Raw genomic sequence first — 72089 nt, 5'->3', positions numbered from 1 at the left:
GAGATCTCAAGCTCTCCATACCTTAAAATGGACGAAGATCCATTCGGTCAGAGGAAGAAGATCCTTGGAGGGATGGCTTGTCTCAGCTTTTGATCAACCACCACAGGAGGTAGCTACTGTAGCTACGTGGAGGATGAGGTAGAAGTTGGAGCAGAAGAAGCTGTCATCGTCAAGAACTCATCAAGGGCTAGGGATCTTTCTTGGAGTGCAAGTCAAGATGGAAGGTCCGGATTGATGAAGCTTGGTGTAAAGGGAAGACACAGAGGTAATTGCATGTTGGGTTTTACATTCAGTTTTCTCTCTTCTCTCTCTGGTCGAACCGGTTTTGGTTTGAAGAAGAAGAAGTTTAGCTTGGTTCAACAGTTTCAACCGTGGAAGCTTCCCCTTCTATAAATAAGGAAGAATAGCCAGGGCTTGAAGCAAGGAGTGAGAGTACAAGGCACAGAGTTCTCATAGCTACCTAAGCTAACAGAAGTTCTTCTCCTCCAATGTTTTCTATTTTGTAATTTTCTGTTTAATTTTGTCTGTCTTGAGTCTTATGTAAAAAGACAAACAGTGAGGTTTGTAAGAAAAAGTCATAGAGCAGAAAAAGGCAGAGAGTGCAAAATTAAAAGAAAAAACCATAGATGTCCTTAGAGGTCCTTTGTACATCTGTGTTGTGTTTCGTGATTCTGTGGAAATCCCCTTCCAAGTTGAGTTAACACTTAGCAGTTGAAAGCTTGGCAGTAACCAAGTCAAGTTCAGGATTGGGGATTAGATTCTGGACTTGTCCCGGATAGGAAGGGTAGCTCCTAGGGAGAATTGGTGTATGTAATCATGATGATTATAGTGAAATTCCATCATTGTTGTGATGGAGACTGGATGTAGGATGCATTGCACTTAGCAGCTGAACCATGATATATCTTGGTGTGATTTTCTCTCTCTTCTACTCCATTTCTGTTTTCTGCTGCGTAGGAGACAAAACTGAAAAATATCTCCTGGCTGGTTACGAGACAAAAAAAAAAGTCTCTTGACTAGGCACGAGACAAAAATAAGAAATATCTCCTCAAGTGTTCTGAAAGGACAGCAAGTGTTATCAAGCGAAAAAGGGGCTAAGATTCAACCCCCCTTCTCTTAGCCACTGATAACTGTACCACCCTGTGGCAAATTCCCTTCCATTGCTTCGCAAAGAAACCAGCCACTAGAATCAAACCAATGAACTCATTCCACCTTAAATCCTATAAATGTTGTTAATCAAACCTACAGATTAAAATCAACAATCCAATTTCAATGAAATCCACCAAGGTCCAAGCAAACCCTTTTCAATCCCACCTACAATCTTCTAGAATTTTAGCTAAAAACATACCACCTAAAATCCAACCCCCATAAAAAAATAAAAGGAACCCTTTTCCAAAACACCATTTCATATACCAATATTTGCAGCCAACAAGAACTTAAATTTCATAAGCCAACAACAGTTCCACAAACACCCAGAAACAAAAATTAGAAGAAAATCGATTTGGTAACACAAATAATCTATTGAATTGTGAAAATTTATATTGTTTTGATGACTTCAATCGATTGAGTAACACGAACAATCGATTGAATTAGAAAAAATTCATATGCCTTGCAAAATTCAATCAATTGTATTGTATGTCCAATCGATTGAATTTTCAAGAAACACGATTTTACCGACGTTCACGGATATAACTGATCAAGGATAAAATTCTAATTGATTAGGATTGCCAAAATATTTATTACGATTAATGGAAGATCTAATTCGTTATTGTTTTTGTTCTTAATTATTAATAAAGTTGATAGATGAATGATAAAATAATAATTTATAAAATAAAAAATAGATTTTATAATTAAATAATATACAAAGTATTAATTTATAATTAAAATTAAATAAGGACTATTTAGTAATTATTAAAAAATTTAAAAAACATATTTTGTTACAGGACCATTTAATGATCCAAATGTTTTGGGACCATCGAATTCGATGCCGACTTTCTAATATCCACCCCGCCCACTTTCCTGAAAGTTGCAATCTGATAGAAAAATTCGTGAATAAATAATTACTAATAAAAATTTTTCTGACGATCTAAATTTGTCGAAAAATTCAATAACTTAAATTGTTGGTTAATTGGTTAGTTCCTTTGTACGTGTGAATTGGTAAGAATAAAGTGTGTTTATGCTAGCTCTATATAATCATGAATGATGCTATGAAATAAGAATTTGTACCACCATTTTCTCTAATCACATTCACCATTTCTGCACAATTTGATTGATTCTAGCTACAACAATACCATTAATATCTTCAAATGTGTAAGTTATTTTAAATTTTAAGGATATCTTAGGCTCTTAGCTTCAAGGTAATTTATTTATTGTCTTTCTAAATATTTTAATATGCTAAACTTTAAATGTAAGTTGTAAGTTTCATATTAGTTAAGTTTGGACTAAGTGATACTTTAAAAAAAAAATTATGAGCTTAAATATATTAAAATTAAATTTTAGATCAAGATGTAATAATTTTCAGTTCATTTTATGGTGTCATTCTTAATTATGCTAGAACTATGTCGTTTACTAATACATGATCAATTTTATGCTAAGTCTAAAACAAATATATACTACCTGTTACAAAATATTCATGACTTTGTACTTATATTCTGATTAGAAAAAGAAATTTAATAAGAATGGAATATATGCCATCCCTCGTTCCAATTCATATATTGTTAATTAGTCAATTGGCACAGCTAAGACTACTTAGAGCCAAATTAAAGTAGAGAAAGATTCTCCATTAATTCTAATTAGTTCTAATTAAGTGTACCTCTCTTAGCGTGAAATCACCGTTTAGAGAACATGGTTTTGTGGTCCAGTTACTTAACTTGTCCTTTATATATCTATTATTTGAATTAAAAATGCAAAAGTTGCCCTTATTTGCAGGGATACGAAATTGAATAATATTGCTGAGGAAACAAACAACATTATTAGAAACATACTTATACCTCACTTGTTTTGTGGAGTATGACTATCGTCATAATATATAATTGAGTAAAGTATCGTTTTTGTCCCCAACGTTTGGGGTAAATTCTATTTGTATCCCTAACGTTTTAATCGTCCTATTTGTATCCCTAACGTTTGTAAAAGTGATTCAATGTTATCCTGCCGTCAATTACACATCATGAGCGCTTTAGTTTGAGTTTTAAAAATCTCTTCTTAAAGTTAGAATACAAATATCTGGGATAGAATCGATGATCTATTCTGAAAAATAGCTCATCAAATGTTGAAACTAATTCTTACAACATTTACATAATTCACTTTTCTAGAGACATAATTGAATCTAAACACAAATAGTGGGTATAATATTAAAATCGAACACATCCAAGTGAGACCTAATTGAGAATAAATACATCCAAACGAGAATAATTGAAAAATATAATCTGATTTGTTAGTATAATTGATAGTAGGATAACATTGAATCACTTTTATAAACGTTAATGATACAAATAGGACGATTTAAACGTTAGGGACACAAATAGGACTTACCCCAAACGTTGAGGACAAAAACGATACTTTACTCTATATAATTATTATTGATTTGTTATTATAGCTAATTAATTAATTAATTAATTAATAACTAGCTAGATTAATTTAATAGTTTCAATTTGTCAAGTAGTGAAGTCTTAAGACTGATCTACTTTTCTTTCACTAAGATCTTGACTTTTGTTCAAGAATAAAAACTTAGCATCATATAGTGTTGAAGGCATTATTAGTTGCTTCTTCAACATGTGTACTTTTTTTTTGTGACTTTCTTCACCATGTGTATTTTTTTTTTTTTTCTGCTGAAATGAATGATGATTAGTGACAAGAAAAAAAATACAAAATATATTAAACTTAGGTCAACTAATTAATTAAAGAATACAAAATACTCGTAATGTTTATCCAAATTTTCAGTTTTGCATTTGGAGTTTAACATATTCAATTTTACTCCAAATATCTATAACTAATTTTAATTTTAATTTGTCAAATTTTACCGAAAGATAAAATCTGTCGTTAATACTTGTTGGTAAAATCTTTTAGTAAATTAAAGATTTTTACTTAGTCATTTTGACTTCTTACGCATTCTCAAAATTCAACTCTCTTCTTTCAATTTATGATCGACTCACCATCTTAATTATCATCTTCTTCTCCACTCTCATCCCACCGTTAAATTTTGAGAAATAAAATTAAAACTTTGGATAAACACTATTAATCTATTATATATTAGGAGTATTAATTAGTATATTTTGTCTTAATTAAATGCATGACAAACCTATAACGAGTGAATTAGAGTTTGAAGTGGTGAGAGATTCTTTGTCATAATATGAGGACAATAAACAAATATAAAACATGAAAGTGGGTGCAGTAGGCACATAACTTAGAAAAAGAGACTTTATTTCTGGGAAGACAACAAAGGGAGAAAAGGACTTTGACAAACCAAAATGGGTATTAAAGCTCTTTATGATGACCCAAAAGAAAATCCATACATTCTAAATCTTTTCCTCTTTTTAAGCTCATCACCTTCCATCCACTTTGGTTAGGATTCTGTCACCCATTTCATTTCATGTTAAACTCTTTCTCACTCTTTTTATAGTGGGCATCTTTAATTATGATAATATTTTCTCCTTCTAATAGATATACATATGTATGTTATTAATTAAATTCTTTATTGTTATTTATTAAGATGCATGATAACTATGCAGTCTATGCTAATTACGTATGGTTTGACTTAAAAGCTTGTTTTGGGACCATTTTTGTATTCATTTTTGTTCTCTTTTTTTGTGTTTACGTTATCTTTCAATTTGATAGGCCAAAAATTAATTTATCACGCAGATCTCAGCTTAATTTAAAAGTTTGCTACTAGCCAATAAATTATTACTGCATATATAAGACAGAATTCAAATTTCTAACACTACTTAAGCAGACAAATGAATTTATTACTAAATCAACTCAAGTTAGTTATCTTTGCTTTCTTTATTATTCGTGCATGAATCCAATAATTAAGAACTTCCAAAGACATAAAATGTCTCAAAAGAGATTCTAATAGAAAACGGCTCAACAACAATCCAACTTGGCCTGGTTCAAAGGGCGAAGCGAGTCACCTACACACATTTGATCCATATTGAGTCCTTTAAACTCGATCTTCAATTGCACCGCAAGACTTAGTTTAGTGACAACTATGTTTACTTTGCTAAAAAGTACATCGAATTCAAATTCTAGTTATGTCTAAAAAGTTGATACATAAAACTCATTTAAAAAAAAATTGCGTGTATAAGAGTACTTGACCATCTTATATTTTATTGCAAGATTTTAACAAAAATTATACAATTATAAATAAAGATTTTTTAATTACCAAAAAATATATAGTTATCATCATAACATATAATAATAATAACAATTATATAATTATTATAAAAGTATAAGTTAAATAAAACATATAATAATTATTATGTTATTATTATTAAAAAATTGTCACTAAAAATAATTTTTGTTACAGTATACCATATTAAATCGCCCAGATAGTAAAAGAGAGTAACCGCCATACGACTTGCAGCAGATAGAGCCCTCTACTATAAACATCATACGAACTCATGTAATTTGGATCCTTTTTTCTTTTTAACTACAGTCTACTAAAATACATGTTGACTTTAACATTGGAGTCATTTATAAATATCTCTCAACCGCCATTTCAAGAGTTCAAGAAAAAGAAAGTAAATTCTTAAAAAGGAACCTTATAAAAATTTGAGCTCTGCAATAATAATAACTAGCTTTTAAAGTGAAGGTCCCCTAGAACCTTTTAGTTCATTACATAAACCGGATAGCCCCTCTCCATTTGCCTTACTGTTGGGAAAGGATAGATAAATATATTTTTTTTTGGGTATTAGAAGGTGCATAAAGCCCAGAAGAAATACAAAGATATCCTAACTAAACACATCCTTAGTGTAATTTTTATTTTTTTATGATCATCCTTAGTGTAATTTATTTTGGTATTTTGGGTCTAAGATGCCCATTAGTTTTTGGACATGAGATTTTGGAACTTTCAAATGTGTATAGAAATGCCTACGGCTCAAAGTTGTGAGGCCCAAAGTTGTAACGGTATTTGGGTCCCTTGGAAAAAATGATAAGTGGATAAATAAGTTGGGCTTATTCTTTGATGAAGTTATCATTTGTAATCCATCACACCGAAAGAAAAAAAAAAAACTCCACAACTCTCTGTTATTTAGTTTATTTATTTTAATATAATTAAATATGGTGTGGAATCTTTTAGTATTTTTAATTGACTGTATATATGAGTTTGTTAAAATAATCATTATAATAGTATAATTGTTTTTCATCAAAACCTTATTAAATTTGCTAGATTGTTTTTATATTTATTTTTTAATAAAAATGGATATGAAAACAATTACTTAGGTATTTTTTTTAAATTTGTCAAATTCTTTTAAAAATTATAATTCTAATTTTTATATGAATAAAACTTAATTATATAATGAGAGTTTATGCTTAACATTTTTATATGATTAAAACTTAAGTAGGAAGGAAAATATAGACCTTAATAGCATTAGTAAGTTAATTGTTTGTCTTGGAGTCAACCTTTTACACAGGGGGATGGTCAACCTTTTTTGGGTTGTTAACAACTTATTAGTCAATCTTTAATATACCGATGATATTAAGTAACTAGTTTTACTAGAAGGAATTAAAGAATGAAACTATGACTTTGTGAATTGCAAATCTATTTTTTTGTGGTGCAGCGGATTTTATTTTAATTTTTTCGTGTGTCCTAGTTATCATGAAAATTGACTTTTATTTGGTGGACGTCGTTGTGTGACTTCAAAGTTCAAAGTATTTGAAGGAATTGTTTTTATTTTATTTTCTTTCGATCAATAGTTCGATACAATAACTTTAAACATTCTGAAATTAAATAACATTATTGCAGCAAAGCCTATACTTATTCTTGTTTATATACTATTAGATTAATAAGCACCAAATGATTATCAAGGAAATAAGTTCAATATCCATACCAAAACTCAATTCTTATATATTTGTATATAAATATATATATATATATATATATATATTAATAAAAAATTATTTCATTAGCCAAAATCAGTGATATTAGTGGTAGAAGAACATTGTTACTAAAAAAAATATTCTTTTAATATTTTTTTTGAAATTACACAATATACATTCACTCACACATTATTATTACTACAGATTCTATTTTTCTCACAAATAACTCGAATATATATGCAACTCCTAGTGAGAATTTCAAAGTCTCAATTGCTTATCTTAACTTAAAAAGAAATAATAAAATAGATATTCAATAATTGTTTATCAATTTAATAAGTCGCCTCAATAAATATTTTATTTTATTATTTTTACCAAAAATAATAAAATAAACTAAAATTATTTTTTTTTCTTTTACATATATTAAATGAATAGATTTTATTTACATAGTGAGAAAGTCAATTATAGTAACTAATTTGTCGATGTATGCTTTTTTTTTAGATAAACTCGACCCAAAATTAGGAGAGATGATTATTTAATTTGTGAATTATCTTCTTTAACAATGTCATCAAGAATAAATACAAATTAAATAAAATACATATTACACTAAAATAATTTAAAAAACAAATAACCAAAATATAAACAGACCTTTAAACAAATAAACGATAAATAAAATTATATGACAAAATACGAATAAGTCTTTTTAGCAATTTAAATATTATGTTTGTCTTATTTTAATTTTTTCTTAAATAATTTTACCATACTAATCACTTATATCATTCTAATTTTACATACTCACCTCATTCATTCCATCTTCATTATCATGCACTTATATTTGTAAGATCTACTTCATTCAATAATTATTGTTTGTTTATAATCACACACTTCTATTTTTTTTCTTATCTTAAAATTACTAATATTCTTATACTAAGATCCTAATATTTTGCACTAAATATTTTATTTTATAAATTTTATTTCTTAAATTCTATTACTCTCAAGACGTATTTTTTTTTTTTCATTTAGCTACTTTACTAAATTAGACCAATTTTTTTTGTCATTTACAAAAAAAATATATTTATAAGTTAATTTTTATTATATTTTAAAATCATATTTAGTGATTGTTTTGTTAATAATATAATTCAATCTTTGGAGTATCGACACCAAACTAAATATGTGGCAATTAAGAGGACCAACTATGCTACATCTTTATCTAATCTTTCTCTTCTTTCGATGTTAATTTGATCACGCAGTGGGCAATAGTTTGATTAAACACAAGCAAACAAACACAACTTGGATTCCATCCTATACATGGCCCTCGAAAGAAACGAAATTTCTTACTTCTTGTTAATAAAAATTACAATGTTCTTTTTTTTGGCCAATAAATTTTTTTAGTAAAAATTAAAGTATTAATTTTATACCTATAATAATAGTTTTATCATTAAACTTTTTAATAAAATTATTCTTCATAAAACACTTTATCGAAAATTTTTAAAGTAACCACAAATAATAAAATTATTATAACTAAAAACATGTATTTTACATGGTCAGTAAAACATATCTCATTAACTTTCTTCATTCTTGTTAATCTGAATTTATTGTATTTCTTCGTTTTTACTATACTCCATTAATTTACAAATGTATTAACATACTGCTAACTATTATTAATATCAGGCACTTTATTTCAATTTTTTTTTTATATTTTTATTATGTCAAATAATTCAAATAATAATAAAGAATAATCTATGCTATATATATATATATATATAATCTCTTAATATTTTGTTACATCCAATTTTCAAACCGAATTTTAATATGAATCCCGCTAAGGAGCCAATGGAGTATTTGTACAAGGTATACAATGAATTATTTATTTGATCTAATATGAGTTAAAAATGAACATCCGGAATAAAATACTACTAATTTCTCAAATACAATACACCCACCATATGTAACACCCTACCACACAAAGCTTTACGCTTAAGTCGTAAAACAGAGGTGATGTGGTATTACGACCTCTAAAATAAAATAGGTACATATAATAGCAGAAGAGTTATAATATGCTAGGAGCCTTGAAGGATAGGGGAAATAAAAAATCGCAAGATAAAAGCGCAACGCTCAAGGAACGAGTTAACTTGCATGCTAAGAAAACTGTAACTGTCAAACATAAGATAACAGAAGTAGGAATAGAGTGCCAAAGATACAAAATAACAAGCTCCTAACTCAGCCTGCGAAGTCAAGACTGGCCGGAGAATATTTACACATATATACATACATATCCAAAACCCAAAAGTACATACACACAATCCTGCCTCTCCATAAACTTCTAAGAGGATCAAAAAGGACAAGTTATGCGGAGAGAAAGCTAAGTACATATATATACATCACTGTACAACAACACTATCAAGTAACCCCTCCGCTTTAAGAGTCCAGACGCCTAACGAGATGGCTCCCGACCTGCATCTGAAAAACAACAACATAGTATGGAATGAGAACCGGAGGTTCTCAGTATGGTAAAGGTGCCACACACATAATATATAAGGTCCTGGGAATGCCAGAGGCAATCCTAGAACGTCGACACTCAGATTGTAGAGCTTAAAGTATTAAACAGAAGCCATAAAAGGTGGTTTCCTAAAAATATTTAATCCTAACTTAACTTAACCTTAAATCTAAGTCCTATACTGCCATTCCTCCATACCTCCAACTCCATCATGCATTTTCACGGACAAATAGACAGATAAAGGCAAACACAAGAAGGTTACAACTACTGCAGGTAACAAATACACATTTAGCATGGAAAATACAGATAGGCACACCCAATTAGAGCACAAGCAAGTAATTCAAGTAATATGCATATGATGCATGCCTGTCCTATCGCTGATGAGGCTCATCTGTCGGTTATCCAGCCAACCCGACAAGTCTGAATTGTCCTTAGACTGTCCCCCGACGTGCATCCACAAGAGTCTATGCATAGATTTTTCTCAAATAATCAATATTGCTCAATGGGGGTAACATTCCCGGGAATTTATATAGTGCCCGGTCACACTTACGTCGTAGGGTCAACAGAGTATCGAGTTTTCAACCTGGTACACGTGGTGGCAAGCCACGGCACTTAATCCAGGGAATCTCGTATCTCAGATTATTCAAATTCATAAGCCATATAAATAATTCAATTAAAATTCATCAACACCCACATCATTCTCAATCACATCTCATTCATCATTATATGTCAATCATATTCAATCATTATCCTTCATTATCACACCTCTCATTCCGTCCATCAATAGTTCCAATTCAAAACATAATTCATTCTTTTCCAAATGAACTAAACTTAAAACATGCTCATTTTCTTAATAACTCAAAATCAAACCATATAACCTTTAAATCTAAATCTTTTTAAATAATCATATAAACAAAATCTCTAATTTTTATAAAATTTCGGCAGTATCTCCTCTAAAACTCGGACTTTGCCACCCTGTTTGGGTCCAAACCTGTATTCTTTTCAATTCAACATACCCTTTCTCATCATCATAACAACCACCACAATAAATCTACCTCAAATCAACAATTAAACTCATACAATATTCAAATCCAACAACCAAAATTCAACTAAGGATCATAGTTCACAAATCCTAGGCTTTTAACACAAAATACCTCATTATCACAACAACCTCCACAATAGTTATACCTCAAATCAATAATTTACCAAATCATTAGTTAATCAACAATAACATTCAACCATAATTCTCTCCAAATTAACATAACAACATTCACCATCCAAAATTAAAAACTAATTATCCAATAAACTTCAACCAAATATATTCATCGACAAATTACTAAATATTAAATATACATCTGCATTCCAACTTATCCTATGGTCATCTAGCCTAAGTTTTCACAGAACATTATATATTAAATGTAAGAAACCTAAACCATACCTTAGCCGATTTCCACGTAACGACCAAAGCTATTTATTCAAAACCAAAACAGCCCCTCAAAACTCAACTAATCCGCTTCCTCCAAGTTCCAATATTCACAATTTCAAGCTCCAATTATTTATTTTCAACCTAATACACATTCATAATACATATATACCCAATTTAATACTCAAAGCTCAAATTTAATGAAATTAAAATAGAATTATCGTATCCTCACCTTACCCAAGCTTCACATAAGCAAGAGTGAACGTTTCTCTCAAGCTAATTGGATCCTAAAACATCAGAAATCAAAGAAATTCAACATTCCCACTTAAAATTCGAAAATTGGGAGAAAAGAGGGCTGAGAGTGATTAAACAAGTTACCAGTGAAATTGTTCCGGTAGAAATGTAGAGCTCGACGTGGTGAACGCGTGGCCGCAAACGGTGCGGCGATCGGAGCTCGAACGGAGGAGTTATGGGATTTGGAAAGTAACGTGAGGGTTACGGGATTTTTTCTCGTTCTTCCCTCCCCTGGAAGCTGAAAGCTTCGTTTCTGTTGGAATGAAGGGGATGAAGGGCTTGGGTTCATTTAAAAGGGCTGGTCCGGTTGAACCGACAGCCCGGTTCGGGTCCGGTTCAACCGGTTCGGTCCTTTTGGTCCAATCTTGGACCGTTTTCTTCAAAATTAGTGTCAAAATTCTCGTTTCGATGAGCTCTACCCTATTTTGATATAATATTTGCATTTCTAATCCTCCTTATTAAAAACTAATTTATTAACTAATTTAACCGGGGTTTACATCCTACCCACCTAATAAAGAATTTTGCCCTCAAAATTCAAATCTAGTTACCTGAAAAGAGATGTGGATAGTCTTTTCGCATATTTGATTCGAGTTCCCAGGTATGTTCCTCAATACCAGCTCGACTCCAAGCTACTTTTACCAATGATACTTCCTTTCCGCGTAATCGTTTAATATTAGTATCATCAATTCTCACTGGAATTACTGGAAGTGTTAGATCTTCTCTCACTTGGATTGGTTCTGGTTCTAGAACATGACTTGCATCAGGAGTATACTTCCGAAGCTGTGATACATGAAATACATCGTGCAAATTCGAAAGATACGGCGGTAAGGCAATTCTATAAGCCACTGGTCCAATTCTCTTCAGAATCTCAAATGGTCCAATATAACGAGGATTCAGTTTCTTGGTCTTAATAGCTCTTCCCACTCCAGTGGTCGGTGTAACTTTCAGAAAGACATGTTCTCCTTCTTCGAATTCCAAAGGCTTTCGCCTCTGATCAGCATAGCTCTTCTGGCGGCTCTGGGCTATAAGCATTCGACTACGAATCTTCTTTATCTGTTCAGTCGTTTCGGCTATCATCTCAGGCCCTAATAAACTCTTTTCTCCAGTTTCATACCAACACAACGGAGACTGACATTTCTTGCCATACAGAGCCTCATATGGAGCCATTCCGATGCTCGCATGATAGCTATTATTATAAGCAAACTCTACTAATGGCATATACCGGTCCCAGCTTACCGGCTGGTCCAAAACACAAGCCCTTAGCATATCCTCCAAGGTCTGAATAGTTCTTTCTGACTGACCATCTGTCTGAGGGTGATACGCAGTACTCAAGCTTAACTGAGTCCCAAATGCATGCTGAAAAGCTCCCCAGAACCTTGATGTGAAACGAGGATCTCTGTCAGATATGATAGTAGAAGGCACACCATGCAACCTGACAATCTCTTTGATATACATTCGAGCCAATTCCTCCATTGTGCAACTTATTCGGATAGGAAGAAAGTGAGCTGATTTCGTCAATCGATCTACAACCACCCAAATAGCGTCATAACTTGATCGGGTTCTAGGCAACCCTATCACAAAATCCATTGCGATACTCTCCCATTTCCATTGTGGAATCTCTAAAGGCTGAAGGGTCCCTGATGGTCTCTGATGCTCAATCTTAACCTTCTGACACGTTAAACATTTAGATACATGCAATGCCACATCATTCTTCATACCTGGCCACCAGAACATCGCTTTCAGATCCTGATACATTTTAGTGCTCCCTGGGTGAATTGAAAACCCGCTCTTATGAGCTTCCTTCAAGATACTTTGTCGCAGGTCTCCAACATCAGGCACAATAATCCGGTTCTTGAACCTCCATAAACCATCCTGACCTTTTGACACTCTCCACTGTTTTCCCTGTTCAACTGCTGGTAATACCTTATGTAATGCTTCACTATCTCGATGAGCCTTCAGAAGTTCTGATTTAAAATCACTTGAAATCTGTAACTGACTCAAACACAAAATTCCAGATTCTTCTCTAACTCCCAAATTCAAACCTTGAAATGCCTTCAGTAACTCTTCCTCCCGTAGCATCATCCAAGCTGCATATAAAGACTTCCGACTCAAAGCGTCCGCCACAACGTTCGCTTTTCCTGGATGATAATTCAATTCAAAATCATAATCTTTCAGAAGCTCCATCCACCTCCTCTGACGCATATTCAACTCTTTCTGCTCAAAAAGATACTTCAAACTCTTATGGTCTGAGAAAACATGAAACTTAACGCCATAGAGGTAGTGCCTCCAAATCTTTAAAGCAAACACAACAGCAGCAAGCTCCAAATCATGTGTTGGATAGTTCATTTCATGCGGCCTTAATTGCCGTGAGGCGTATGCTACAACATTCTGGTGCTGCATCAGAACACACCCCAACCCTTTCAGAGATGCATCACAATACACTTCAAACGGTTCACTTGGTTCAGGTAATACCAATACAGGTGCAGTAGTCAACTTGTGCTTCAATGCCTGGAAACTCTCTTCACATTCCAGAGTCCAGATAAAAGGTGTGTCCTTCCTAGTCAACTTAGTTAAAGGTAAGGCGAGCTGTGAAAATCCCTTAATGAATCTGCGATAATACCCCGCCAAACCTAAGAAACTCCTGATCTCTGTCACTGAAGTTGGTCGCTCCCAATTCATCACTGCTTCCACCTTAGCAGGATCCACAGCTATCCCCTGCTTACTCACCACGTGGCCGAGAAACTTCACTTCACTCTTCCAGAACTCACATTTAGATAGCTTAGCATATAACTTCCTGTCTCTCAGAATTTGCAGCACAGTTCGCAAATGATCAGCATGTTCCTCTTCAGTCTTAGAATAAACAAGAATGTCATCAATGAAGACAATAACAAACTTGTCCAGATACGGTCGAAAAATCCTGTTCATATAATCCATAAATACTGCCGGGGCATTAGTTAACCCGAAAGACATCACTGTATACTCATAATGACCATAACGGGTTCTGAAAGCAGTTTTCAGAATATCCTCGTCTCTAACCCTTATCTGATGATATCCGGATCGCAGGTCAATCTTAGAAAACACACTGGCACCCTGTAGCTGATCCATTAGATCATCGATTCTAGGCAACGGATATTTATTCTTCACAGTGATCTTATTCAATTGCCGATAATCGACACACAGCCGCATACTCCCATCCTTCTTCTTTACCAGTAACACTGGCGCTCCCCACGGAGAAACACTTGGTCGGATAAAATGCTTACCCAACAGATCTTCCAGCTGAGCTTTCAGTTCAGCCATTTCTAAAGGCGACATCCTATAAGGAGTAATTGAAATTGGACCGGATCCAGGTACCAACTCAATTGCAAATTCAACCTCTCGGTTAGGTGGGAATTCATTAATATCATCCGGAAACACATCTGGAAATTCACATACAACCAAAATTTGCTCTAAACTCTGATCATCACCTGATACTCCCGCAGTTAATAACATAATACCCTGACATTCGGTTCCAGAACAGTTTACTATCATAGAGTTCAAATAGTAACTATTCACCACAACCGGTGCTTCTGACCCTTCTTGCATAAACTGTACTGACTTCTCAGAACAATCAAGCAAAACATGATTCTTGGATAACCAATCCAATCCCAAAATGAGATCAAGACCAGTCATAGGCAAACAAATCAAATCATGCACAAATTCACGCTGTTGTACTCGAAAGGGAACTTGTGGACATTCTATCCTAGTCACCATAGCTTCATGAGTAGCATTATATACTTTCAAATCATAACCTAAGACCACCATTCTCAATCTTAATTCATGGGCCTTTTCAAATGCAATAAATGAATGACTTGCTCCTGAATCAAATAAAGCATTTAAGATTTTACCAGCCATTTCACAATTACCTCTAATAAGTGTCTCAGATCCCTCAGCACCAATGGTAGAAGTAGTGTATACTCTCCCCGGCTGTTGCACCCTACCAGTCTCATACTTCTTCTTCTCAGGGCAATTACTGGCTATATGCCCGGGATGTCCACAGGAATAGCACACTCCAAGTCCTAATCTACACGGAACTCCAGGATGATATTTTCCACACTTCTGACAATTCAGATCCTGCTGTGGCTGCTTCCCAAACCTTTTTCCTTGATTAGCAGTAATATTCGGCCTTCTATAATTACCCTGACCCTGAGTCTGCTGCGGAACAAAGCCTCCACGCTTGAAATTCCTACCTCTCGGAGCAAAGTTCCTCCCTGAAGGCCTCTGAAAAGGCATCCTCAAACTCCCTTTCTCTGCTGCCGCCTTCCTCACACAATCCTCAGCCACCCTACTCTTATTCACCAATTCAGAAAATACCCTGATCTCCATTGGGGCAACGAAGCTCAGAATATCGCTCCGAAGACCTCCCTCATATTTAATACACTTCCATTCAGCAAAATCTTCAGGCGCACCTTGACAGATACGAGAAAAGCGACATAACTCCTCAAATTTGCTAGTATACTCAGCAATAGTCATCTGTCCCTGCTTTAACTGCATTAATTCAAGTTCCTTGGCATTTCTGGCTGAATTAGGAAAATATTTCTTATAGAACTCTATCCGGAAAACCTCCCAAGGAATCGCAGCACCATCAGGCTGCAGGATACGTCGTGTTCCCTGCCACCAATACTGAGCTTCACCTTGCAACTGATAAGTCCCAAATTCAACCCATTGCTCTTCAGGAACCTGTTGTGCCTGTAACGCCCTTTCCATAGCCTGAATCCAATTATCTGCATCAGTTGGATTTGAGGTTCCCCTAAAAGTCGGAGGGCGAACTTTCAGAAATGTAGCAAGTGTCATAGGACCGTCCTCATCATTATTGTTCCCATGATTACCCTGATTTATCTGATTACCCAGTGCCTCAGCTGTTGCCTGCATAGCTGCAGCCATATTTCCCAAGGCAGCCATAAAGTCTACTGGATCAGTCCCTGTGGGTACAGGAGTAACGGTGCCTGTCCTACCTCTACCTCGCCCGCGACCGCGTCCGCGAGTCGACATCTGGTCCCTATACACACCAAACAAGTGATATTAAGTTGATCAGTCTCAATATCGCAGGTCTAATGCTTTAAGTTCCAAATGCATGCTCACAAACGTTTATGCCATATATATCAATCAGATATCCTAATAGCACATAAACACATATACAGAGAATGCACAGAAGCACAATCAGTCCGTCTTTCAGGCTCTATAGGAACGAACTGCTCTGATACCATTAATGTAACACCCTACCACACAAAGCTTTACGCTTAAGTCGTAAAACAGAGGTGATGTGGTATTACGACCTCTAAAATAAAATAGGTACATATAATAGCAGAAGAGTTATAATATGCTAGGAGCCTTGAAGGATAGGGGAAATAAAAAATCGCAAGATAAAAGCGCAACGCTCAAGGAACGAGTTAACTTGCATGCTAAGAAAACTGTAACTGTCAAACATAAGATAACAGAAGTAGGAATAGAGTGCCAAAGATACAAAATAACAAGCTCCTAACTCAGCCTGCGAAGTCAAGACTGGCCGGAGAATATTTACACATATATACATACATATCCAAAACCCAAAAGTACATACACACAATCCTGCCTCTCCATAAACTTCTAAGAGGATCAAAAAGGACAAGTTATGCGGAGAGAAAGCTAAGTACATATATATACATCACTGTACAACAACACTATCAAGTAACCCCTCCGCTTTAAGAGTCCAGACGCCTAACGAGATGGCTCCCGACCTGCATCTGAAAAACAACAACATAGTATGGAATGAGAACCGGAGGTTCTCAGTATGGTAAAGGTGCCACACACATAATATATAAGGTCCTGGGAATGCCAGAGGCAATCCTAGAACGTCGACACTCAGATTGTAGAGCTTAAAGTATTAAACAGAAGCCATAAAAGGTGGTTTCCTAAAAATATTTAATCCTAACTTAACTTAACCTTAAATCTAAGTCCTATACTGCCATTCCTCCATACCTCCAACTCCATCATGCATTTTCACGGACAAATAGACAGATAAAGGCAAACACAAGAAGGTTACAACTACTGCAGGTAACAAATACACATTTAGCATGGAAAATACAGATAGGCACACCCAATTAGAGCACAAGCAAGTAATTCAAGTAATATGCATATGATGCATGCCTGTCCTATCGCTGATGAGGCTCATCTGTCGGTTATCCAGCCAACCCGACAAGTCTGAATTGTCCTTAGACTGTCCCCCGACGTGCATCCCCAAGAGTCTATGCATAGATTTTTCTCAAATAATCAATATTGCTCAATGGGGGTAACATTCCCGGGAATTTATATAGTGCCCGGTCACACTTACGTCGTAGGGTCAACAGAGTATCGAGTTTTCAACCTGGTACACGTGGTGGCAAGCCACGGCACTTAATCCAGGGAATCTCGTATCTCAGATTATTCAAATTCATAAGCCATATAAATAATTCAATTAAAATTCATCAACACCCACATCATTCTCAATCACATCTCATTCATCATTATATGTCAATCATATTCAATCATTATCCTTCATTATCACACCTCTCATTCCGTCCATCAATAGTTCCAATTCAAAACATAATTCATTCTTTTCCAAATGAACTAAACTTAAAACATGCTCATTTTCTTAATAACTCAAAATCAAACCATATAACCTTTAAATCTAAATCTTTTTAAATAATCATATAAACAAAATCTCTAATTTTTATAAAATTTCGGCAGTATCTCCTCTAAAACTCGGACTTTGCCACCCTGTTTGGGTCCAAACCTGTATTCTTTTCAATTCAACATACCCTTTCTCATCATCATAACAACCACCACAATAAATCTACCTCAAATCAACAATTAAACTCATACAATATTCAAATCCAACAACCAAAATTCAACTAAGGATCATAGTTCACAAATCCTAGGCTTTTAACACAAAATACCTCATTATCACAACAACCTCCACAATAGTTATACCTCAAATCAATAATTTACCAAATCATTAGTTAATCAACAATAACATTCAACCATAATTCTCTCCAAATTAACATAACAACATTCACCATCCAAAATTAAAAACTAATTATCCAATAAACTTCAACCAAATATATTCATCGACAAATTACTAAATATTAAATATACATCTGCATTCCAACTTATCCTATGGTCATCTAGCCTAAGTTTTCACAGAACATTATATATTAAATGTAAGAAACCTAAACCATACCTTAGCCGATTTCCACGTAACGACCAAAGCTATTTATTCAAAACCAAAACAGCCCCTCAAAACTCAACTAATCCGCTTCCTCCAAGTTCCAATATTCACAATTTCAAGCTCCAATTATTTATTTTCAACCTAATACACATTCATAATACATATATACCCAATTTAATACTCAAAGCTCAAATTTAATGAAATTAAAATAGAATTATCGTATCCTCACCTTACCCAAGCTTCACATAAGCAAGAGTGAACGTTTCTCTCAAGCTAATTGGATCCTAAAACATCAGAAATCAAAGAAATTCAACATTCCCACTTAAAATTCGAAAATTGGGAGAAAAGAGGGCTGAGAGTGATTAAACAAGTTACCAGTGAAATTGTTCCGGTAGAAATGTAGAGCTCGACGTGGTGAACGCGTGGCCGCAAACGGTGCGGCGATCGGAGCTCGAACGGAGGAGTTATGGGATTTGGAAAGTAACGTGAGGGTTACGGGATTTTTTCTCGTTCTTCCCTCCCCTGGAAGCTGAAAGCTTCGTTTCTGTTGGAATGAAGGGGATGAAGGGTTTGGGTTCATTTAAAAGGGCTGGTCCGGTTGAACCGACAGCCCGGTTCGGGTCCGGTTCAACCGGTTCGGTCCTTTTGGTCCAATCTTGGACCGTTTTCTTCAAAATTAGTGTCAAAATTCTCGTTTCGATGAGCTCTACCCTATTTTGATATAATATTTGCATTTCTAATCCTCCTTATTAAAAACTAATTTATTAACTAATTTAACCGGGGTTTACACCATACTATTCAGAATAACCATCCGGATACCAGGGATAATAAATATATGCTATCCTACTGAATCGAACATTTCTAAACCCTATTGTACACATTGTACAGATACTCCATTGACTCGCTATACTTCTTCTTTTAATATTATTAGCACCTATCTATTGTATACATCCTTCCTTTAAAGCCATCCACCATATTCAATGTAAAAAAAACATAATAAATGTAAAAAAAATTAAATCTTAAAATTTATTCCTTATTAATTTACATAATTTTAATACTTTAAAGTTACCAAAGTAAAGTTTAATATTTTAGTAGCTACTATTATATTAAAAGTCATAAAAAAAATAGTATACAATGAGTATATATTACTATATCGCTAATAAAAAAAACTAAAAAAAAAAGAAAAGAAAGAGTTGTTGTCGCTGATAAAAATAACAATTACTAGCTAAAATAGGCTATCCTATTGGTAGAAGAACAACGTTAATAAGAAAAAGAGATAATTCTTTTAGTGTTGTAAAATAAATATATAAAAAAATAAATATAAAATAAAAAATATAAATAAATAAATAATTTTAATATTAATATTTAATAATATTAATATATCAATATAACTGAAATTATTTATATATATTTACAATATTATATAAGTGTTGTAGTATGCATCAATATAAAAAAATGTTTTATATTGATCTTGTATGTATTATCAAAGACCTTATCTTCTATTTATATAAGTACCAATTTCACATTTTTAAATTTTATTAATTTAATTCATCTGAAAACTTAAACTTTTTTTAAAAAAAAAAAAAGCAAAACCGTCCAAATTATCAATAGATACTCATCTTTATTATAATATTTAATTATTTTATTTTAATGTTTTTAGACTTATACAACACATATTTTGATGGTAAATACTATAGTATTTAAGATATAGTATCTAACTTACTAAAAAAATAAAAAAATAAATTTTAATAAATTTTAAATATTTTATTTTTATTTTATATATTTTATTTTTTATTTATAAAAATAAATTAAATAATTTAAACACCACAATAAAAAAAAAACATCATAAAATCCACCTATCCTGATATCCACTCAAACGCTACTATTACACGGGTTCTATTTTTCTCTCAGAGAACTCGAATACGTGTGTGCACTGTGCAGCTCCAAATGAAACATGTAATGCTACCTGTTCCAAGGTATCAATAACTTATCTATATTTTAAAAAAAAAGGTTTGATAAAATAAATATTCAATGATTGTTTATCAGTTTGACAAGTCAGTCATATAAATGTCTTATTTTGTTGTCTATCTAAATAATGAAATACACTATTTTTTTTAAATAATTATATTAAGTGAATAGATTTTAGGATAAAGTATATTTTTTATTCTTAAAATTTGATACAAATTTTAAAAATATTTTTAAATTTTATTTTATTTTAATTTTATCTAAAAAAATTTTAATTTGCATTAAATATAATATCAACGGCAAAATTTTTAAAAAATTTAAAACTAATCTAACAATAATACATGAAAATTATGTTTAATTTATTTGTGTTGAGAATTGTTCTTATAAAATTATTGTTGAATTAATCTTAAATTTTTTAAAAAATTAGCTGTCAGGAGTATATTTGATACAAATAAAAAATTTTTAAGACAAAATTAAAATAAAATAAAACTTAAAAATATTTTTAAAACTTTTATCAAATTTCAAAAATAAAAAATATACTTTATCCTACATTTTATTTACTAATTTCTCTATGTATGGTTCAGTGTTATAAAAAGTTAAGCCTTGAAGTTAAATCCTTACTAATTTACACAATTTTAATATTTTAAAGTCATTAAGATAAATTTTAATATTTTCTAACTGTTATTGTATTAAAAAATAATAAAAAATGAGTATATATTACTGTACAAAATGTCTCTGGTACGGGTTGTGAGATAGATCGGGGGTTTACGAGTCGAGACGGTTGCCGGATCGTCTAACTGGAACAACAGGGGGTGGTACTTACAAAGACACTCCGACGCTCAAGTTAGAATGGATCTAAAAGGTATAAGGTATAAGGTGAGTGGAATAAGTGGCGTACCTGAGGGAACCTGAGGCCCCCTTTATATAGGTGGAGGTAGCTTATCTTATCTTATCTTATTTGGTTAAGGTAAGGGAGATATTTGAATTTGGTTGTTGGTTATGGGATTGAGAGGGCCGATTTTGGGCATTTTAGAAGAAGAGGATGGGCTCGACCTATAGACTGGGTCGGGAGGCCATTCCGAGTGGGGACCTGGGGACCGGGTTCGTAACAGTTGCCCCCGCAGCGGGAGAGCGAGTGAGGTCGGTCTCCGTCGCTGGAGGTCTTTTTGCTCGCCGTTTGTGGCTCGATGCTTTCGTGGTTTCTGGAGGTTCTTGGTCTTGGGTAGTCGTTCCGAGGACCCGGCCGGTTACTCCCAGTGTCGTGTCGTGGAGGCCTACGTGTAGGTTTTTTTGTTTTTATTGGGCCGTCTTGTCATGTGTCCGTTGCGCTTCTCGAAGGGCAGTTTTCATTTTCCAATGTGTTTTAAATTGCATTGAACGCGAGGGGTCATTTCAGTCTTTTCGCTTTTGACCTTTACTTTTTGAAAACGTTTTAGTAGCTGTTCCATTTCCTTCTATTTCCCTCCTTTTGCCTTATATCTTCCTTTCGTCCTCCTTTCCTTCTTTCGCCTTTCTCTTTGAAGAAAGAATAAACCGCTACACATTTTGTTCTTTGGTATTTTTGCTTCCTTCTCTGGTTCGTGTTCCCATTCTGCGTCTTTCCTTCTACTCGCTCTAACTGAATTAGGTTGGTACTCCTCTTCTGTCTTTGTTTGTTTATTTGCTTTTGCTTCGCTTGCATGCGTTGGGGCTGTTTTTTTTATATCTGTATGATACTTTTGTTTCGGTTTCGGGGTAGTGGGTTTATTTTGGAGGGAATGAGCACCGCTGTGTTATAGGCATAGGATGTGGTGGATAGTAGTGTTTGGTCATTTTTTCTACTATTTTCCGCCCGTAGCTTTAGTAGGCTGACGGTGGTGCTCCCCCTTGTTTTAGGTATGTCTCAACAGAGATCTGAGGGTGTGGGTGCTCCAGTGGTTCCCGGCCAGAGGCGTTCCTTCCCTTTATTCCTGGGTGACTAGTGACGTTTGGGGAACGCCATCTCGGATGACGGAGGTGGATCTTCAGCGGCTCCGCGACCAGGGGGATGTTTGTGGGGATGGAGATGCCGAGCGCTAGTACGAGCTCCCCCTCCCCGGAGTCGACGAAAGGGTTTGCTATGTCAACCTCAATTCGCCGACCGTCCCAGACTGGATGTGGGTGTACGAGTCGATATTTACTCAGCTCGGCGTGCGGTTTCCCTTTTCACCCTTTGTTCAGCAGTTGTTGAGCCGGTATTCCGTGGAACCGTCTTAGGTACATCCGAATAGTTGGGCAGCGATACGTGCCTTCGAGCTTGTGTATGAGTACCTGGAGCTCCCGGCTTCAGTGAATGTTTTCCTCTTCCTCTTCTTATGCACCCTGTTTACCAAAGAGGAGAAGCATAAGAAGGGATATATGTCGTTTAGGGATAAGCCCCATCGACGTATATTCGGTTTATACGAGGATTCCTTTCACGGTTTCAAGGGAAAGTATTTCAAGGTGCGCCCTGCTTGGGGGCATCATCCTTTTCGGATGACGTTGGAGGGGAACGTCGGTTCCCGACGTACTGGAACTTTGGTGCTGGGCCGTGGTATCTGACAAAGGTTACTCTAGAGTTTTTGTCCCCGGAGGATTGGGATGTCGCTGGTGTCCTCTGGCATCTTTTCAGGGAGCGTCCTTTGTGTCCTAGGGACGTGATGGGGGACCCGGTTGCTTGTTGGACCTTTGTTGGTATGTGTTTTTGTTGTGCTTTTATTGTCAACCGTTTTGCCGAATTAGGTACTTATATTTCTTTCTTCCTTTTTCCAGTTGAGATGGCCGGTGGAATGACAAATTTGGCGAGATTGAAGACTGCCATGGACCGGAAGGAGGCATCTGCTGCCTCTCCTTCTACCCCCTCATCCCATCCTGCCAGGGGCTCTCAAGCTGTTTCTCAGGAACTAGCCTTGGCCGGGGCTGGGGGTGGTGGCCATGTTTCACCAGGCCCAGTGGCTTCAGCTCGGGATGAGGAGGTGGTCGTAGTTTCGGTCGCTGACACTTCCCGGAAGTGGAAGAGGCCGGAGGAGATTAGCAGTGAGAACTTGGAGGAGGAGGAGGACGTGGTGCCTTCCATGATGGACCGAAGATTTGATGCTCCGGCCTTCATCGACCAGTATTTGATGCCCGGCACCGAGGGGTTTTTTGATGATTATGACATGGTCTTCCAGGCGAAGTCGGTGTATCGTTCCCTCCTCCACTCTGTTGTCATAGTCCGGAAGGCCGAGTCTGTAATGGCCCAGGTAGGTCTCCTGGACAAGATGTTGCGCCAGTCCCAGATCGAGGTGGCCAAGATGAAGGAACAGCTTGATGTGTCTGAGATGGTGAGGGAGAAGGTCGTGAAGGTCTCCGAGGATGCCGGGGCCAAGCTGCTTCGTCTTTCCAAGGTCGAAACTTCGCTTTTGTCTCAGCTTGGGGGGGAGCAAAGGAGGGCCTTGGATGCCAAGTCTCAGGCTTCCGTGCTCCTTGCCGAGGTGGGCACCTTGAAGGCCGAGGCGGCCGCCTTGAAGGCCGAGGCTGAGGGACTGAAGAAGGAGAAGGCGAAGCTGTTGGCTTATGTGAAGGCTACAATCTCGGCTACTGAGGAGAAGATAAAGGCTCAGGCTCGGGTTCTTGCGCCATAAGCTGATGGGTCCATTATGGGGGCGTATAAGATCGTTCGGGATGGCCAGATCGTCGACCTCTAGTAAGGTTCTTTATGTTTTCTCTTTTAGTTGCATCTTATGCCGATTTAAGGACTTGTAATTTCTTGCTAGTGTTTTGGCCATGTGGCCGTGTTTTGTGACTTGGATGATTTATACTTTGTTTGTTGGATTTACGTTTTGGGCCGTTCGGACCGTTTGGTTTTTAAGCCGTTTGTTGATTCTGATATTTGTACGCTCTGTGGATTTGTGTTTAGGCCGTTCTGGCCTTTACCTTTTAAGCCGTTTTGTTTTGGCTTCATCATTTAGTCTTGAGTTTTTTCATGACTCGAGGTGCATGGGCCGTTTGGGGGGTGTGGCCGTCGTTAGGTCATTTTAATCATGTTTTGGGGCCTCAGGGGTGATCGGTCCCCGGCGGTGGCCGCACATTTCTTGCCGTTTTGGGGCGGCGGAAATAATAACATTTTAAGTTAGGAAGATAAGAGAGAGAGAGAGAGAGAGAGAGAGAGAGAGAGAGAGAGAGAGAGAGAGAGAGAGAGAGAGAGAGAGAAATTTTATGAAGACATTGGGCCTCATTAAAACCCTCCGACGTGGGCGGGAAAGAGTACCCGATAATCACATTTAAACAAATGAAGAAAAGACAGAAAGCAGATGGTTGAGAGGCTTTGGAGGCGTGCCTAAGTGTAGTACCATCGTAGGTTGGCAGCGTTCCAGGTTCTTGGTATCTCGGTGCCGTTAAGTCGTTCGAGTTTGTAGGCTCCTTTTCTGATTACTGCCTTGATTCTGTACGGGCCTTCCCAGTTGGGGGTGAGCTTCCCTTCTCCGGGGGTGGGGGTGCCAATGTCGTTTCATCCTAAGATAAGGTCATCGGGGCCGAATTCTCGTCGGATTACGCTGCGGTTGTACCTTAGGCCGATCCTTTGTTTTAGCGCTAGCTCTCGTAGGTGGGTTATGCTCCGGACCTCGTCCATAAAGTCTCGTTCTGCGTCCTCATCGTTGCTGCCAACAGTTCTTCTTGGACTGAAGTCCCCGACCTCTACAGGAATGATGGCTTCCAAGCCGTAGGTTAGCCAGAATGGGGTTTCTCCCGTAGAGGTCTGGGGGGTGGTTCGGTATGACCAGAGGACAGATCCCAGCTCGTCAGCCCAGAGTCCTTTGGCCTCGTCGAGCCGTTTTTTGAGGCCTTTTACTATTATCTTGTTGGCCGATTCCACTTGCCCGCTTGTTTGTGGGTGCTCTACTAAGCTGAAGTTGTGAGATATGTGAAGTCCTTCTAGAAATTCTCGGAATCGCTTGTCCATGAATTGTGTTCCGTTATCTGAGATTACGACCTTGGGATACCGAACCGGGTTACCACGTGTTTCCATAAGAACTTTCGGCATTGGGTTGCCGTAATGGAAGCTAAGGGTTCGGCTTCTATCCACTTGGGGTAGTAGTTGATGGCGACGATGATTTATCGGAGTTTTCCGGGAGCGATGGGAAAAAGGGCCGACGAGGTCGATGCCCCATGTCCCAAGGGATCGGTCTGCCATTATGGTATTGAGCTGGTGTGGGGTGGCTTGGTGGAAGTCAAAATGCATCTGGCATTTGTTACAACTTTTGATCAATTGTAGGGAGTCTTTGATGACAGAGGGCTAGAAGTATCCTGCTCGGATGACCTTCTGGGCTAGGGTTTTGCCTTCGATGTGGTGGCCGCAGCATCCTTCGTGAATCTCGCGGAGTATATAGTTCGTGTCGCCGGGTTCGATGTATTTGAGGAGGGGTTGTGAGAATCCTCGTTTGTAAAGATGTCCCGCTATTGTAGTATGGTTGATGGCTTCCCGTTTTAACCACTTCGCCTCTCTGGGATCCTCTGGCAACGCTCCATTTAGGAGGTATTGGAGGATGGGGGTTGTGAGATGGATCGATGGCTTGCGGGTCGAGGCGGTTGCCGGATCGTCTGATTGGAGCAATGAGGGGTGGTACCTGCAAAGACATTCCGACGCTCAAGTCAGAATGGATCTGAGAGGTATAAGGTGAGTGGGATGAGTGACGTACCTGAGGGAGCTTGAGACCCCCTTTATATAGGTGGAGGTAGCTTATCTTATCTTATCTTGTTTGATAAAGGTAAGGGAGATATTTAAATTTGATTGTTGGTTATGGGATTGAAATGGCCAATTTTGGGCCTTCTGGAAGAAAGGGCTGGACTCGACCCGTAAACCGAGTTGGGAGGCCATTTTGAGTGGGAGACCCAGGATCCGTAACAATTACTATAGTCAACAAAAAAAAAAAACAGAGAAAGAAAAAAATAAGAGTGGTTATCGCCAAAAAAAAGGCTACAAAGGTTTTTTTTATTAGCCAAAATTGGATACCCTATTGATAGAAGAACATCGTTATTAGAAAATAGATAATTCTTTTAATTTTTTTATTGTAATTTTTTTTTACTTATACAATACACATCCACTCATATACTTCTATTACCACTGGTTCGATTCTTCTCACCTAGAACTCGAATACACACATTCACTCATATACTTCTATTACTACTGGTTCTATTCTTCTCACCTAGAACTCGAATACGTATGTAGCTCCCATGGCTTTGGTTGCTTATTTTAACTTTAAAAAAGATTGATAAAATAAATATTCAATCATTATTTATCAGTTTGACAAGTCGGCGCAATAAATGTCTTATTTTGTTATTTCTATAAAAATAGTAAAATACACTAAAATTATTTTTTCTTTTAAATATATTATATTAAGTAAATAAATTTTATTTACACCGGAACAAAAAAAGTCAATTATGATAACTAAATTGCCGATGTATGATTTAATGTTAAAAAAAATTAAACCTTGAAATTAAATCTTTATTAATTTACACTATTTTTATATTTTAAAGTCATTAAAGTAAATTTTACTTTTTAGTAACTACGACTATTATATTAAAAAATAATAATAAATGTATATACTATAAAAGAAAGAAAAAAAGAAGAGTTGTTGTTACCGATAAAAAAGAAGACAAAAATTGTTTTACTAGCCAAAATCAACTATCCTAGTAGTAGAAGAAATAAGAAGGTATCAGAAACTCTAGTAGATCTAAAAAGAAAGCTAGGAGGGAGAGAAAAAGGGAGTAGAGAACAGAGATGTGAAGAGAATGAGAAAATGAATTCATTGATTTAGAAAATTATTTTACAGAGGAGTTTTACTCTTGTATTTATAGTCACAGCTGAAGTTGATTTTTCTAACAACTAATTACCCTTCTAACAAACTTGACAGCTCAGCATAACTAACTCTTAATCACACGCCTCACACTTTAGCTCATTTCATCTCTTCTCTCTATTTACCCTCAACATTTCCCGTCAACTTAAATTTGACTTGGTAAACTAATCTTTATTTGCATCTAATCTTCAAGAAGGCATAACGACTCACTGACTTGGTAAGAATATCTGCAATTTGATCTTGAGATGGAATATGAACTACATATGTCTGCTTGTCCTCAACTCTATGTCGAACAAAGTGGAGGTCAATTTCAAAATGTTTGGATCGGCTATATAGAATTAGATTTTGACTCATGAGCACTGTGCTTTGATTGTCACACAACAATGTTGGAGGAAGTCCAGTTTGTATGTGCATTTTATGGAGGAGTTTCTGCAGCCACATAGTGTCTGTCCTTGCATCAGTAAGGGCTCTAAACTCAGCATCGGCACTTCATCTGGCTATAGTCGCTTGCTTCCTACTTGACCAATTTATGAGATTCACTCCAAGGAATATGTAATACCTAGTTGTTGACTGTCTATTCACAGGATTTACTGGCTAATCAGAGTCACAAAAGGCTAAGATTCTGAAGTCTTTGCTTTTGTGAATTTCAAGCCCAAAATCACTTGTCTCGGTCAGGTAGAGAAGTATTCTCTTCACTACCTTCCACCCACTATAGATTTGTACAAAGAAGGCTTATCAAATGTTGCACCTGTTGTATCAAGCTTTAAGGTACTAGCCATTGGTGTGGCAATGGGTCTAGACTCTAGCATTTCATCTCTTTTCAATAGATCTTTGGCATATATAACTTGTTTCAGCACTAGAATATCAACTTTACTTCTTTCAACTTCAATTTCAAAAAAAAAATCATTTTCCCCAAGTCCTTTAGAGTGAACACTTTATTTAATTGTTGGATTAAACCAACAACTTCAGTTTGATTAGTGCCAGTCATTAGTATGTCATCGACATATGCTAGAAGATAAATTATCGAAGCTCTAATGTGTGGAACAAAAAGACAAGGATCTGAAGTTGTACTTGCAAAACCAAAGCTTTTAAGTGTGCTGCTTAACTTCAGAAACCAGGCTCTTGGAGCCTGTTTTAAGCCATATAAGGCCTTCTCCAACTTGAACACATGACCAAAACCAAGTGTGTAACCCTTAGGTTGCACCATGTGCACTTTCTCATGTAAATCCCCATTGAGAAAGGTGTTGTTGAAATCTAACTACCTCACTCTCCATCCTTTTGAAATATCAATAGACAGCACTGTGTGTACTGTTGTAGGCTTGACAACTGGACTAAAAACTTGATCATAGTCCAAATCTTCTCGTTGATGAAACTCCTTTGTGACCAACCTCACTTTGTACTTCTGAATTGTCCCGACAGGTTGTCTTTTTATGCGAAATACCCATCGACATCCAATTGGTTCAACTGTTGGTGACTCTTTAACCAATTTCCATGTCTTGCACTTCACAAGTGCTGCATACTCCTCATCCTTGCAGACTTTTAATGTGGAGAGGTTAGTTCTTGTACCACTGAAAAAGGTTCAACTTGTATGAGGTCTAAAACATTACCTGGAACTTGTGCAGTGAACAATTTTAACTTAAAAATTCTAGCCTGACTTCTTGTAACCATAGGATGCGTTTGAGTGCTGTAGTGGGCAGAGTTATGTGTCCTCTTTCTAGTTGCTTAGCTAACCCTGCATTACTTGAGAAAAACACAGAAGTAGAAATAGTCATAGTAGTATCATCAGTTAATGGACAATTATGAGCAGTATTAATATGGACAGAAGACTTAGGTTGAGCTAAGGGTGTGGAGGATGCTGGAGATGGTTGGGAAAAGAATTTTCGTGCAGGGTCTGGTATTTAGTAGTGAAGAGTGGCGTCAAAATTAGGGACATGTGCTTTATGTATGTGAGGGTTAGTGTTGTTGGAAGTACTGGTTAAAGATGTGTTTTGTGTGTTGAGATGGTTTTGTTGTTCAATGGTGTGTGCTGGAATGAGTTGTAATAGTACAAAGGTGATGGTTTGGAGGTGTGGAATAGCAGATTTCAGTTTTGGAGTTTGATTAAAGAAGAGGGATTGATAAAAAAACTCAGATTCATCAAATAAGACATATATGGAAATGTAGAGTTTGCCAGAAGGTGAGAGACATTTGTACCCTTTATAATGAGAAGAGTAACTTAAAAAGAGACATTTTTGAATTTTAAAGTCAAATTTACGAGTGTTGTAGGGTTTAAGTTATGGATAACATGCACATCCAAAGATTTTTGAGAAACAAATAGTCTGGTTCTTTGTGATTGAGGAGTTCAAATGGTGTTTTCTGATCTATAGTGTATGAGGGTAGTAGATTAATGAGATGAGTGGCTGTCAAGAAGGCTTGATCCCAAAACCTTAGGGGCAAGGAGGCTTGAGAGAGTAGTGCTAGCCCTATTTCAGTTATGTTTCGGTGTTTCTGTTTAATTCTATTATTTTGTTGGTGAGTGTGAGGACAACTAAGCCTATAGCAATGCCATGCTGAATGAGGAATTATGTGAAACTGTGAGAGAGGAATTCACCTCTATTATCAGTTTGAAGGCTTTTAATCTTGTGTCCAGTCTTGTTTACAAGTATCAATTTGTATTGGGTAAAGGCTTGAAGAGCTTGAACTTTGTTTTGCAGCAGGTATAGGCATGTGTATCTGATTTTGGCATCTTTGAAAATTATATAATATCTAAAACCTGAACTACTGATGATTGGTGTTGGCTCCTAAATATCAAAGTAAAATAACTCTAGGGGTGTGTTATAGTTAGTGAGTGAGTCAGAAAAAGGAAAATTACGATGTTTTTCTTGGCAACATACATTGCACAAAGGAGTAATAGCTGTTGTGGCTCTTTTATTCATATCATCATCTATAATTTTACACTGCTGCATTACTTTTGCTATTGTTTTTGTAACTGGATGTCCTAATCTTAATGCCATACATCAAGCTGTGACACAGACTCAACTTTACAATGTGCATTTTCTTCTTCTTTTCTTTTCTGTTTTTGTTTACTTTCTTTTTCTTTTTTTTCTTTTTCTTCTTGTTATTGCTCATTTTATTTTTCTTTGCTTTTCTGATCATGCTCAACACCACCTAGTCTAGACTCTGTACACTAAAATGAGATTTCTAATCACTACTATCAGATGCAATAGCTTTTATTGCTTGCAAAGTTTCTTTTCTTCCTTTGAATGAAGGTAAATTGCTTGATGGTGCTGCCCTGGCCAACACGCCAATGTTGACAAATTGATAAATTTTTTCTCTAAGAGACCCTCTGAAAAGCAGTTCCTTGATCTCCTGAGCCTTAACAAAACAATCAAAAGGATGAAATTCAAAGAACACGTGATTATCTTATGTAAATTTTTCTACACTGATGAGGTTCTTTGTAATTGAGGGAACATGTAGTAAGTTTAGCATTTTAAAGTAGTGTGTGTTGGGTTGATAAGATGGGTTAGACGCAGGAAATAACATACTTCTGCCAATATTATTGATGCACATACCTTGACCATTACCTGTGAACACCTGCTCTGAACCTGTAACTAGATTGTTGCCATTAAATGTAAGGTGATGTGATATTCCTGTGTCCAAATACCATGCTCTTTCTGTTAAAGGTGTGGTTGACAGTGCAACTGCAACCAATGCTCTTGGTTGTGAATCTGTTTGTGACTGAGGTTGATGAAAGGCTGGAGATGGTGGAGCCGGTGGATTTGATGCTGCTTCATAAGGTCTTTGATAGTTCTGATTAAACCTGTGATAACAATCCCATACAGTGTGTCCAATCCTAATACATAGCTGACAATGCGACCTAGAATTACCATGATGAAAGGATCTGCCACCTCTAAATCCTTGACCATGAGCTCGTCTTCGAAACTTCTGACCTCATCCTTGATAGTTATGTTGTTGATTTTGTGAATATGTATAGTAATTGTGGTGGTTTTCTTGTAGTTTTGATTATGAACCTTGAGCCAAATTTACATGCAAAGTGCCAAGTACATTCTTCATAAATCTCTCAACTAATTCTTCTTGTTTGACTAGTAATGCCTCCACCTCACTCTCAGTTATTTCATCAGCCTTTAAATTTATTTTAGTAATAAAAGCACTATAATTCTCATTTAGGTCTTGAGCTACTGTTTCTACAAATTTCTCACTAGTAAGAGGTGCACCTAATGCAAAAAGTGAGTTTGTTACCTTTTTTATCTTAGACATTTATTCAGTTACAGATCCTTGAAGTTTGATGGTCTTAATTTGTGTTTTCAGATGCTTTACCTTTGATTTTATCCTTTTTGCAAAATAATCTTTTAATTTGAACCAGATTTCATAAGCAAATTCACACTCAGCCAATTGACTAGTAAATGCTAAATCCGTTGAGGCAAAGAAACGAGACTAAGAATTGATCCTCTTGCTCCCAAACTTTGAACTCCTTCGTTTTGGTCTTGTTTAGATCCATATCTCCTTGGTACTTTTCTTGGATTAAAATTTTCCTTGAGTCTATTTAATTTGATGAAGGCCAGTGTTTGACATTTCCATAGAACAAAGTTATTTTCATCGAGTTTGAACGCGATGGTGTTGATAGTTGTCCTCCGATTCACAATTGCAGAAACTGAAATTTCAATTGGTAGCGCCATGATCAGAACTTAGAGCTCTGATACCATGAGAAGGTATCAGAAACTCTAGTAGATCAGAAAAGAGAGCTAGGAGCGAGAAAGAAAGGAAGTACAGAATAAAGAGATGAGAAGAGATTGAGAAAATGAATTCATTGATTCAGAAAACTACTTTACAGAGGAGCTTTTTTACTGATTTTTCTAACATCTAATTACTCTTCTAACAAACTTGACAGCTCAGCATAACTAACTCCTAATTACACGCCTCACACTTCAGCTAGTTTAATCTCTTCTCTCTATTTACCCTCAACAAGAATAATGTTACTAGAAAAAAGAGATCATTCTTTTAACTTTTTTTATTTTAATATTTTTTGGACTTACACAATTAGGGGTAAAAATTTGTCAGGGCAAGCTTCACCCTTAATAGACCAAGCCTTTAATGTATTTAACTTGCGTAAGCCTGACCTTTTAGCCTATTATAGGTTTTATTTTGAATACTAAGTCTGACTTGTTATTAAATTTGGCTAGGCCTAAAGCTTGACAAAAGGCCTAATATAATTTTTTACCAAAATAAAAAATAAAAATATTTAAAAAATTAATTTTTTAAAAAAATATTTATATACAATATACTCAATTCAATCCTTATAATAATATCTAAATTTTTAAAGTATTTAAAATATGCATGAAAAATATTTATAATAAAGTATAACAAATTTAAATTTTTTAATAACTATTTTAGTTTTAAAAAATTATTTTTGTATCTATTTATATTTTAACAGATTCAAGTAGGCCTGACGGTCTATTAGGCTATTCTGTAAGCTTGGGCCTGGCTTATTAATAGAATTAGGCTTTTAAATCAGCCTGAACTTAAAATTATTTTATAACAGGACATGTTAGACCAGTCCAAATACAGACTTGACAGGCCATTTTACTTATTTTCACTCCTAAACAACTCACAATCTCACATTCACTCATACACTACTATTACTACAAGTTCTATTTTTCTCACCAAAAAACTCGAATATGTGTGCAACTCTTAGTGAGGTAGATAATACTCTTGTGTTTTAAGGTATCCGTAGCTTATCTTAACTTTAAAAAAATTTAATAAAATAGATATTCTATCATTGTTTATCAGTTTGACAAGTCGGCCTAATGTTTTATTTTGTTATTTCCATAAAAAATAATAAAGTACAAAATTATTTTTTTCTTTAAATATATTATATTAAGTGAATCGATTTTATTTACACAGTGAAAAAGTCAATCATAGTAATTAATTTTTTGATGTATGATTCAGTATTAAAAAAATGGGTTATGCTACGTGTACATCAAAATCAGCCACTAGTATAAAATACATATTGGAATACAAATACACATTGAAAATAAATTAAATCACACATATATTTATACACAAATACATTGGTGACTAATTTTAGTGGCTAATTTTAGTGTACAAATAGTATTTTCCTAAAAAATTAAACTTTGAAATTAAATCCTTATTAATTTACACAATTTTAATATTTTAAAGTCACCAAAGTAAAATTTAACATCTTAGTAACTGCTATTATATTAAAAATAATAAAAAAATGACTATATATTACTATTGCCGATAAAAGAAAAATGAAGAAAGAAAAAGGAAGAATTGTTGTCGTTGATAAAAATGGTGATAAGAACTGTTTTATTAGCCAAAACAACCGACAACCTTAGTGGTAGAAGAACAACGTTATTAGGTAGAAGTGACTGCATGCACCGTATCTGCAGGTACCTAACCTAGTCATCTATTCGGGGTAGGTTTAATCATAATTTTTTTATGTCGTCTTTTATTTTTGAATCATTTTTTCAAACGACGTTATTTTTTGTCTTTTTTGCGCGCACCGCCGCTGTTGCTGTATCGTGACTTCGGTGCCCCCGCAGCTGCTGTCTCGTTACTTGTTTTTTATCAACTAAGCCATATGTTCATTTTACTATGTATGCGGAATGTTCTTTTTATTTTAAATTGGATGTTTATTTGGGTATACCATTGGTATTTTACTTTATTTGCTTGATTATGCATGCACATGCTCCGCATGATGTTCATTTTACTATATATGCAGATGGTTCTTTTTACTAAGATGTGGATGTTTATTTGGGTCATACCATTTGGATGAACGAAGCAAAGCGGCATGCGATGGAAGTGGCGAAGATACAACGCAACGACGTGGAAGCAAGGGTAGAGGTGCAGTGTTGGAGCAGTGGCGGAACAAGGCCTTTGGCTCGGCGACGGTGCGACATCACAGAGGGGCGGCGATTTTTAAATTCCCCGAATTTGGCATCTGACCAATTCGTTTTTCCCGTCGATTCACGATTTGACCGGTTCAATCGGTTTTCAGAACCTTGGTATTTATACACAAATACATTGGTGGATAATTTTTGTGGTTGATTTTAGTGCACAAATAGTATTTTTGTATAATCATATTGCATACTTGTGAAAATCTGCAGGTAGGATTATTGTTGGGTTGTTCTTAACCCGTGAATAAGATAGGATTGAGTTTTAATAACAAATTCAACCCGCAGATACGGTTAATATTGGGTTCAAACCCTATCCTATTTTAGAAAAAAGAGATAATTTTTTTATTTTTTATTTTTTACTTACACAATACACATCCACTCACACTATTATTACTATAGATTTTATTTTTCTCACTAAGAACTCAAATACGTATGCAGCTCTTAGTGAGACATATAATACTGTGGTGTTCCAAGATATCTTTAACTTTATAAAAAATATTGATAAAATAGATGTTCAATCAAACTCAGTTCAATAAACGTCTTATTTTGTCATTTCTACTAAAAATAGTAAAATATACTAAATTTTTTTTTAAATATATTATATTTAGTGAATAGATTTTATTTACATCGTGAAAAAGTCAATCATGGTAACCAATTTATGGATGCATGATTCAATGTTAAAAAATTGAGTCCCGCTAGGGAGACAATGAAATATCTATACAATATGTACAATAGACTATTTATTTGGCCCAATATGTATTAATAATGTAAATTAAGCATTATTATCCCTAATTTCTAGTTACCTGTTCAGTTTTGTAATATCTACCCCCAATTTATCACAAATTCTTTCACATTAATCCTTCATCACCCACCGTTACCCTAACCCCCAAAAAACTCCATTGTTTGTTCCGCAGAAAAATCCTCCTTTCTCCGCCGTTCCGCTGTTTGCGCAGCAACCTGCATTCCACCGCGTCATCCCAGCGCCAGCCTGCTGCCTGGGTCTTGTTGAATTACTCGAAGAATAAACAACCACGAAAACTGAGAAAGTGAACATCCAATGTGAACGCGTATAAATAACAACGTAATTACTTTATAAAACAACTCACACAATATGAACAGGTAGGAATAACCATCCACGTTCATCGAAAAAGTGAACATCCGGCGACGGGAAGAAGGCACAAACCGGCTGCGACGGAGGCGCTAGACGTCCGGGTTGCTGCGGTGCCGCGAGCTTGACTCACACAATATGTGCGTCCTCCCTACGTATGGTGGCCTGTGCGGATAACAGCGCCAGTCGGAAGAGTATCGGCGCGATGTTCGACGGCGGCTGGTAACCATGGCGGCACTGTACTGGCTTTTGTTTCCAGAAGAGAGTGAGAGAAGAAATTCACACCGTATTGAGAGAAGGAGATAATCCTAATTTGATTCCATAAATGACGGGATTCATAATTTGATTCAAATTTTAAATTGGAAACTACTCAAAATTAATTAATTGTCATAACTGACGGGAATCATGATTTGATTTAAATTTTAAATTGAAAACTACTCAAAATTAATTAATTACTTCTAATTTAATTCTAATTTTAATTTAACCCTATTGTACACATTGTATAAAATATACATTGATTTCTCGTATTTTTCCTAAAAAATTAAATCTTAAAATTAAATCTTTATTAATTTACACAATTTAATATTTTAAAGTCATCAAAATAAGTTTTAATATTTTGGTAACTGCTATTATATATTTATATTGAGAAATAATTAAAAAATGACTATATATTACCATAGCCGATAAAAGAAAAACTAAAAAATGAAAAAGAAAAGTTGTTGTCGCCAATGAAAATGACCATAAAAACTACTTTATTAACCAAAATCAACTACCCTAGTGGTAGAAGAACATCGTTACTAAAAAAAGAGATAATTGTTTTATCTTTATTTTTTTTTTATTTACACAATACGTTCCGCTCACACAGTACTATTAGTATGGGTTTTATTTTTTAAGAAAAATTTTAAGTGTATCGAAAATATCGATGTTTTAGTTATTTTAACTGTTGATTTTAATTAATATATATTACATATATTCAGATCAACGATTAAAATAACTAAAACATTAATGTTATTGGTACACTTAAAACTTTTTCTATTTTTTTTACCGAAAACTTGAATACGTGTGCAGCTCTTAGTGAAACAGGTAATACCGTCGTATTCCAAGGTATTAATAGTTTATCTTAACTTTAAAAAAATATTGATAAAATAAATATTCAATAATTATTTATCAGTTCGACCTAATAAATGTCTTATTTTATAATTTTTACTAAAAACAGTTAAATACGTTAGATTTTTTTCCTTTAAATATATTGAATTAAATGAATAGATTTTATTTACATATTAAGAAAGCCAATTATGGTAACGAATTTGCCGAGGTATAATTATTAAAAAAATAAATCTTAAAATTAAATCCTTATTAATTTACACAATTTTAATATTTTAAAGTCACTAAAATAAATTTTTAATATTTTGGTAACTGCTATTATATCAAAATATAATAAAAAAAATGAGTATATATTTCTATCGCCAATAAAAGAAAAACTAAAAAGAGAAAAAATTTTGTTGCCGATAAAAATGACAACAAAAGTTGTTTTACTATCCAAAATCGGTTATCCTAGATTCCTAGTAGTAAAACTAAAAAAGAGAAAGAAAGAGTTGTTGTCGCCAATAAAAATGACGACATAAAAGGCTCTACTAGCCAAAATTGGGTACGCTAATGGTAGAAGAACAATATTACTAGAAAAAAGAGATAATTCTTTTAACTTTTTTATTTTAATTTTTTTGACGAACACAATACAGTGATACACATTTACTGGCACACTATTATTACTACAAGTTTTATTTTTCTCACAAAGAACTCGAACACATCTAAAGGTAGGGTGTCCGCGGATCAGATCGGATTGGATATGGCCGAAAATTCGATCCGATCCGCACAATTTCCATCGGATCAGATCGGATATGATATCCGCACTTTTTAGTGTCGGATTTGATCCGATTCGATCCGCAAATGTACGGATAGGATCGGATCGGATATCGGATATATCCGCATAATTAAACCTTCTCTTTTTAATCATATTTCAATGTAAAAAAATTCAATAAAATATTTTTTTTTATACTTTTCAACTTATTTATTCCTAAAATATTTTTAATCAAACTCTTTCTAAATAACAAAAATAAAATAATACAATATATGAATAATAATTACTAACTAAAACATACAAACAAGTAAATATAATACCAAACATATATACATACATATATATATATATATATATATATATATATATATATATATATTTATTTATTTATTTATTTTTTAATTATTATTGTGCGGATCTGCGGATCCGCGGATCAGATACGCGGATGTAGAGCAGATATATGCGATCCGATCCGCAAAGGGTGCAGATCGGATCCGATCAATTTGTGGATCGGATCGTATCCGCAATTTTCGGATCGAATGCAGATATTTACCGCGGATCTGCAGATACGATCCGATCCATGGACACCCCTATCTAAAGGCTCCTAGCGAGATAGGTAATATATGTTACCGTATTTTAAGATATCAGTTGCTTATCTTAACTTAAAAAAAAATATGATAAAATAAATAGAGTAAAAAGATAATTAAATTTTTGAAAATATTAATTTTGGACTAATTTATTTTTGAAAAAAAAGTATTAATTAGATCCTCTAAGATAGCAAATAATGAATATGTATGTCCTTCTGTTAATAAATAATACAAAATAAAACTGAATTGTCTATATATTTCGTTATTTATAGTGGTATATATCTCGTTACTATTACATGAGTAGGAAAATTATGTAGTTTTGGAATTTGGACTTATCTTTTGAGTTTTCATATATCATTTATCAACTGTTCTCTATTTATCACAAATTCTATCAAAATAAGTGAAGTTTTATTCCAAAAGTTATTATCTACATGACTATTTTTCATAGATAGACATGTCAAAGTAATTATTAGTACATATAAGTATCACCGTTAGATTTTAGTTGATAAATTAATAGAAAGATATCATATATCTACCATTTGTTATCTTAAAGAATCAAATTGATACTTTACTCAAATAACTACTAATGGACTCAGTAAATCTCTTATTTTATCATTTTTACTAAAAATAGTAAAATATACTAAAATTTATTTTTTAAAATATATTATATTAAATGAATAGATTTTATTACATAGTAAGAAAGTCAATCATAATAGTCATATTGGCTATGTGTGATTCAATGTTATAAAAAATTAAACCTTAAAATTAAATCCTTATTAATTTATGCAATTTTAATATTTTAAAGTCAACAAAGTAAATCTTAATATTTCAGTAACGGTTTTGTTAGGTAGACAACAGAGAATCTGAATAACGTGAACAATAGAATGAAAATTTGGTCCAATAAAATAAAAAAAAACATACTTCACCCAAATTACTTAACCAAAAAATTTCATTCAGTAATTCAAAAATTTAATCATTCGCATAGCTAGTAAATTGAACATCCAACATATTTTAATTGTATCTAATTAAACCATTCCAATCAAATAACCATCCACATAATAATTTAAATAACCATCCGCATACCTACGAAAATGGCCATCCGACTAAAAATTAAAATAATCATCTGCATACCTACTACAATAACCCAAAGAGACCATATAACAGATAATAAATGACGAACTCATGCTGGACGAAAACTCCAGGCTGAATCTGGCATCGTTCGTGACGACGTGGATGGAGTCCAAGTGCGACAAGCTTATAATGGCCGCCATTAATAAAAACCACGTTGACATGGATAAGGGGGTGAGGAGTGCAAAAACGGCGCTACAACAGAGTTGGAAGAGAATCTGGTGCGGCAGTGAGTGGGGCAACGTTGTCAAGAGCTTTGTGGAGACGACGATGACTGTTGCGGGAGATATCGACGTCGGTGAGGAGTGCAAAACGGTGTCACTAACAAGGTTGGAGGAGAATCTAGTGTGGCGGTGAGGGAGGTGGTGGTATCAAGAGTTTTGCAGCGACGACAATGACAGTTGCAGGAGAGATCGACGCACGACTCTATTGAGGGGGTGATGAGGTGCAAAACATATAATATGTGAATGTGTAACCGTACATAGTGGTTTAGATGCTAATCCTAATTTTTTTTCAAATTTTAAAATTTAATAATAATTATTTAATTAATTAAGAATCTGAATCTTAATTTTAAATTTACTTTTCCTTTTTAAAATGGTTGTTTAGGTTGTTCACTATATACATTATTTTCTTATTTTTTTTTAGTAATTGCTATTATCTTAAAAAATAATTTAAAAAATGAGTATATATTACTATCGGCGATAAAAGAAAAACAAAAAAAAGAGAAAAGAAGAGTTGTTGTCGCCAATAAAAAATAACGACATAAACTGTTTTATTAGCCAAAATCGACTACCCTAGTTGCAGAAGAACAAGAAAAAAAAAAAAAAGATAATTCTTTTACTTTTTTTTTATTTTAAATTTTCTTTGGACTTACACAACATGCATCAACTCACACACTATTATTACTATGGATTCTATTTTTTTCACCGAAAATTCGAATACGTGTGCCCAGTGAGACAGGTAATATTGCCCGGTTCCAAGACTTCGTTTGCTTATCTTAACTTTAAGAAAAATTTAATAATATAGATATTCAATTATTGTTTATCAGTTTGACAAGTCAGTTTAATAAATATTTTATTTTGTTATTTCTATTAAAAATAGTAAAATACACTATTCTTTTTAAATATATTATATTAAATAAATTATTTTATTTATAGAGTAAAAAGTCAATCATAATAACCAATTTGCTTATATATGATTAAGTGTTAAAAAAATTAAACCTTGAAATTAAATTCTTATTAATTTACAAAATTTTAATATTTTAAAGTCACCAAACTGACCAAAGTAAATTTTAATATTTTGGTAACTGTTATTATATAAAAAATAATTAAAAAAATGAGCATATGCTACCATCTCCGATAAAAGAAAAACTAAGAAAGAAAAATGAAGAATTGCTGTTACTGATAAAAATGACGACAGAAACTGTTTTATTAACCAAAATTAACGATTCTAGTAGTAGAAAAACAATGTTATTATGAAAAAGAGATAATTCTTTTATTTTTTTTATTTTAATTTTTTTGGACTTATAAAACACATATTTATTTATAAGACCGTTGAAATGGACTAATTTTATCGGTCTGTTTATACATACGGATGGACTTTTTTTCTAAAATTAAGTTCGATTAAATTTTAGATTAAATAGATTAAGTCTGATTAATCTAAAAAAATGACAAATTACACTGGCGATCCATTTAATTTTTCTTTACAGATTTTTTTTAAGAGTAGCACTTTTTAAAAAAGATATATATATTTTTTCGACCCGACCCGAAAATCCGACCCATTTACTTAAAAATGAATTGTTTAAGATTTTTAACCTAAAAGTGATATTTTTGTCAAAATATTTTTAAAAAAATAAAAATAAAAGGATAAACAGACAAGTCCATTTAACTCATCGGACTGACCATAAATGATCCAGACTAAAAATTTATGGCCTATAAATAAAGCGGATACAGACTTAAATGGATCCAGCTTAAATGGGTCAGACTAGCTCGTTTGACGGTCCTATTCACTCTCCCACTACTATTACTTCGGGTTCTATTTTATTCATCGAGAACTTGAATACATGTGCAGCTCCTAGTGAGGCAGGTATACCTGTAGAAAGGTGTTAAACGGGCTAGCCTGTTCCGTTCCGTTTCGTCCTGCTAGTGAGACAGGTATACCCGTAGAAAGGTATTAAACGGACGGTCCCATTCCGTCCCGTCCCGCCAAAACCCGTCACTTAACGGGCTGGCATGTCCCCTCCCACCTAATGAGGCGGTCCTGAATTCCTCTATCTGCCTAATGGCGAATTGGCAGATTTTTCTTTTTTTATTAATAAATCGTTAAATATTAAATAATATATATAATTTCATAATCATTTTAATAAATTTATAATTTCTAAAAATATAATAAAAATTATAATTTTTAAATTTATAAATATCAAAATTTTTATAATTTTAAATATGTAATAAAAATAACCATTAACTAAATTTGTTAAAACAAAATAATAAAATTAACATCGTAAAAATAAAACAAACATTATCTAAAAATATAATTAAACATCTTAAAATTCTTAATCAATTAAACATAAAATATAATTCAAATTATAAGTTAAAATATTTTTAATTATCATATTTTTTCCCAAACCGCACGTAATTCTGTGCTGTCTTGTTCCAAGGCCTCATTGTTTATCTTAATTAAAAAATTGATAAAATAGATATTTAATTATTATTTATCAGTTTGACAAATCGGCCCAATAAATGTTTTATTTTGTTATTTCAACTAAAAATATTAAAATACACTAAAATTGTTATTTTTCTTTAAATATATATATATATTAAGTGAATAGATTTTATTTACATAGTAAGAAAGTCAATCATAATAACCAATTTGTCGATATATAATTTAATGTTAAAAAAATTAAATCTTGAAATTAAATTTTTATTAATTTACATAATTTTAATATTTTAAAGTAACCAAAGTAAATTTTAATATTTTAGTAGCTGCTATTATATTAAAAAATAATAAAAAATGAGTATATATTATCGTAATTTCAGTATAGATTTAGAACTAACATCGTGATATTTTTTCTCCCTCATGAAGAGAACTTTCGTTTTATAATTTCACTTGGATACTCTCTCTCATTTTCTCTCCGCTCTAGTTACACAGAATGCAACTATGAGAATTTGGTGTGGTTCTGAAACTTGACATCTCTTGTTGCAATACGAGGTAATTACTTAACAAATTAAACTCTTTTTCTTTTATATACATTTAATTTGTGTATATAAACTTGTTCCTTCTTTTATTATTATTATTATTATTATTATTATTATTATCTAGTTAATTCATTCTTTGATGCCTATTATGTTTATCAATGGTTTCAGTTTCAGTTTTTCATTCACAGCACCACCACCACCAACAACAATAGAGGTAAGAGGAGAAAAGAAGTTGACAATAAATTTTGGTTTTTTCTAAGACCCTTTTGCCCACTTTGATCGATTTCTAGTTTCTACACTATACCCTTTTAAGGCTTACATATACAATCCTTTTTTTTTTTTTTAATATTTATTCCTTGCATGTTATTGCATTTCTTTTTCTGCAATCTGGAATGTTTGTAACTATTGTGTATTCTCTTGTTTTGTTTCAGAATTATATGTAGTTGTGTTAAAATTTTGAATGTTGAAGTTGATTTTGATGCCCATACCCGCTAATTCAATCATTTCTTTACTTGGCTGCTAATTGTTTGATTCATACTTTTTGTGAAGAGAGTGTTACCTTGGATATCATGATGATAATGGTGGTGATGATGATTTTTGCTATTTATTGTTGTTGTTAATGTTCTTCGTGTTTTGTGTAAAATCTTATTAATCAACGTTTATGAGGTGTTGATCTGGGTTTAAAACTGGATTTGGGTATATTGTGGCTTTTTTGTGTGTGATTGGATTTTTCAGAATGTGGTTGCTTGATTGGTTTTCTCTGCAGAAATTTCACGTCATTTGTTATTTTTTTCCCCCTTTTCAACAGAGCAATGCAAGATTCAATTTTGATAAAAAATAAGATGGTATTGTATTTTCTACTTTGCTGTAGGGTTCTACATACATTCGAAGTTTTACTGATATAAAAATTATTGCTACTCTTGTTTTTCTTCTCTAGGGATTTGCTCATTCACGTTTAAATGTATGAATGAGGGTTTGACTTATACTATGGTACTGGCTCAGTTTATTTATCATCAATTATTAATTGTTCATACATTTTTTTTATGAGATGAGAGATGCTGATCTAGGTTTGAAACTCGATTTGGGTATGTAGCGGCTGTTGGGGGTGATTAGGTTTTTCAAGTTGTGGTTACTTAATTGGTTTCTTTGCAGAATCGTTCAAATCAATTTTTATCTTTTTCAATGGTATGCAAGAGTCAAATTTGAACAAAAGTAAGATCGCATTGCATTTTCTGTGATTATACATGGTTATGGATACCCTAAACCTTAAATTTTCAGAATCACTAAATTCATGTTTAAAGGTAAATATGAGGGTTTTACTTATGCTATGGTATTGTCTTAATTTTGTTTATGCAAATCATTGGTTACGAAATCAATTAATTAGATGGATAAATGATTGATTATTGATTAAAATTCTGCATAATGTTTTACAAACTCTCTGTTTCTCTAAGCTAATTTTTTTTTTTAAAAAAATATTAACTGTCCAATATTAGCAGATGAAGGCTCTTTGCTTCGAGGATGACAACAAAGAAGGCACTGAAACGAAATCTTATTTGGATAACAAACGTAAAGACAGAAAAGAAGCTCCTCGAGTTGGAGATCAGTACCAGGCTGAGATTCCATCATTAATAACAGAGCCTCGTATTTGTCAGTCAGTGAAGATTTTAAGAAATTCGGATAAGACAGAAGCTGTTTCATTGAAGCTAAGAATTCCTCTTACAAGGCCACATTGTAAACTTAAAAGCAGTTTTGAGATTTTAGAATCTGTCACTACTCCAAGGGGCTCAAGTCTTCTACCCGACTTGCTGAATGCTCCATCTTGGACAGACGTTGAGCGCAACAGTTTTCTCCTAGGCCTTTATGCCTTTGGGAAGAATCTTAATACTGTGAAGAGATTTGTTGGGAGCAAAAGTATGGGAGAAATACTCTCTTTCTACTATGGAAAGTTTCATAGGTCCGAAGGATATTGCCGATGGTCAAAGTGTCGGAAGTGGAGATCTAACCGGCGTATATATGGCCAGAAAATATTCATAGGATGGAGGCAACAAGAGCTGGTATCACGATTATCTTCCCAGGTGTCAAAGGAATGTCAGATCACTGTGGTTGAGGTATTTTTGTGTCATATTTTATTGAATGTGAATATGTGATGATTAATTTTTGGCGTTGAACAAAATATACATGTGAATATAACATTGCTTACTAATACTTACCTTGAGTGTCTCTGTTATTATTATAACTAGTTTTAGTTCTGGTTGTATACTATAGTATAAACGAGAAGATAGCAGCGGAATCCGAATTTACGTAGATGTTTATTTATTATTGCAGCTCACAGGGAAATTTGCTGAGGGTAAAATGCGATTTCAAGACTATCTTTTTGCTTTGAAGGATGCCGTTGGAATTGACCAGCTTGTAGCGGCAGTAGGTGTTGGCAAAGGAAAAAAAGATCTCACTATTTCCAAGAAAACACAAATCAAGCACAACAATTCTGTTAAACAGAAAACACAGAAGGTGGAAAACTGTATTTCATCCACAGACATAGTTAAACTTCTTAATGGAGGAGATCTAAAACTTAACAAAGCTCGATCCAACAATCTCTTTTGGAAAGATGTTTGGCCTCGTCTTGTAGCAAAAGGATGGCACTCTGAACAGTACAAGGATGGTACTGTTTCTGGTTCGAAGCAATCTTCAGTTTTTCTTATTCCTGGTATCAAGAAATTTTCAAGGGCAAAACTTCAAAAAGGTAACCACTACTTTGATTCCATAAGTGACGTGTTGAAGAAAGTTGCGTCTGATCCAAGGCTTCTTGAGATGGAAGCTCAAGCAAATGAGAAGAGTGTAGCTAAGAAAAAATTAAAACAGGAAAAGCAAGCCTTAGATGGGAACTCAAAGAAGCATCAAGTTTCACGTCCTCGAACTCATAGCTCAAAGCGTCAAGATCCAATGAAATTCACAATTGTAGACACCACCATAGTTTCTGATTCGGATAAGCATAAGGGGAGAAAACCAAGAATCTCAACTTTTCGAACCTTGAGTATGTCTACCATCTCTAGCAACTGCAGTGGATCCGAACAAAGTGCATCTCATTCTCAAGAGATTGAAGATCAAGCCGAACAAACTAGCTCTTCAAACCTAGTCAAAGAATCCTCTGATAAAAGGGTGAAAATAGAGTCACCTGATTATACAGTCAACAACTACGAAGAACAAGAGCCTTCAAAGGAGATCAACAAGTACAGATTTGTCCAAAATGTGATATCAGATTGCTCAAAATATTCGCGTCCTATAGTGAAAAAACCAAAGTTAGCAATGGCTAACCGTGGAGAGTATAGCGATTGTACCGTAAGTACTTCTGTAGACAAGAAGTTAGATTCTAACGAGTCCTCGTCACAATCGTACCATTGTGGAGAATCGGAGAGCATTCCAGACATGATCAATGAAGGCAATGATGTTGAAAACCACAGAGTTAGAGAAGTTCCTGGAGAAGAAACCAAAATCAAAACCAAGATGTTACTTGACTTGAATCTTCCTCTCATTGAACCTGATTTAGAAGTTGAAATTGAAGTTCCATCATCTATGATCATACAACAAAACAATGATAACCAATGTGAAAATGTACCTTGCTTTCCATCTGAGGTAACTCAAATCAATGAGATAGAGGAGTTTTCTTATGGCCATGAAGAGCAGAAACCAATCATTGTCAACCGGCGCCAGAGTACAAGGAATCGACCGTTGACTAGAAAAGCATTGGAAGCGCTGGAGTCCCGGTTTGTCAACTCTAAGAGGAAGAGAAAGAATTTGGAATCTTCACAGAATAACTCAAAGTCTCAAGGTGATGATGATAGCATTGACAATCCTATGCCTTACTTAGGAGTAGAGAAGGAAAATGTGATCAAAGAATATAGCAGTAGCATCAATTTGGGTAAGGAGGATATTTATGATATGTGAAAACTGGAAAATTTGGGATAGATTCATCTTTTGAAGATACATGTTTAAAAATGTTTTTTTTATGTGAATTATATAGATGATTGATTTTATTGTTTCAAATGGATAAGGGTATACAAGATCATCAAAGTCGTAGGTCACAATAAAATTGTAGCATAGTTAGTTATTTAAATTTAATCATTTGGAGATTGATGCTCGTTTCTACATGTTAGTGTGTTTTCATGTTACATATAGTTTTGATATTGACCGGATTTTTTTTTTCAAGATAAACAAGCTATTCATAAATAAGTAAAGAAACTCTTATATTCAATATTGCATCTAAATTTGAATTAAATTTACATGACATTTTGTAACTCATTTTACTCATTTTTCACTCTATTAAACAAAGTAAAATCAAACATACACTTAGAATATCGTTTAGAGAGAAATCAAAACTATTTCTTACCAAATTCAAAATTTATTATTCTTTTAAATCTTATATGTTTGCACTTAAGAGTTTAAATAAGTATTATTATTATTATAATAATAATATTGATAAATTTGTGAGGTTAATTTTTCTTTTTTTTTTTGGGTCAAAGATTAATTTTTCTTATTTAATGAATGAATTCAAACTAATTTTTCATTTATTGTTGGGCCTTTAAACTAATTTTTTAAATTTTGGAACTCTAGAAAAAAAATTTTTTTTTCTATTACTGAAATATATATTCTTTTTCATTTTTTAATGCTCCTAAATTTAGGGGGTATAAATGATAGTATGTTACTACCCTCTTAGAGATTGGTTAGCAATATTTAAAGTCACAAAATACTTTAAAGACATTTGACATATTTATAGTTTATAAACATCATGTAAAAGTTGTGCGTGCTATCACCAACTACAAAATGCTATTTCGGTATATTAAGTGTGAGCTCTAATATTAAAAAATTAAAATGATAAATATATAAGTTGTTTTTTAAAAATATTTTTAAATATTCAATCAAATTTTTCATAACAGAATATATAGTCAATTTTTGATTTTTTTCATAAACATTAATGATCAAGCAATGTTGATTGTATATAGGATATAGACAAAATAAAATGATATGCACTTAATAAATACTATGAAATATTTTACATTGATTAGTATATTAAAATTGATTGAAAACACTTTTTATTTAGAATTTAAAAGTATTATCTATTAAAAAAATATATTTTTAACAAAAATATTATATGCATATCAAAAGCAGGTATCATGTATCTATATATAAATGTATTATTTTATTTATTTTAATATATATTTTATATTTTAATATTTATTTTATACGAGTGGCTGAATTGATAGCAAATTTTTATATATAGTAGCATAGTTGAATATTTAAGAAAAATACTAGATAAATAAGTTATTTTTATAATTAACTCTAACAATTTTTGTTTTTAATTTTCTTCTTTTATGTATCTCCCTCTTTTTCTTAAACTAAAATTTTTGGTTATCAATTCTCAAGTTATTGGACCAATTTGATTGAACTTAATTATCAAAATAGCTTAGTCATATAGCATTATTGAATATTTAATAGGAATAAAATATTTGAATTGAATTTTAAATTATTGTTTAATAAAGCTAATTAAGTTCATTTAACTTTTTACATATATACTTATTAGAGTTTGATTTTTTTTATTCTTCCTGAAATATTGAGCTGAAATAAAATGTTATGATTAGCATTTTGCTTGCATACTACACAGACAAAAACCTTAAAAGTGAAATTCAATTCTTTTGCTCGTAAGATTTTCTTCTTTCCCGAGTCAAATTTAATTAATTCAAATTTTGAGTCCCTAATCCAGAGTAACAAATGTGAGGAGAATTATTAAATAAGATTACCTCTTAATAGAAAGATACACATATGATTCTACTGAAAAAAATGAATGTGGTTGATAATAAACCATTAATTAAATAATAAAAATCAATTAATATATCAATATACTGATTTTTTTTAAACACGTAAAATTCAGGAAGAGAAATAGATATTCCACTCTATATAATCAACTTGGTAAATATCTTGAAGAACCGTAACATTGCGCTAATTATTTTATTTTATCTATTTTTTTGACTGTTTATAGTATTTTTTTAATCTGACAAGTCAACGACTAATTCGTCACAAATTATAAATTTGAATTTCATTTAAAAGTTTATTACTGACTCATAAATTATTGTATATACAAAATAAAATTATTTAACCACTCGACCAATCCATCTTAATTACGCTAATTATTTAAGTAAATGCTCCTAGATTGAAACATATGCTATATGTTTGTAGAAGAGATAATAAGTCAATTCTTGTGGGCTAACATAATATTTTAGTTGTAATAAATGGAGTAATTGTCAACAATATTCCAACTTTTACAATTATGTTCAGGCTTAATGAGGGACCAAATTCTTTAAAACTATTTCTATTGAACATTATTTACTATGTAGTCTAATTAATAAGCACATCTATGTGTTGTATAGGGTTGGCAAAAGTAATAAGAATTATATATTATATAACATTCAACAGTTACGTGTAAAAAGAAAAAACCAGTTACCAAATTAATTAATTATATATATATATATATATATATATATTAAAAATAAATTAACTAACACATATATTTATACACATGATAATCAATTTTTAGTATTAGTATATAGTATTTTTGTATAAGATAATGGGATTTAATTATGCTTTTTCAAATTATAAGCATTTATATATAATTTATAAATTGAGTTTAGAAATATATTCTATTTTTAGTGGACTAACCAATGCTGAACAGACAATAACAGAAGTTATTTAGAAAAATTAATATGTGTATCCTTGGACAACTCCATAAACAATTTATGAAAAATTCACAAGAAATGCCCATGGGAAAGAATAATCCATGGTTGTCACCTATGTTGGTTTTATCTATAGAGCTCGTTTGTCTATGTCAATTAGCAACCTTAACAAATAAAAAAAATACAAAAATTAGAAAACCTAATTAAAAATTCTGTGTGCATGTGTAGGAGGGTATTGCAACAAGGGTTAAACAATAATTTAATAAAGGATAAACCACTAAAAATGTATCAAAATTATTTTCTTGTTAATAGAAATATTTTTTATTTTTGTTATTGATAAAAATATTCTTAAATTATTTAAAAATTTGAAAAATTGTATACTTATGAACTAATTAAGATGTTCTACGTTAACAAAAAATAGTAATGTGATAAATAAACTTTAATTTTTATTTGATAAGTAAGACTCTGACATTAATAAATGAGTCATGTTATGTTTTTACGTTAACGAAACTGATTTTTAATTACGGTTGGATATTTTTGATATTTTTTAAATTATTTAAAAAATATTTTTGATGATAACAAAATATAAAAGCATTTTTGTCAGCATCAAAATATTTTAAATTTGTTTTTGGTGGTTTATCCTATAATAAATAAGTTTATATAGATTAATTAGAGTTAGATATAACTGATAAAATGTTAGCTACTAGCTTCTGTCCGTTTATGGATGTAATTATATATGTGCATGGGGCATGCATGCATCATCAAATGTATCGACCAAATGTATGTATCGATAATTTCTAGTAGGTCCTTCTCATCAATTTTATTAATTATTACTATTTTTAGATGGAGAAATTAAAGGGTACTTAGCATTGGAAAGGTCTTCACAATCTCGTTGACTTAAAAATGTTGTGAACCTTAGCTCATCATGTTTGATATTCTAGGCTTTGTCTCTTTGGTTTCTTGTTGTTTCACATGATAAATTAAGTGTACGTGAGAGCTCATAATTTTTCCATGGGATTATGACTTCTTCAAGCAATTATCCAAAACTGTATATAATAAACAGTATCGAAATTAAAGAATTTGTCATCTTAACTAATCTCATATTAGTTATTATTTTTATATGTTAACAAATATAAATACAATAGAAATTATAAATTATACGTTAGTATATTTATTACTCTATTAAAATTATTGGTGGATGGTGGTGAAAATTTAGCGACCATTTTTAAAACTGTCGCTAAATAGAAAGATTGTGACAATTATATTAAAATTTAATTATTCTGTTGATTTTTATATTTTTATTATATTTTTAGCTAGGTTTTTATATTTTTTTAATTGGGTCTCAATATTGTTTTTAATTTTATAATTAGGTTATTTTTATGTAAACAATATTAAAATTAACATAATATTTCTCTTAAAATACATGCAGTAAAAAATCTAATTAGGTTTTTAATTATGAATGAATATCTTCAATTTGCGAAAAAATATTCAGTTAACTCTAATATTTTTTACACTAGGAATGACCTAATTATAAAAAATTAGGGTAAAATACTATGTTGGTTCTTAATATTTAGGCCAAATCCTGATTTGGTCCTTAACGTTTCAAACGTCCTATTTCTGTCCAAAAAATTTCAAGCATGTTCAATGTTGTTCTATTGATAAATTTGACACTGATAGTTAATCGAATGAGTGATGTGAATGTTAATAACGTTTCTAGTTAAGTCATGTCTTCTTCCATATGTTAGAAAAATATAATCAAAACCTTTTTTTAACACTTCTCATTTTTTTTTACAAAATTTCGAATCCTAACAATCAATCATCAACACTTCAAAATTAAAAGAAAAATTTTTATATTAATGATCATTGGTGGATTAATTTTACTTACATAACGAAATCGAATGCTATTGACTCTTCAATATGCAAATTGTTTGTGTCAAATTTAATAGTAGGACAACATTAAAACCGCTTAATTTTTTTTGGATTGAATAGGACGTTTGAAAGTTTTTGAGACTGAAATAAGAAGTTTGAAATGTTAATGACTAAATTAGGATTCGACTCAAATGTTGAAGATCAAAATAATACTTTACTCATAAAATTAAAAATAGTACAAGAACCTAATTAAAAAAATATAAAAATCTAATTATAAATTTAATAAAACTATAACAAAATAGTTAAACCTTATATTAAAAGGAATTAATTATATATATGCACTAATGCTTATAATTTTATTATATTATAAAATTATTTATTTTAAAACTTAAATTATTATTTAAAATTACATTAATAATTATATCAATAACATATAAATTATACAAGCAGCGTCAGATTTTATATATACCAACTTGCTCATCTAGAACATATATATTATTATGATATTTAAACTATGGAATATTAAGAGGGACATAGGATGCCCTTAGTTAATGTCGTTGTGCCCTTAAAAGTGAACTTCATGGCATCTATATAGGTTCACTCGGAAGCAAACCCTCTTTTTTGTCATTACCAACTACGTTATCCTTCTTTTGTTTGAAGATATTTATTTGGCTTCTTTCCTTCTGTCGTTTAATTCGGATAAAATGGGACATATATATAGATAGGAATTCGGCTATTTAAATAGGATAAATATGGGTAGAAAAAAAGCAAAGAAAATTTAATAACCAGTAAATATTGACTTTAGGTATATAATTTATGAATTTTATATACATAACATTTTATTTTTTTGAAATGTAAATATACATTTTAATGGATTTTAATTTTCTTGTCTTCCTAACAAAACTATTGATAAATATAGATCAAATTCTTTTAAAGTGGGTAAATTGATAAAATTTTAAAGTAACTAATCATCCCTGGAATAAAATAATAATTAAACGCACATATGATAAAAGTTACAAATTTAATAATAATTAAATGATTTTTTTATTTTATCAATTTTCTCAATTAGATTATTTTTTCCTTATGACCATAGTTTATCACTTTATTTCTTAGTGTAGTGGGAAGTTCAATTCTTGTTTCTTTCGTATTATATTATTCAAATTAAATTTCTCAAGGTTAGTCTAATATATATCACTTTTAATGGGTTACTGTTCTACGAAGTAGCTATCTGAAAAAAAGAAAAGAAAAAAAAAATAATAACATATTGAGTATTGACAAATACTTCACAAAACTACCATTATATTTATTTCCTTCAATATAGAGGGAAAAGGAGTATTTAAACATACTATTTTGGAAAATGCAGGAAATTAATATCTATCTGGCCATATACTTGTTAAATTGCACTGAAAGGAATCTTCCTTTCAGTACACTTCAATTGAAATTGTTAAAGAATCACTGAATGGAAAATTGGTTAACAATAATATAGGACAAGTCTTATATTTATTTACCTGCTTACATATATAGATTTATTTCTATTTTATGTTTAAAAATTAATTTTCTAAAATCAATTATTATGTCATGAACAGGAACCTTCTTACATTTTCCCTTTGAAGTAACCAAGTACAATATGTTTGAATTTCTTTGGCAAGTGTGATTTATAGTGGACCGAAAAAGAGTGTATTATATTTAACTAAGTATCGAGAATTAAATTTTCAGTTTAAATATTAAAAAAAAATAAAACTATATATGAATCAGTTTTATTTCATCAATCAAAGTGGACATTTACAAACTAATAATATGTTAATCGTATCGTGCCTTCTCAATGATGGACATCTCATCCGTCGTTGAAAAAATGGAAAAAAAAAAAAAAGAAAAAAAAGAAGAAGAATGAGTTGTTTTTAGGTAAGATATTTCATGAATATCATGAGTATTTTTTATGTTTAATTTTGTGTTTCATTCAAAAGGATTTATTGAGGTGTCCTTTAGCCATTGGTTGCAATTTACTCCTAAACAACAAGACACATCAAAATAAGTACATTATTACATTTGAGACACAAAAGTGATTAGTTATATTTATGTAAAAGTAATGTTATATTATTTGATGTCATCATCATACTGCAATTAATCATAAAGGTTAGAACATTTTGATGTTATATTTATATTTTTTTTTATATAATTTTTTTGTGTTAGAACATTTTCTTCTAGACTTATACATGGAGATAATCAAACCCACTTACACCTTATATAGACTAAATAAAAATTATTATAGCTGATATTTAGATATATAACTATTTATATATTATATTTTTTATTAGACTAAATTTAAAAAAAAAATAATTTTATGATATAATATCAAAATTTTTTTAGCATAAAAATTTATAGTTCGATTCTTCTTGACCAAAAAAAAATTGTATAAGATCAATAAAAAGAGAAAAAAACTATGCCAAAATTCACGCAAACTAAAAGAAATTCTTACATAAAAATATATATTAAAAAATACAATTATTTATGTACTACTTATTTACTATTATTATTTTATTATATTACAAAAATAAGTAAAAATAAAAATAAAAATAAAAATAGATAAAAATATATAATATATATAATAGAAATAATATTAATTTAAATAAAATAATAAATAAATTTTTAAACATTTATATTTCGGATAGATTAATTTTTAAAAAATATCAATAAAATTATCCATAATAACAAGCATAAAAAAATTATATTAAAAAATTAAGACATTTTATCATAATATAAGAGCTATTTCAAAAATAATGTGTTTACGTCTACTATTATAAAAAATTTTATTAATATTTTTTTAAAAAAAAAACTAATATGATTGATGGAAGTGTAAATTTTTAGGAAGTTATTTCTCCTTTACTTTATTAATTTTTGGAATATTACCATGATGCCAAGAAGCTGGGGGTATTTTACCTAGTAGTTGTCTTCATATGGACAATATTATATAATTATATAAAGCCAAACAAGACCAGCTTCCAAAGTTGGTATCATGGTAGCACCAATTGCTATAGCTTCCTAATTCCTCAAATAACTCCTTTCCTTTCCTTACTTTTCTGTTTCACCCAAAAACCAAGCTCTGGAATTTAGTGAACAACATATACACACAGAATCTTCATTTCTATTCACTTTTTATCTTTTTCTTTCTTTTTTCTTTGTTTCTTTCAAATTAAATGTCAAACATTTCAGGTGAAGATAATAATAATAATAATGGTAGTTTCTCCTCAGAAGAACAACTACAGGAGAATGAAGAACAGCAACAGTTGCAATTACAAAATCACCCTCATCATCATCATCATGGTTCAAGTTCTTCTAGTGCTTGCAAAAACAACAACTCCACAAGTCAAGAACAAAAGCAACAAGTTGGAATCAAGAAGAAAAGAAACCAACCTGGAAATCCAGGCAAGTATACTCAACTATATACCCTGAAATTTTCATTCAGTTTTTTGAAATTATATTCCACATAAAATCATTTTTACTATATATCCCCAAAAAAATATTTTAATTACTTTTTTTAATCAGTTTCATAATTTCAATGTACAGAGAAAATATATCATGTGATGATGATATTAAGTTTTAATTAATTAATTGTTTTTGGCACCTGTGAAATTTTATTATTTAAAAAAATTATAATTTTGTTTAAACTGTATAAAAAAATTTGTATGTTAAACACAAAACTATATATAGCCACCACTTGTAATGATGATGGTGCAGTTTATTTTCTTAAAATTATATTCAATTTTAAGGATGATATTAACCAAATAAATCCAACACATAAAAGTGTAAGTAGTTTAGGCAAGATAAAATTTTACCTTGAAATAATTATATATGTGGTTTGTGCATCTTAATTACTAACTCTTCTGGTCAAATTCTACTATTCTAGGATTTCTAGCTTGATTTTAAAGGCTTAAATAGTGTTTTAGAAAAGCTTAATTAGCATGTTGCGTTAATTATTTTATTATAAAATTATTATTATTATTATTATTATTATTATTATTATTATTATTATTATTATTATTATTATTATGGGAATGTAAGTGTTGCTTTTTTATACTTTCTTTCTATTACCACCTTTTTTTTTCTAATTAAGTAACATGAAATAACATAGAGTGAATTTTCCTTATTCAAATCATATGCATCCTCTTACTCTTCAATGATTGTTCTTGATCCTATATATAGTACATTTCTGCCAATCAATAAATGCTGAATCCATAAAAATTAGTATATTTAAAAATGAATATACCTATATACAAATTATATTTAGATATTATAATGTTTCTGAAACAAAATTAATTAACAGACAAAAAATTACTTTAAAAATAAAAATAAATTGGAGATAAAATTCAAACGCCAGAGAGAAAGTAGCTAACTATTTAGCATATTATTACTATTAATTCTTTTATGCGTACACTCTTTATTTAAAAAAAAAAACATTTGAGATAGATATTTTTTCAACAACTAATATTTATTTTTTATTTTATTAATTAAAAAATAATCTAAATATATAATAAAATAATAACAATTATCGTATTTTTATAATAATATCAAGATTTTTTTTTATCAAAAATAGAAAGACTCAAACTCACGACTTTTAGATAAATATAAAAAGATTATATTATTTGAACTATAATTCATTCGCATAATAATATCAGGATAGTTAATACTATATTGTGTCACTATTAATGTACGTATTTTTGCGAAGTGTGATGAAGATATTAAATTGATACGATTGAATAAATTACAGATCCAAATGCAGAAGTGATTGCATTATCACCAACCACATTAATGGCAACAAATAGATTCATATGTGAGATATGCAACAAAGGGTTTCAGAGGGACCAAAACCTTCAGTTACATAGGAGAGGTCACAATCTACCATGGAAGCTAAGGCAAAGAGCAACAACAGAAGAGGCTATGAAGAAGAGGGTGTACGTGTGCCCCGAAAAATCGTGTGTGCACCATAACCCTGCCCGAGCACTGGGGGATCTCACTGGGATAAAGAAACATTACAGCAGGAAACATGGTGAGAAGAAGTGGAAATGTGACAAATGTTCAAAGAAATATGCTGTTCAATCTGATTGGAAGGCTCATCAGAAAACATGTGGCACTAGAGAATATAAATGTGATTGTGGAACTATATTCTCCAGGTAAACATTTCAAATTTTGATCCTCTTATTTTTTTTTTTAGTAGTTGATCATGTAATGTGTGATATCATATTTTTTTCATGGTTCTATTTGAGTAGGTTATAATATGTGGTCACACTTTACAAGTTCAACTGAGAAAAGATATTGAAAGAATTTATTTGCATACACATTTTCTATTTCTTTTTTGCACCTGTGTTTGAATTATATGGATAGATGTATAGTTGTTTATGTGTTTTTATCTAACTTTTCATATTTTTGGAAATAATAATTTTATAACATAATATAAGTGTTTTTATACATGACCAAAGGTTTAAAATTTTATTCTTATTATTCTAAAAGAATTTTAGTATAAGGAAAAAAAAATTATAATGAAATTTAAGACCAAAAAATAAAAATCAAATAAAACCTTAAATCACTAAATTAGTAAAATTTTAATATTTTTAGCTGTTTATATCTTAAAATAATCTTTCATAAACAGCCTTTTAATGTTTCTTATAATTGTTTCTTATTCATTATTAATTAACCCTCAGAATATAGTGTATCTTCAATTTTGTGGAGAAGTAAAGGCAATATTTGAATCCACCTTCTTGCATTTTTTTGGGGAGGACTATACATTGTAAGTTCATTCGATGAAAATAATTTCTCTCTTTTTCCTTTGTTTTCTCTCTTCTACTACTATTATATGTAAGAGTAAAACTTTTAAAGTACAAATAAGTGAATAACACAAATATTTATAGAGATTAATAAGCACATTATTCAGTATTTTTTTCACTTGAGCTTCATTGTAGTTTGTGCTCGTAATAAAAAGATGTGAATGTGACAGATAACATTTATTTTCCATTATTTTGCATGTGGTGTGGTCTATTCTTCCTTAGATATGTCACTTCAATATATCTTAATATAGTTAAAATTTTCGGTAATTAATACTATTATCATCACAACTGTGACAGTATCAATTCTGCCAAACACGTATGGCACCATTGAGTTGTGATATTTGGCATTGACTCCCCCACTTTCTCGCATTAAATGTACATAAATATGTATGAGAAAATTTTTAAATATCTGTAAAATTTATTTTTTTATTAATATTTTTAATCATCAATCTGATTTGTTAATCTAATAATTCAATAATATATTTTTAGTTTACGTTTTTAAACATTACTAATTAATTGTTGATCAAAAAAATAAATTTTATTAATCTTATAGTATTCTTCAATCTGTAATTATGGCTACCCGAGGTTGTTGAATTTTAAAAAATATTTCATATATTCATTTTATAAAATGGGTCTTACAATTCCAATTGTAGAAATATAGCTGAATTTAATATACGAAATAAAATGAATACAAATAATATATTTCTTATATTATAATTAAATATTGTTTTGAAATACTTTCTATCTTAGGACATGTTTTTGGTATTTCCACCCACCTAAAACGAGGTAAATAACAAAAATAAAATATTTTCTTTGTCTCTATTACTATCCCTAATATTTTTGTATTTTACATTCTGAAACAATTTTCAAGTGGGCCTTAAATTTTAAGCCATAAAATTCAGTACTTATTGACCATTAGAGTGGTCCTAAATATTGTCAACTCATTTCTCTGAAACCATGCAGAAGGGACAGCTTCATAACACACAGGGCCTTTTGTGATGCATTAACTGAGGAAAACAACAGAATAAATCAACAAGGATTAACAAATGGGGTGCCACAAAACTTGCAAAATGAACAAGTCTCTGATCTTATAGCCACAATGCCCCTAAGCAACAGTAATGCATCAGAACTCAACAGCAGTAACCATAACAATCCACTTAGAACACTCTCACAAGAGATTGTACCTGTGCCATTCAAGTCCATGAGCATTGGTGGGGGCATTTTCTCCCCAACAAGTTCATCATCAGGTACACTATTTGGTGGTCCAAAGAGCATGCACGCTCTCCCTACCTCTTCTTCAAGCCTTCAACTCAGTTCCAACAACTCCACTGGTTTCAATTACTTCCAAGATAGCAGCAAGAACTTGGGTCTTGTTTCCAGCTCAGCTCACATGTCTGCAACTGCATTATTGCAGAAAGCAGCACAAATGGGTGCTGCTGCAAGCAGCAACAGCATTAACTCCCCCATGATGCAAAAACCCTTTGTTACTACCATGGCCGGTCCTGACCAAGTTTCTGGTGCTGCTACTGCTATGCAGCACCATAACCGTAATAACCCTCCTTCCTATGATCATCACTTCAATCCACAGGCTGATCAATTTTTTCATAAAAGGCAGCAAGAAATGCCACTGATATTTGAAGCTAATAACAATAGTAATGATGGGTCAACAACAAATAATGATATAGGAATGCTTAGCACAATGTTCATGGGAAGTGATCACAATACACAAGAGGTTGGTGCTACTAGTTTGGTCCATGAAAGAGACCTTGCAGAAGGAAATAACCAAATGGGGGCACCAAGGTTTGGTGTCAGTAATGACATGAAAACAGTTCATGATTTCTTGGGAGTTGGAGGGTCAACTTCAAGAGCTACAGGGAATTTGCATGAACCTCAGAGACATCATCATCATCAACAAGAACAACAGAGATTGGAATTAGAAGCATTAAGCCAACAGAGGTTACCACTTATTAATCACTTTCAGCATCACATTCCACATGGAGATTCAACTATGGAGAAATCTGTTTGGGACATATGATATAAACCATATCCAGCTGTTTTTTAATGGGTTCGAAGAACATTAGAAGATATCTTGTCTATCAATTTGTTCGGAATTTAAAAAAAAAAAAACAAAGAAAAAGAATTTCTGCCCAATGAATGATTATTATCTAACTCTTGCTCGTATCATATCAATGATAACACCCTTTCCCTCCACCTGGAAGAAATAAGAACACTAAAACATTACAAAATTATACTTCCTTGGTAAAATATTTCATTTTCGTCTTTTCTTTAAAAACGATGCAGCCTGCAGAAAGATCTTGTCAACTTCATCAAACTTGGGTGAGTCAACATCCTTGTCTGTACTTTTTGAATCCAAGGATATCTGTCTAAGATGGTCCTCAAAGACATCTGTTTCTCCATCACTTTGATCTGTTAAATTATCAAACTCATCCAAATAGAGAGGCTTTTCATCCTTCACTAGATTATCTGTATCTGAATCTGTCTCAAAGATATCCGATAAATTTTCAAGATCTGAATCCAAATCCGAGTCAGCACCAGTCTCATCCTCATCTGGGAACTCAATCTTATCATTTATGATTTGATCAAGTTTATCTGAGTTCTCTTGCTGGAAAAATTTAGAAACAGTTCTATCAGACTCAATCCTCTCCTTGTCACCTTTATGGAGTTCCTCAATGGCATCTATGTTACTTTCAGTTGTGCTGCTTAGTTGTGCTCGAAGAATTTCAAGTTCTTGCTCAAGTCGAGGAATATATCTCCGCACAGCTCTAAGGCCATCTCTATATTTGGATTTATCCAGTGCCTACATAAGATGAGATTACGAACAAGACAGAGTAAGAAGAAGCACCAATCTACTATGTACTTGAGTGGCATAATAAAGTAAAAGTAAGAGTTGTAATATAAAATTAGGAAATGTCGACAACGAAAACGAACTAGAAGTTTAGGAGTAGATGTTTAAACACACACCATAGTGTAGCCTGACGAAACACTAAATTTATTCTTATTCAGAAATGACTACACTGAACGTTAGACACATTACCTTCTTCCTTGAAAGAGTGATACGTGGAGACATAATCTCTGTTGGTGGCTGAGCATAATTTTTTCCTCTATACATTATTATTGTGTTATCTTCATGAATGTCAAGTACTATCCCTCCAGTCAGTCTTGCCAGCTCTTTTGCAATCTCCTTGACCTCCTCTGGCGAAAATGTCTTCACCACCACCTTCAAAGTCTGATGCTTTTTCCAATGCAGATGCATGTTCAAAATCACACCTTGGTAAATTCCTCGTCTTCCAACAGGCACATAATTTTTGCATTTGAGACCCATCTTTAAGAAGAAGAAATGCTCTTCTGGCGTCAATATCTCAGGATCATGGGTTGCTTCTGATGATTCTGCAGGCTCAATCTTCTTCAAGGCTTCTAAGAGTCTCTCTTCCTTTTTCCGAGCCTGGAACAGTGAATAAAGCATCATACACTAATTACTTGACATTATACACATAAAAGACATCGCAATAAACTAAAATTATAGGTGTTAAATGCAAAAGCTATCTCACTCTTGAGAAAAGTAAACATGGAAAAGAAAGAATCTGTTTCATTCCATGTCTTTGTATAGTATATCAATTCAATCTGGCGCACATAAAGAAGCAAAAAATAATATCGATCGTGGAAAACAATGAAAGCAGTTGACTCATTTACGTTAGAAAAAAAGGAATTTACCTTTAACAATTTATATAACAGTTTTTCCTCTGTTGTCATCCTCTCATACTCCTTCTTCTTCTTATATCTAAAGAACTTTAGCCATCTTACAACTGCTCTTTTGCCCTTCAGTTTTTTTCTCTTTACTTGGGCATTACCAGAACCATCAGCATTTGAGGATTTTTCAGAATCCTGGCGTGGTTCTATGGCCTTATCATTATTCTTGAGATGTGGACCTGAATGAAAGCTTGTGACTCCCAAGAAAGGATGTGCTTTTACATCATAGTGGCCAAAAGTCGGTTGCTGGCCACAAACTGTATATATAACATAGTTCAAGCTATTGCAGTGTTAGGCAATGTACAAGCAAATAATGAATCTAAAGTTTTGGCTTCGCATGTGAGATTACAGCTAACTGAAGTTGAAAATAGAGAGGGGAAAAAAATTATGAGTAATACATTGAAATATTTGATCACATAAGATCATTGCCAAACTAAAATAAAAAAGGGTGAAACTATAACATTACTCTAAAAAAGCTTAGCTAGATATAATATTCTGTCATCTAATACATTATAACCCATTTTCACCTTAAGTGATAAAAATGAAAGGCCAACCATGTTGGAACTCATAACTTATAAATAGGGCATAGCTGATGGCTATTTGCATTCTAACTAAAAAGCATCCTATGTGTTGTTTCAGAATATTTCAAAGGAAAAACATATGATCCAAGTGTCAACAACACAATCAAAATACTAACTATGCTTTTAATCATTATGTCAAGTAGAAAATGTACACACAGCATAGAAAATGGCAAAAATATTCAGAGATAACTATTCATTTCACATCTTTTTGCATAACAATAAAATTTTCCATGAGAGGTACCTTGTTTTGCGAAGTAAGGAACTACTGGAGAGGAGAGGTCTGAGAGTGAGAAGCAAAGACTTAGAGTAGAGATTCTTGCGCAATTGAACTTTAGCTAGAGCTAGTGATGATGCTAAAACCTTCCCCAGCATTTTTACTTATCTGAATTTTGCAGTGTGTATTGAGCTACTGATCAATTTTCAGGGCATTTGCGTAGGCAAAAACCATTTTAAAAAATAAAAAGGAACCAATTTGCAATCCTGAGGGCAGTTAAATTCATGGTTATCAAAATTGAACTAGTAATTGACCCAGTCATACGACCAGATCACTAGGTCATACGACTAGGTTACTGGTTCAACTGGTAGGTCACTGATTCACCCAGTTGACCCGGTCATAATTAAATAAAAATGTAAAATTATAAAAATAAAATTAAAATCAAAAGTTAAAACTTAAAATGCAGGACTTCATAAACATATTAATAACAATCAAGTATCAATTCTTAGACATATGATGCAAAAAGAGATAATAAACTAGTCACTAGTACAAAATATTTTCTCAATTTAAATGAACAAGAGAGAGCAAAAGATAACACAATCAGTAAATCAAATCCAAGGGGTTATCTCAAAGTCGGCATTTATATCTTCATTGGACAAATTTGAAACATCTATATCTACATTTGTGTCTTTTTCACAAATCAATAAATAATTCATAATAGCAACTGAGTTGTGATGGAGACATTTTTAAAATTCTAGCCAAAAAAAACAGGGAGCGTGGGAACAACAATTTAACTGAAGAATTTTATTATGAGTTGCACAGAGCATGAACCTCATTTTCAACATTCAACTATAATAATTTTCAGCAACAAAAGATTTAGCTCAAAATATGATTTACAGATTTACAGCTAGACAAAATTTAGCTAAGTGATTATTTCAGCAAGACAACAATAGATTGATGATAATCAGGAAGAAATTCAACTCTGTGATGATTTTCAGAAACAAAAAAAAATAGTTCAGTGATATTTTCAGCAACAAAATCAAGGTGCAGTAATGAATTACAGCAACAAAAAATTTAGCTAATGATTTTTTCAAATAGACAGCAACAGATTCAAGGTTCAATGATGATAATCAGTAAAAAATTCAACTTTCAGCAACAAAATCAAGGTGAAGAGATGAATTGCAGCAACAAAATTGAGCAAAAGGAGCAGGGGAATTTGTTGAAACTCACCAAATCGGGGACCAGCTGCTGCCGGTGAGGAGGAAGCTGATGGTGAGGCTCGAAGCAAGAAGACGACAACAACGACCAACTCCGGGACGTGCTGCTTCTGCCGCCGCCCGCGACGAGCGCATGGAAGGCGCCCGACTGAGTGCGAGACGGTGACGAGACAAAGAGCGATGACGACGACCAGCCCCGGAACCTTCTGTTTCTGCCGCCGCCGATGACGAGCGCAGGGAAGGCACGCGCTTACTGTAAGACGGTGAAGAGACAGAAAACGACGACGAGCTTGAGTGCGAGACCGGAGGCAGTGAGAGAGACCGGAGACGAGAGATGAGAGAGGTGAGCTTGAGTGAGAGTGTGACGAGACTGAGACACCGAGTGGTTTTGGCTTTCCTTTACTTGAAAACGACATCGTTTATAATTAAAAAAAAATTAACCATGACCTGGTCCCACTTATGAAAACCAGCCGGTTCACCGATTTTGCTTAAATCCGAACGTACCAGACCGACTTTTTGCGTGTCTGATGAGATTTTTAAGCAGTTTGAAGGGTAGCTCAGCCCGGTTAGACCACCAGGTTTCTGGTCAAATTGGGTTTGATAACTATTGTAATGTTAGGTTTATACTTTATAGAGTAAATAGCTATTTTAACACCCGAAAAATTTAACTTTTGATAAAACGGATCTCAACATTTGTTTTTGACAAAATGACCCGAAAAATATATTCCATTTGTTAAAATGACCTAAACGTGTAATCAATAATTTATTCATCCAATCAATAGTTAAATTTCAATGAAATTACTTACAGCGTAGTTAACACTCTCTTGCAACAGAGTGTAACAGGCAAGTGAACCGAATTTAGAAAAATTAAGAATAGTACTAAATCAATTACCTTGAAAATAAAAAATTAGAACTCATTTGATAATTAAATTTTGTTAGAAATTATAATGTTGGACTAAAATGATAAAAAATTTGTTTTTTTTTTTTTTTTTCTAAACAGTCCCTAATTCAAGTCATTAAGAAGCAAAATGAGGGCAATCTTGTTAAGCGAGTTCTACTCTTACATTTTCATGAAAGTAAAACTAGATTGGCATAAACTTTCAAAGTGTCTTGATACATCTTCTAACACTGATAAAATGACCATTTGACCAATGTCAAATTTATCGAAATTTATTTATTTATGAAAAAAGATAGGGCCAGCTATTTGTTTGGTGGTTAGTACTTAGTATCAAGAGTGTCACAGTCACTCAAATTTTTGTAATTAAGAAATAAATTTTCTTAGAAGGTGAAAACTGTTGTCTTAATTTCTAACATTTAATAATAATCAGAAGTAGTAATAAACACGATTGAACTAACTCACAGTCAACCAAAGCTACAAGGTTCTCAGAGAGAAATCTGTTGATTGTTTAACCACATTCATTCAGTAGTGTTACATGGCTTCAAGGAAACTCTGCAGTGTGTTCTGTTGTTGTCATGGTTACATAACTTCTCATCATAAATAAATTATTGAATTTTCCGCAACTCATGGTTACATAACTTCTCATCATAAATAAATTATTGAATTTTCCGCAACTATTGAACCCGCTTTCAAAATATTGGCTATAGAATAATACTTAAAAAAAAAAACATTTTTTTAATGTTAATCTGCTTAACCTTATGCATACCAAAATGCAAGAATTTTTCTCTCCAATTTTCTTGAATGTGTCTAACTTCTAATCATGGCTAATATGTGAAAATGGTTGCCCCAAACGTAGCTGAATGCCAACATGAATAACACTTGAGACAGCTTTCAAAACCTCTCTTTCTGCTTGTTTTGCTATTTCCATTGCATCTCTGTGAGTTAAGTCAACATAGGTTACTACAAGACATTCTTTCAAATTACATGCCAAACTCATCAAAGTTAGGAAATTAAAATTTTACCGAATTTGGATTTCAGGGGGCATGGAAACCTCAATTTGAAGGACGATCTTGCCTTGAAACATGTGCCGTGTTACACGCTCAACTGACATCTGAAAATACAAGTGATTCTAACTTCAAAACTCAACTCAAATTCCACAAACAATGGAATAGATTAAAATGTTACCTGTGGGAAATTCGATGAGATTATATCAGAAACAATTCCTTCAATGTTATTATCCTCAGCAGAAGCAATACTACCATGTTCCTTGTCTTCACTCCAAGAATCTTCTTGTTGATCTGTTGTGCTGGGAGAAAGACATGACATTGCAGGATCTACAAGAGAAATTTGATAATCATATCAGCTAAGAAATTGATATTAAAATAAATAAATCAATAAGATTCTTCCTCGGGCAAAGTAAGAAATTTATGAAACTATGAAAATTGAATATTAAGACCTATGTGTATGAAGATTTCAGCCACAGTTGGATGGGACCTGTGAATTCGTTTTCGGACATTTTCACCAATGTTATGTGCAGCACTAACACTAGAAAAAGGATCAACCTACAACAGGAAGCTAGCAAGTCAGTCCTGGAGATAGGATCATAATGCAATCGAATCAGGAATCTCCAATGCATAATGCATGTGACATAACATACAATTCGGGAGAACAAACCTCAATATGTACATCAAGATATAGATATGAGCCAGCTCTCCTTCCTCTTAAGCGATGACACCCCTGCATACAAATTATTGAAAGAAAGTTAACAATAACCAGAAATGAATACAACCTTAGTCCATAAAATATGCAAAACAGAACTAGAAAGCGCGGTGCATACAAAAAAATGGAAACAAGAATTTCATGTATTTATTCAAGTAAAAAGGATGACATTATTTGAGATATCACATGCAAAGTCCAAAGAGGAGAAGAAAAACCTTGACGCCATCAACTTGCAATATCGTTTGTTTAATAGGATCCAAATGCTGTGCGGGGATTGCAGCATCCACCAATTCCAAGATACTGATAATCAATCATAAAGAACATGTTGATTAGATTATAAGTTTGGACATAACTAAAATTGCATATAGATACTTCTGGAGGAGGACAATCTTTTACCAACTCCCTTCGCAGGCACATAGCAAGCAATGATAAACTGAAGTGGAACAGATAATTATGAACCTTACCTTTGGTAACCAGTTTCAGCCCCAGCTTTTAAAATCATGCCTGACACAAGCAGTCCTGCAAGGGGATCTAGAAACTTCACTCCAAGAATAGACCCTCCTAAAATGGAGATGGAAGTCCAGGGTCAGTGGCTGTAAGCAATAAAAAAGACATAAATCAAGTTTAGAGAAACAAATCCTGTGCAAAGAGGATATGCATACAGAGGCATGACATCTTACGGCCTTTCAGAAATTAGATCGAAATGTAATTTTAGTCCCTCAAAAGACAAATATATGCATACTTGTATAGTTGCTAAGATTTAACTTTATCAACTTGATCCCTCAAACTACAAATTCCAACTGATTTAGTCCCTTTACCTTATAATGATGTCCTGATTATACTAATAGCATCAACCCGTCATAACCGATCACTATTTTTAACCCAACAAGGCAACAACACACCTCTTAGTGCCTCGTAATCCGTGACATGTACTTAGCCAGTATCATAACAGAATATACCAAAGAACTAAAATGAATAACCTTTCAGAAACAAAGTTCCTTAGTCCTTACCAACTCCAATGAGAGCAACTACTGATGAAATAGCATCTGCTCGATGATGCCATGCATTTGCTTTCATCAGTCCACTACCCTGCTTCTCACCAGCTCGTTTTGTTATCCAGTAAAGCCTAACAATTCACAGACACCTATAAATACTGAGGTCTTGGAGAAGGAACAATATGTTACATCCCCAACATTTAAAATAAAATACAGAATCTAATAGTGGACATAATCAAATCATACTTAAAATAGTTAGCACACTGCAAAGTTAACATACTTAGAATAGGTGACTAGAATAGGAATCAGGAAAATAGGGCCTCTTCCAAACACATGTGCATGTTAAAATTAAATAATATCATTACCCTTCTTTAACACATATTGACAGAATAGTCATATTCAAAGCAAGGATAGGATGTTCCATGTCGATGCCATGGTGATGTCCACCATGTCCGTGACTATGCACATGTTCATGTGCCACTGCATGGCTAACCATTTCAGGGCCAGATGAGAACACTCCCTGCAGATTGATAAGAATGCAGTAATAAAAAGATGTCTTGCAATCTATTTCCAAAAAGGGGGGAAAAAAGCTTATTCAGCATTTATTTGAATGATTTTGGTCATATGAATAAGTGAAGCAACAAAGACAATGAAGTAGAAAATTATTCAACTATTGAAGTGTACCATCAAAATATCAACCGCATGCCATGCAATGCCACCTGCTGTTCCCAAAAGCATACAAGAGATTCCCAGAGCTCCCAAAGTCTCGAACTTTCCATGTCCTGAGATACAATGATAGAGAAATGTAATCTTAAAAGACATAAAAAAAAACCACATGAAAGAATCAAGTCTTGTGAATCTTTACTAAATAAATAAATATCAACAGCAACCATGCACTAGTCAGTAATCTAATCACAACAAAATATCAGGAAAAGAATTGCATTATGTGATACTACTCTGTTCTTATAACCACGATCTTACATGTAACATACAATTGTATTCAAATGACCCCTACATTTAGTAATGAATAAAATGCCAACATTTAATGTCCATGCATATGGATAAGAAACAGTAACTTGAAGCATATAAGAGATAAATGGAGTAGCATGGAGATACAAATCAAGTGACCATATGGATGTTCTTTATCTCTAGGCGCCTTGGCAAGTCTAAAAGATAACAAAGCTATGCCACTCAGAACCTGCAGTGGAAAAATGACACAAGCTTTCAGGCGACCACAAAAGAATAACCACTGCACTCAAAAGAACAAGAGGTTCCACACTAAGCCCTCTTTGCTATGTTGTAAGGGCTATTTTTTCCTCAGCCTACATGAAACCTCCAAAAATTACAAGAGCATCACATTTTATTGTTTCCGACAAGTTTCACTTATCTAAGAAAAATTCAATAACTATTAACCACTTTATCAAACCATATATAGGCCAAACCGGACTTTGAACAGTTCATTTAATACAGAACAAGAAGTAGAAGAGACTAATCTCACTAACTAGAGAGTGATGTCAGAAAAAACTCAACTTGAATTTCCAAATGTCATGACTAGAGGGTTTATTCATGTACCATGTACAATAATTTATTATTATTATTATTACTATAAATAATCATAATACATCACACAATACATTACCACATCAGAAATGGAATGAGCTGCATCCGCGATGATTGCAGTGCTCCCGGAGACATAGCCAGTGAAGGCTTTTCCAGTGGCTAACCCAATGTCGGCAGCGAGACCCAACCGGAAAATATTCTCCCCCTCCTATCAATCTCGGAATTAATTGAACAAAAAAGATGAGAATCTCAATTATCCATAATTCATACACTCGAGTCCTAGTACACACAAATCCTGCATATCTATCCATAACAGCAGAGAAACTAACCGAATAACTGACACCTAACTACAAGTAATTTACTATAACTGCAGAAACTAAATTTAACAGAATAACTAACACATAACATAAATGCATACCATAACAGAAGAAACTGATATTAACAGAATATAACTAACATCTAACTACTCAAAACTAACATAACATGAGAAACCAATTAACGAACTAACTAACTTGCTAATTACATCACGAGCGATGAAATTACCTCCTTAAGATCCTGAGAGAAGCGGTGGTGGTGATCGTGGTCGTGATGAGAATGACCAAAATGCTCTCTTCTGGGGATTCTGAACGCGGGATTCTCCGAGAAAATAAAAATACTCTCTTTTGGATAGAGATTCAGAGATTTCTTTGCCGTTGTCCGATTTTGCGAAGATGATGAGAGTCTGGCAATGCAGGCTCTGTAAATGGGATTCAGATTGCGGAATCTAAGTCCCATGTTTGTGTGTTTCTTTCTTCCCTTATCGAATTTTTAGGGTTTCAAAATTCAATTGCAATTTCTAGTGCGTTTGATTATAGAAGCTTAGCCGAAGCTCTCAACGAAGCTTAACGTGTTGTATGATGTATCATAAGAAGAAAAACTCTCTTTTTTCCCATGATGTGGATCTAACGCAATTGTGGCAAATACGACACGTGGCAATACGAGGTAATTGCCATTACCATAGCCACGTGCTGCGAATCTTATTCCCACAAGTTCGCTAATTTTTATTTATTTTTTAATGTATGCCTACAAAGAAAAAAAAAAAGAAGAAGAAATGATTTATCATTTATTTTTTTTTGGTGACTGATTTATCATTTATTTGATCAGCCTAAAATTCTTCTTGATTATAAAATAAAGGGAGGGTATGTACTTTCTTTTTTAATTCTAAGATATTAAAATTATCTAAGATTTAAATTGTATAGTAGTATAATATTTAACAAAATTGCTAAAATGGTTTACATTTATCATTGTTTATAAAGTATTGGATTAAGAAAATTACCCTTTTAATAATATTTTTAATTCATCAAAATATTCTTAGTATAAATTTTATGTCAACAATTATAAATAACAACTAGTCACCAAAAAAAAATTATAAATAACAACTACTATTAACAATTATTTAAAAAATAAAATTACACCTCAATCATTACATCACTTTTTAATTTTAATATTAGAAAGATGGTTGTGTTTTGCGTTGTTAACGAAGTTTGGTTGTTTTATCCAGTTATAGAAATTATATTAAAAAAAAATAGAAAATCACACCTACAAATTTCTTAATTTCAAATTTATTTTTTTTATTTATAAATCAAATCTACCGATTTGTCTTATAAAATTAATATTTTAGAAGAAGATTGAATATTTCATAGAAGACCTACCTTCCAAGGTCAAGGTGAACCCTGAACAGGCTAGTTGACCCATTACTATAACAACTTATAACTATATATGCAGAAACTATTCTCATAAGCAACAATTCAATTGGCAGAACAATCTTAGGTATCATGTTTAAACATTTATTTTGATATTTTCTTTTTTAAATTTTGAATGTCAATGCAAACTTTAAATATTTATAGTGGTGATTGTTATTGTGTATATATATATATATATATATATATATATATATATAATGACACCGTAAAACTAATGACTATTTATATAACAATACTAATTCACATTAGGACATTACCTGATGAGTATCACTATTCCTACTTCCAGTGCAAGGACATTGAATTATAGCATGGCTCATTCTTGGATTCAAAGTGCACCCAAGGATAGGTCATCAATGGTTTAGTTGTGGATATGATCAACTATACTAAGTCACATTAGTTTTATATATTGATTGAATAAATGATTAAAAGTATAGATAAATATTTTTTTTTAATATAATAGTTACCAGTTATCCATTCTTCAATAATTTAATTGGTTAATTAAACTTGCATGTTCAAGAAACCATAACAAAAGTTGACAAAGAAAAAACTAAAAAGAATCAACAAAAAATAAAAAAATTAACTAAATACTACAATAGTACAATCTACTCACCAACTGCTAACTCCTAAAAGTACATGAATGATAAAACAACTAGAACTTGAAAATGGGATTGAATCAAGTCGAATTTAAAATGAAGTTCTTTTGACACTTTATTTTTGCAGAAGTTTATTATGCAGAAAATTTTTTTATTTTGTCTTTAAAATTAGAAATAACAGAGAAGAAAAGAAGAGAGTGAGGTCAGTATATATCCTGGTTCGATTTTTAAGTGTCATGAAACTTATATTAAGTCTCTCCACCACAACATTCATCTAGTATCCACCACTAAACTTTCTAATACAAAGCCTAGCAAATTAGCAATCCAAGTGTTGTCCTAAATTAGAAGGGAAACCTAAACAAATTCAAACACACCAAGTACTTTTTCAACTTGACAAGAGAAATTACTCCTAATTCAAAAATTCAAATACACAAAGTTTTCAATGGCTTTTTCATGCGTCTCTCTTGTCTTTTCTCTCATGACTTTTTTAACTCACATATTCATCCTTTTCTCAATTACAGAAGATAACACTAGATAGCCATGATACTAAAAGTATAAATGAAGCATAAAATGAAGGAAAATGTTTCAGCTTAGATGGTATGAGGTGATGCTCAAGTGTGACTCTATTTTCCTTCTTTTCAAATGTTGAAGTGAGGCCGGTCTTTATAGATGCAGCTTGTTCTTTTAATTCTTCTTCATTGTCTCTTCCAATTTCTTGTACCTTTTTTCCGTTAAAACTGTTTCTATTGGCATGTAATTCTTTTTTCATTTTGCTTTACTAACTCTGCTTATTAAGGAGCTGCTCTACTACTTTTGCTGTTCTTAGATTTGCTGTCTTCCTTAGCATGCATAGCATTTCTAGTTTTGTGCCATTACTTTTGTTGTACATTGCTCTACCACTTTCTAAACTTTGCTTTACCAATCCTTGGAGTAGTAGAATTGTCCTTATGTCTTTGCTGCTTTACTAGAGACTAAGTTGTCCCATAATATTGCCAAATGTTACTTTATCTTTTTTTTCGTTTGTTTAAACTATGAATATTCGGATTTCTCTCTTGGTTCATATATTTTGATTTGTTTCTCATTAACATGTAAGGGACTGAAGCAACATGTAAATGGACCTGCATCACTTAACACATACATTAAACATATTTGGACTTTAACCCAAAAAATATTTGTCATCATTTCATATACCCAATATCAAACTTAACAAGGAGAATGCTTAAAACCTATACTATAGTTTCTCCTAAAGTCATCTTATCTTACCCACAAAAAGAATTACAATTTTGTATCTTTATATAAAGGGGGAATGCTCCCATAGCAGAAAATGTCTTTTTTTAAAGATATTTTTTAATAATTAAAATTTAACACATATAATTACTTAAATTATGTTATTTTTGTCAAAATTAGGCCAGACAAATTAATTTAACCGAAAAATAGTAAATCAAAATTTGAATCTGTCTAAATTAATATTATTTTTTATAAAAAATGACTACAATATCTCTATTATATAAAATGACTAAAATACTCTTATTATATATATTAATTTTAAGAATTCTAAATTCTAGCCATTTTCTTCTCTATCGTTATAGGGTTAGAATTTAAAGTTTTTAAAATTTATATATATATATATATATATATATATATATATATATATATATATAATAGGAATATTTTAGTTGTGTTTTATAATAGGAATATTGTAGTAATTTTTTATAAAAAATATTAATTTATACCGATTTAAAATTTAATTTATTAATTTTTTTGCTAAACTGATTTGTCTAGTTTAATTTTAATAAAAATAATACAATTTAATTGATTATATGTATTAAATTTTAATTTTTAAAAAACATCTTAAAAAAAAACGTTTTAAACATCTTTATCTAAGTGGCTCCCTTATATAAAATATATAGTAAAATTTATATAATTTTTTTAATTATTTATTTATATTAATTTATTTAATATATTTTTCTATACAAAAAGAAACAATTAATTATTCTTCTACGCACGGTATGTATATAAACTATTTTTAGAATGACATAATAATGTGAATCAAACAAAGCCTATATAATCTTATTTAAAAATACTATTCATACGTTAAAATCAGGCACTAAAATCAGCCATTAATATATTTATGTATAAATACATGTGTAATTTAATTTATTTTCAATATGTATTTATATTTTAACATGTATTTTATACTATAGTTGACTTTAATAGCTAATTTTAGTGTACACCTAACAAAGTACTTCAAAAATATTATCGAGCTCTATTTTGTCTTATTAGATTGTTTTACTTTAAAAATATTTATTATTTGGAAAAGTATATGGAACCAACTCTAAA

At 32.4% G+C, this 72089-nt stretch overlaps 5 protein-coding genes and 1 long non-coding RNA gene across 10 annotated transcripts; 2 read left to right on the top strand and 4 right to left on the bottom strand.

Annotated features, from left to right (window-relative positions):
• Nucleotides 1-16683: 16683 nt before the first annotated feature.
• Nucleotides 16684-19014, bottom strand: LOC148575419 (uncharacterized). Its single transcript, XR_015904966.1, has 4 exons — nt 18838-19014; nt 18692-18746; nt 18475-18603; nt 16684-16999 (listed from the first exon to the last, which is right to left on the bottom strand). It is a non-coding gene; the product is annotated as an uncharacterized LOC148575419 (long non-coding RNA).
• Nucleotides 19015-24913: 5899 nt separating this feature from the next.
• On the bottom strand, nt 24914-25597 carry LOC107627938 (uncharacterized). The gene has a single exon (XM_016330745.1). It carries the CDS (start codon nt 25595-25597, stop codon nt 24914-24916), a length of 684 nt encoding a protein of 227 aa, XP_016186231.1.
• A 16305-nt stretch (nt 25598-41902) lies between these two features.
• On the top strand, nt 41903-46168 carry LOC107626130 (uncharacterized). The gene is made up of 4 exons (XM_088504067.1): nt 41903-42065; nt 42221-42266; nt 43549-44160; nt 44378-46168. Exons 3-4 carry the CDS (start codon nt 43549-43551, stop codon nt 45992-45994), a joined length of 2229 nt encoding a protein of 742 aa, XP_088360193.1. The 5' UTR covers nt 41903-42065; nt 42221-42266; the 3' UTR covers nt 45995-46168.
• A 7669-nt stretch (nt 46169-53837) lies between these two features.
• Nucleotides 53838-58497, top strand: LOC107627937 (uncharacterized). The gene is made up of 3 exons (XM_021116462.2): nt 53838-54066; nt 55409-55811; nt 57426-58497. The coding sequence occupies exons 1-3, from the start codon at nt 53838-53840 to the stop codon at nt 58495-58497; spliced, it is 1704 nt and encodes a 567-aa protein (XP_020972121.1).
• On the bottom strand, nt 57490-62642 carry LOH1 (RNA-binding CRS1 / YhbY (CRM) domain protein). Of its 4 annotated transcripts, none has more exons than XM_088504074.1 (5): nt 62256-62642; nt 61053-61291; nt 60195-60487; nt 59518-59925; nt 57490-59280 (listed from the first exon to the last, which is right to left on the bottom strand). In XM_088504074.1, the coding sequence occupies exons 3-5, from the start codon at nt 60231-60233 to the stop codon at nt 58732-58734; spliced, it is 996 nt and encodes a 331-aa protein (XP_088360200.1). In that variant the 5' UTR covers nt 60234-60487; nt 61053-61291; nt 62256-62642; the 3' UTR covers nt 57490-58731. The 4 variants fall into 4 exon arrangements, with proteins under 4 accessions (XP_088360200.1, XP_016184406.1, XP_016184405.1 ...); XM_016328920.3 differs by having other exon boundaries at nt 60195-60510; nt 62256-62619; XM_016328919.3 differs by having other exon boundaries at nt 60195-60510; nt 61053-61193; nt 62256-62614.
• A 986-nt stretch (nt 62643-63628) lies between these two features.
• On the bottom strand, nt 63629-68320 carry LOC107626128 (Cation efflux family protein). Of its 2 annotated transcripts, XR_015904965.1 has the most exons (14): nt 67958-68319; nt 67494-67622; nt 66983-67052; nt 66539-66636; nt 66220-66374; nt 65870-65985; nt 65324-65420; nt 65075-65159; nt 64815-64877; nt 64597-64702; nt 64326-64474; nt 64163-64251; nt 63775-64075; nt 63629-63727 (listed from the first exon to the last, which is right to left on the bottom strand). XR_015904965.1 is itself a non-coding variant. In XM_016328918.3 (13 exons), exons 1-13 carry the CDS (start codon nt 68186-68188, stop codon nt 63955-63957), a joined length of 1509 nt encoding a protein of 502 aa, XP_016184404.1. In that variant the 5' UTR covers nt 68189-68320; the 3' UTR covers nt 63629-63954. The 2 variants fall into 2 exon arrangements, 1 of the variants encoding a protein (XP_016184404.1); XM_016328918.3 differs by having other exon boundaries at nt 63629-64075; nt 67958-68320.
• Between the last annotated feature and the right edge of the window lie 3769 nt (nt 68321-72089).

Source organism: Arachis ipaensis, chromosome B2, assembly GCF_059453495.1.
Source record: "Arachis ipaensis isolate K30076 ecotype BB chromosome B2, ASM5945349v1, whole genome shotgun sequence".
In the NCBI taxonomy this organism is placed as follows: domain Eukaryota; kingdom Viridiplantae; phylum Streptophyta; class Magnoliopsida; order Fabales; family Fabaceae; genus Arachis; species Arachis ipaensis.
This window is presented reverse-complemented; position numbering and strand designations above follow the sequence as displayed.

Bases quoted from the DNA above. Each gene is read 5' to 3' on its own strand.
- LOC107627938 (XM_016330745.1), bottom strand. From the start codon at position 25,597: ATGGCAGACCGATCCCTTGGGACATGGGGCATCGACCTCGTCGGCCCT.
- LOC107626130 (XM_088504067.1), top strand. From the start codon at position 43,549: ATGAAGGCTCTTTGCTTCGAGGATGACAACAAAGAAGGCACTGAAACG. The intron at 44,161-44,377 runs GTATTTTTGTGT...TTATTATTGCAG, and splicing joins GTCAGATCACTGTGGTTGAG to CTCACAGGGAAATTTGCTGA.
- LOC107627937 (XM_021116462.2), top strand. From the start codon at position 53,838: ATGTCAAACATTTCAGGTGAAGATAATAATAATAATAATGGTAGTTTC. The intron at 54,067-55,408 runs GCAAGTATACTC...AATAAATTACAG, and splicing joins AAACCAACCTGGAAATCCAG to ATCCAAATGCAGAAGTGATT. The intron at 55,812-57,425 runs GTAAACATTTCA...GAAACCATGCAG, and splicing joins TGTGGAACTATATTCTCCAG to AAGGGACAGCTTCATAACAC.
- LOH1 (XM_016328920.3), bottom strand. From the start codon at position 61,183: ATGCTGGGGAAGGTTTTAGCATCATCACTAGCTCTAGCTAAAGTTCAA. The intron at 60,511-61,052 runs GTACCTCTCATG...ACACTGCAATAG, and splicing joins TCCTTACTTCGCAAAACAAG to CTTGAACTATGTTATATATA. The intron at 59,281-59,517 runs GTAATGTGTCTA...CATCTTATGTAG, and splicing joins TCACTCTTTCAAGGAAGAAG to GCACTGGATAAATCCAAATA.
- LOC107626128 (XM_016328918.3), bottom strand. From the start codon at position 68,188: ATGGGACTTAGATTCCGCAATCTGAATCCCATTTACAGAGCCTGCATT. The intron at 66,637-66,982 runs GTCACTTGATTT...ATTGTATCTCAG, and splicing joins AGATAAAGAACATCCATATG to GACATGGAAAGTTCGAGACT. The intron at 64,878-65,074 runs GTTTTTCTTCTC...ATTTGTATGCAG, and splicing joins TGCAAGTTGATGGCGTCAAG to GGGTGTCATCGCTTAAGAGG.